This window comes from Humulus lupulus, chromosome 8 (assembly GCF_963169125.1).
Source record: "Humulus lupulus chromosome 8, drHumLupu1.1, whole genome shotgun sequence".
In the NCBI taxonomy this organism is placed as follows: domain Eukaryota; kingdom Viridiplantae; phylum Streptophyta; class Magnoliopsida; order Rosales; family Cannabaceae; genus Humulus; species Humulus lupulus.
The window spans coordinates 65569350-65641438 of record NC_084800.1 but is presented as its reverse complement, the minus strand read 5'-3'; the positions used below and the strand labels follow the sequence as shown (position 1 = coordinate 65641438).

The window sequence follows — 72089 nt, the reverse complement described above, 5'->3', positions numbered from 1 at the left end:
TTACCCTATGCTTGGTATTATGGAAAGAAAAACGAGAGGAAGAAAAAATTGTAGAGATAGTAAATAGGAGTGAAAGAAAAAAAAATGTCTTTCTCTTATAGTGTTTAGTGGTAAGGAGGGAGAGAAAATAAAATATAAGTGAAATTACAATTGATTAATTTTGTAAAAAATGAATTAAAAATAAGGGTAAATTAGTAATTTTATTACCCATATATTGTGAAAATATTTCTATCCACTTTTCTCCCCATTTTTGGAAGAACAAAATTGGTGGTCTTGCTAATTTTTTCCACCCATTTTTTTCTTTCATATCCTCTTCTTTCCAACCAAACAAACATTTTTTCTAATCTTTCACTTTTCTATCCAAAATTTTCATTCATCCCTCTTTTCTCCTCTACTTAACATAGAATTAATGAGACAATTTTTTAAAAACATTTTTTTTAATGCTAAAGGGCACATGTGTGGATACCACTTTCACGTTCTATTTTAAGTGTGTTTAGTTATAAATAATAATAATAAAAAAGTGGAATATGAATAAGAATTGGACCACACATGATTGGTGTAGTGGTGGCTTATATCTTTGTAACTATGGGATATGGATTGACAAAGCAATTTGTACATATTTATATATATATAGTCTGTTTGGCTAAGTTTTTGCTTTAATATTTAGCTTCTCAAAATGTACTTTTTCAAAAAGTTGATGGGGCTAACTTATTCTAAAAAGACTTTTTAGAGCTAAAAGTCAAAGTACATTGAAAATACAACCAGTGTTTTTAACACTTCAAAAGCCAAAAAAATAATTTTTAGAAGCCTAGTCAACCAGTCCCTATGTATAGATTTGTACCCCAAATAGTGGTGTTGTTGGTCCCTCGTGTAGTGGTGGTTGTGGTGCTTCTGTTTCTCCTATTCATGGTGAAGATTGACACTCCTTTCTTTTAAGAGTGTACATGTATGTCTTATAGTGTGCTATGTCGAATTGAGAATTGTAAATATAATTTGAGGATCATTATCATATTCTAAGCTACAATGATGTATATATTCTCAGTCACATGTAATAAAATAAACAATAAGAACTGAATTAGATTAGAATAGAGGTAGGTTTGGAAGTGTTAAGCCTTGTATTGTAGTTTATAATACTGGTAGCCAAGCCTTCAACAAGAGCAAGCCCTATTAGACTGGGAGTAGTGAACTTGTGTAATTGCCAGTGACAACTAATGCTTATTTTTGTAAAGGATTCAAGAGATAATATAAGAGGGACTGACTCTACTCTAATTACTCTTTTTAGGCTCGAACAACTTTGCTATAAACATGGCAATGGAAAACGTGTGTGTGGCTATTACGTACGTATGCCTCAAAGCCCTCTCTACTCTCATTCTTTCATGCTTTAAAAAACACAGCCAAAACAAAATTAAAAATACCAAGAAAACAAAAAACCCATAACCTCTTCACTTATTGAAATTCACGAAAACAAAATGTGCATATACAAAGGGTTTGGATAATGAGAAGAGGGTGGTGTAGGTGCTTAGTTTACCACCATTACCAACCTATTACAATAGGTCTATGACCCGATTCAGTGGAGCCATAGATAGCATCGGGCTTAGCCTCCCAAAGACAATGGTTACATCTATGGATGTCCCTTATAGCCCTATAAGCATCAAAAGTCTTCGATGCATCACGCCAATCGAATCTACAAAAGAAGAGTGTTGTCTCCCAAAGATTGACATAAAATGTCCACTCAAAATACTCATCTCTCCCCAAAACATGAACACCAAGATCATCGTTTTTGGATTTGCAATGAATGGTCAGACTCAACCCCTCATCCAATTTGTTCACAACTCTCACGAACTTCCGGTCCCAAGGCGAGTTAGAGCTCATTTTGGTCGGAGCTTGAATTGCCTCGTCCCACAAACAAACACAAACTAGTACAGCCACCCACCAACCCAGAATTCTTCCGTTTCGAACCATTTTGCAAATTGATTTTCATCTCCCTCACCCTCGTATCCTATAATGCCTTTATATTTATTTTTCTTTTACCATAAATGCTAACATCGTTATTTTTTTAAATTTTTTATTTCTGTTTTTGTATATAAATATAGCACATTCATGTTAAGGAAATTTTTTGTTTGTAACGTACCTTTGACTTTCAATTTCTTTTTAATATGTTTATATTTGGAAGGAAATATATATACGTATTTATATAAAACAAAACTCGTGTCCAGTTTCAGTGTTTTGTAACCTGGATTTGTTTTTTTTTTCCTTAATAGAAAGTTTTCCAAATAATTGCTCATAAATTTTTATATAAAACAAAATTCGTGTCCAGTTACAGTGTTTTGTAACCTGGATGCGTTTTTTTTTTCCTTAATAGAAAGTTTTCCAGACAAGTTGCTCATAAATTTTTATGATTTCTTTTCACACACCTTATCAAATTTTCATTAATATATATATATATATTTTAAAAATCTCTATCTCTATAAACAATTATTTTTAAAATAAACATCTTTATCTCTCTCAAATGATTTTTTTTAAAGAATATAAAAACTTAATCACAACTTTTATTCAAAATAAAAAATATAAACATAAATAGTTTAAAATTAAAAAAATAATTTAAGATTAAAATCAAAATCATTAATAAAATCATAATATTCAAATTTTATTCTTGTAATTTTTTTTAATTATAAATAATTAATAGTTAAGTGATATATTAGTTTTTTTAAGGCGTGCTAATTTTTTTTAATGTTAAGTCTATTTATCAAATAAAGTATTTGATAATAATTAATTAATTAAAAAAGTGAGGAATGAAAAAAAAATAGTCACAATTTTGTAATATATATTTTTCGTAAAATTTAGTATATATGATTTCACTTTTTGGTACGTATTTATTTTTTAATAAGATGAAATTATATTAATATATAATTACAATAACATTAATTACTTTTTGGGAAGATTTGAATTCACTAAGGTGAAGAAGTTTGCATGGTGGGATTGGATACGATTTAATTGGATTAAAAAATAGAAAAGAATGAATGAATTGATCATTTATCAATATTAAGTTAGAATAAAATAAGTTGGATGCAAAATCATCAAAAAAAATTTCTTACTAAAGAAATACATGTAGATGAGAATCTATATATATATAAAAGAGAGCTTCAAGGAGATGTTGCGGCACTCTAAAATTACTCAAAACTATTTTTTCTATTTTCTCCTTTAATCTAATTTTTTTTATTTATTTTTATTAATAAAGAGATGATGTGTCATTCTAAAATTACTCCAAACTATTTTTTCTATTTTCTTCTTTAATCTAATTTTTTTTATTTATTTGTATTAATAATTATTTAAACTTTATTTTTTTAAATATTTAAATAAGATATATTTTTTAATTAAATACCTAATAAACTAACAAAAAATAAAATAAAACAAAAACTACATTAAACGTTTTTTTTTAGATATTTAAATAAGATATTTTTTTAATTAGATACCTAATGAACTAACAAAAAATAAAATAATAAAAAAAAACTACAAATATATACTACATAATATACTAATAAAATAACATATTTGAAGCAGTATATAAAAGATTATCCAAACGAGTAATCAACATTTTGATAAAATATAAAGTCCACGAGTTAATTTTAAAAAATAAAGGGTCCAAACGTGTGGTCGGCTAAAATGCAAAGTTCAAAATGGTGTGTATATATAATTTACTTTCTGTAAAGAATTTTTAACACTTTGAATAAATACATAGTCCAAATGTTAATTTTTAAAAATAAAGAGTCAAAACAAGTAATCGGCCAAAGTATAGTGTTCAGATAACCAATCTATCTATTCCTATTTTTAACATCTTGACAAAACTTGAGGTCCACAAGTTAATTTTTAAAAATAAAGACCCCAACGAGTAATCGGCTAAAATACAATGTTCAAATAATCAATCTATCCAATCATATATTTAACATTTTGACAAAACACGAGTTCTAAAAGTTAATTTTTAAAAATACAAGGTTCAAACGGCTAATCGCCAAAAATAAGGCTTATTCAAAACATAAATTTCCATATACATAATTTAGAATTTTTATAAAAAAAAATCACGCAAAGCGTATAATAATTATAATAATAATAATAAAAAATAAATGCACACGTACAACAAATTTTTTTAACTTTGTTTTCGGTACTTTAATTATTCAGAATTTTTCAAAAACTTGCACGAGATTTGATATACAACGGACACCATCATGAAAAAAAAATTGTATTCAATATGCCCTCACGTGTCCATATAAAAAACATGTTGTATGAGTAGAGTGAAAAAGAATCTATGTCGTAGCATTCTCTTAAAAGTATTTTAAAATATGAATATTTTTTAATAATTATAAAAGACTGCGCGAAGCGCGGTTATATTTTCTAGTTTGATAGAATAAAATTATCCTAAATTTTGAGATGAGATTAAGTTATTCCAAATTAGTGCAATTATTTAGGTTTGTAGATTAAAATGGTTTATATTTGTTGGACTATGTCTTTTGTTCTATTATTTGTTTGGACTTTGTATTTTAACAAATTTATTTTTGCATCCTATATTTTGTAAAATAATTTATAAAGACCTCTAAACTTAATTTTGATAAAGAAAAAATTGAATATAACAATTGTTAGGCATAATGATTTTGTTTCGAATTATTGGTTTGGTGAATAATTTATAATTTTAGTTTAGAAAACTTTGACTAAAATTGAATTCAATATTATATTTGAACTATTTTATAAAACACAGGGTCCAAAAAATTATTTTTTAAAATACAAGATTTAAACAGATAATTGATAAAACACAAATTTCAAAAAAAATATAAACATTTTTTGTAATGTCTTTTAATAACAAAATTACATTATAATAATGATCTAATCTTATCAAATACACAGGATCACACGGTAGCAAAATTATACTAATTAATTTAAATGATGAGTTTTTCTTAGATCAAATTTAAATAATTTAATCGGAATGATATATATGTATATTTTTTTTTATAGGTACTCATTTGGTACCTTCTGTTTTAAATTTTTTTAATTTTGGTACCCTCTATTATAAGTATTACTCATTTGATACCCTCAATTTTAAAAATTAATTAAAATTAGTACCTTTATGTCAATTTTGGTGAATAATTTTTTTTCATTGACAAGTTTGCCCTCTCTCCATTAATTTGAAAAGTAAGTAATAGTAATAATATTATTAAAAAAAGCAATAATACTAACAATAATAAATAAAAACTTAATGATATTAAAATAAAGAATTAATATAAACAGGGCAAATGTGGTGTATATCATATTAGTGGTGTTCGTGGCGCGGATGGTGCGATTTTTTGCCAATTTTTTTAACCAAACCGCACATGCGGTTTGAGCATTTTCCCAAACCGCACCTGCACCGCGTAGACCCTCAAACCGCACTACAAATTGCGATTTGGTGCGGTGCGGTTTAGGCGATTTATAGGTATCGCCAATTTGTTTATCATTAACATTAGAATAAAATTTTCAACAAGCAATCTAATCAAGTTTCATACAACAAACTTATAAATTGTCAACAATATCATAAAAACATAACAAACTAATAATGATGCAACAAATAATAACACAATAAACTAAAAAAAAAAAACTTTTAGAAAGATAATAAAATACAACAATATGATAAAGTTTAGACAAACAATAATATATGATATATCAACTCTAACTTTCAGCTCCATCTTCTAGCAAGCTATTCAAGGTTCACAATTTCAGATGTACTTGTTGCGTTATCTACAAAATGAAGAGAAAATATACATTAGATAGTAATGATTTGAAGAAAAAAATACAAATTAACAATAGTAAATATATTTACCTGAATCAAAATATCGATATGCTTTTATGTCCTCTAATATTGAACTCATATCTAATGGCATAGAAGAAGATCTCAACCATTTCAGACAACATATCAAAGCTTGTACCATGGTAGGACTCAAAGAACTTCTAAAGGAATCAAGCACCCTCCCTCCAGTGCTAAAAGTAGACTCAGAAGCTACTGTTGAAACTTGAATAGCAAGAACATCACGAGCCATCTCTGCCAAGATAAGATATTTTGATGAATTCATTTTCCACCATACCAAGATATCAAAGTCCTTGTTTTTTCTATCCTCATTGCGTTCTACAAAGTACCTATCAAGGTCATTTTTCATATCTAAAGCATCATCTTCATCACACTCTTTATCAAAATCAGATTAAAACATGTTAATAGAATCATCATCATCTGAATCAACCATTGATACTTTTTCTTGAATGGATGAGCCACTTTGATTATTACTAACTTCTGGATTTTTCGATTTGAGTTCATTAGAATAGTGGCTAACTAGCTCTGACAAACAACTCTTCACAAACAAAATGATAGTATTACCTTCATCCTCACTATATAGTTTCTTCAAACAACATGTTACAAATTTCAGCTTGTACCCAAGATCAAGAACAACAGCCACATAAAGAAGCAGATTTTGTTTTTCAATATTACCCCAATACTTGTTAAATTTGATCTTCATCCTAGTAGCCATATCCTTCAACATTGATTTGGCACTTGAACACCATTTCATTAGTTTCCCACGTATTAAACACACTTCGTAAAAATATGAATTAGAAGTAATAAACAAAGAGGCACTAAATTTTAGGGTGGCTTCATAAAATACTTTCAAAAACCTACAAAAAGTCACAATTCTGCCAATCTTTAGAATTTGGTGGCCCCGCTAATTTCCTTCCATTCCTATCTTCGTCACTAAAATAATGCATATAAAAATCATCTTCTTCTTCTAACAATTTGAAAGCATCAACATACTTTAATGCACAATCCAACATCATAAAGGTAGAGTTCCACCTTGATGGCACATCCAAGCAAACAAGAGCCTTCTCCTCTTTAGAAGTATTTTTCACACAACTTTGAAATCTTGCCAACCTAAAGGGAGAAGCTCTAACATATCTAACACTGCATTACGAACAGCTGCTATAGATTCATCCAAATCTTTCAATCCATCACCCACAATTAAATTAAGAATATGAGCTGAACACCTCATATGCAAGAATTCTCCATCACAAACAGCATTCTTCCAAATTTGCAATCTTTTCTTAATGTGAATAATAGCCACATTATTAGAGGATGCATTATCAACTGTGATTGCAAACACCCTATCGATACCCCAATCTCTTAAATATGTCTCAATTGCTTTGCCTATTGTCTCTCCTTTGTGATTAGCAATTTGACAAAAATTCAAAATTCTCTTTTGCATTTTCCACTCATGATCTATAAAGTGTGATGTCAATACCATATAACAAACATTTTGAAGGGAAGTTCATGTGTCGGTGGTTAAGGAAACTCTTTGTGAATTTTTAACAAAGTAATCCCTCAATTTTTTCTTCTCATTCATTTTACAACTTCATAATATTCCTAGCAATTGTAATGCGTGAAGGAAGAACAAACTTGGGACATGCAATACTACAAAATAGCTTAAAACCTTCTTGCTCCACAAACCTAAAAGATAATTTGTCAATAATAATCATTTTTGTACACGCAAGCCTACAATCAGATTGACTAAATCCCACAGCCACCAAATTATTACCTCCTAACCTTTCAAATCCATTACAATTTTTCTTTTGAAAGCACAAAGTTTTTCACTTTTTATCCTCCAATCTAAATGGATATTTTGGACACTGATTCATCAAATGACTCCTAATGGTACTAGTTTCATATTTTCTATGACATGCTTGTTACAGTAATTACAAATAGCACTAGGATCATTTGGGTCATCTTCATTTACAGTAAAATGCTCCCAAACATCAGAGGTTTGCCTAGAAGTTTTGTTAGAATTAGACTTAATAGGCAAATGAGGTTTAGAAGTATTACTAGAATCAGGAGGAGTCAGGGACTGGTTTTCGCTTGTTTGGGTGATGGGAGTATCAACAGATTGTGAACTTTGCTCTATCTAAAAAAACAAAAATAGAATAGAACATTTAATATTAAAGTTAAAAACGTTATTAATAAAAAATATTAAATTTTGTCTAAATATATATATTTATAATTCTTTATTTCATATTATATATATTAAGTAGTAAGACAAAGTCAACACTCAAAAATTGTTTAATTTAAACATATTACATATAAGTTATATAACATATTATACATAGTAAGACAAAGTCAAAAGCCGTGAACTTCATCTGTCTGTGTAACATTAATATTTTAAAAGTAAGACCTGAAAAGTTTACGAAGAAATTGTGTTAAATTGATTTTTTAACAGTTTATTACAAATTATGATATTCACCAGTCAGTGTTGTTATTGGAACTCTTTAACAGTTCTACTGGTATTATTTTATCTTCTTTTTTTTTTTTAGCTTCTCTTAAAATATTAAAATTTCTAGACAGTACTTAAGTCTCCTGTTATTCAGTGCTTATATATTTTACAAAGTCCATGGCATAATTTGACAATCTAATATCCTAATTAGCACCACATTCATTCTGATGTAAGAACGAAGAAGTAAGAAAAACATTATTAAAACACTATTCATCAAAAGAAGAAGTTTTGAAGACACCATTTCAAATTCCATGATGTATACGTACATTTAAGTATATGATACAACATAATCTTTAATTTAAACATATTATATATATATACCTGCTCGTGAAACTGGAGCAGCAACTTGAAGAATGTCTTGGAGCTCCTCGGCGATGGCGACGGAAACAACAAACAACGAAGTGGGAGAAGGAGAAGGACAAAGAGAAGCCAAAGTTGCAGAGGACGGTGAGGTTGAGGGGGAAGAAGGTTAGTTGTAACGCCCTACTTCCTTAGAGCCGTTACTAAGTGAGTTTTAAAACGAAAATTGTGCAATGAACTCGCTAATCGAGGTTTTTAAAACAAAAGTGTGATTAAGCGAAAGTTAAGGCTGTAATCTTTAAAAATGTGTTGTTTCATTGAAAACTTCTAGTATTTAACATTTGGGATCCCGAAATAAGGTTTGAAAACAATTTACAACTTAAAATAAGTTTACAGTTGATTAAGTATTAAAATCACAGATTATTACAGCCATTTCTCAAATAAACCCCCAACCAAAGCAGTCGGGCAGGCCAAACATGTACGCGTCGCTTCACGCTCTCCGTACTCATGGCTGGTTGACTTATCTTTGCCCTTACCTGCAACACAGAGCACCCGTGAGCCGAAGCCCAGCAAGAAAACTCAAACAACACATATCATATGCATATTATATAATCAATCTATCAGACAATCCAAGTAGTCCATTAGACCAAACAAGCACTCCTCGTGCTAGGTGTTACTCCCGGCCCCGCTGCCGTTCGTGGCTCCCTTGCCATTCTCGGCTCAATTGCCGTTCTCGGCTCAATTGCCGTTCTCGGTACCTTTGCCGTTCTCGGCACCTTTGCCGTTCTCGGCTCATTTGCCGTTCTCGCTACTATAATCACATATAGTATAATTCAAATAACATTCAAACATATGACAATATAATCAAAACTATACCATAATCATGTAATACAATTTAGGGCCATGCCCAACAATCAATTCAATTAAGTCTGCACCCTAACAATTAATGCAATATAGGGCCGTGCCCTGCAATCACACTATGGGCCCATGCCCTGTCCTATGGGTGCTATAGTTTTCTTACCTGTCAATTTGATAACTTTCAACACTTGACTCCTTGAGCACGATCCCACTTGAGCCTTAGCGCACACCTAAACACAGCCATAGGTCAAAGTCAACACTGAACCCCAAGTCCGAAAACCTAGCCTCGGGACCAATCCCGAACCCCCCGGGAAGACCTAGATCCACAAAACAAGGTGGTAGAATCGAACCCCGAACCCTAGGTCAAAATCCCTCAAAAATAACCCAAAAACCCCTTTCTGGGAACAGGGTAGCGCTACAGCGCTCAAAAGGGGGCGCTATAGCGCTACAAGCAGAATCGACATGCGCTCAAAGACTAGCGCTGTAGCGCTAGTTGCAGGTAGGCAAAACCCAAATTCTTTTTCTGCGATTTCTTTGAGCCAATCTCAACCCAAACTTCCCCAAATCTCTACCAAACTCAAAATCAAGCTTATAAACACTCTCCACTCATCCCAAGCATCCCAAATCCTCAAAACCCAAGCACATTCATCCCAAATCTCAAAATTTACCATGATCAACCCTAAACCCATAAATTCAATCAAACAACAAAGTTAAAGGCTTAGAATTCATACCGTTGATGCAATTTCGACCTTGATTCATTTCCTAGACCTCCTTAGCTTGCTCTTCCTCAAAGCTTGCCCAGAAATTCCCTAAAATTCCCATCATCTCAGCTCAAAACACAGCTCAAACCAGCCAAACCCTTAAAACTGAAAACTCTAAAAACTTACCTCAAAAGTTAATGTGTTCTTGCTAATCCTTGCCAAATCATCTAGTCCAACTTAAGATCCTTGATGCTCAGCCTATCCTAGCTCTCCATTGAGCTTTGCTCCAAGAAATTTGAAGAGAAATGGTGGGAGAACCACAAACCGTTCCTTTTGGAAAAATCCCTCTATTTTCTCTCTTTTCTTTTCTTCCTTTTTCTTTCTTTTCCTTCAGATTTCTCCCACTCTCTAACAATCCCACTCACTATATAAAGCCTCATTTAATCTATCTCTAAAAAGCCAATTGACCAAAATGCCCTCCTTATTAATTCTAAACCCATTTGTCCATGTAGGGCCATTTTAGTCATTTTACCCAATTCCCGCTAATTCTCAAGTGTCTCTAATATTTTCCCGCTTGCTTCCCAATACCTGATAAATCACTAAATAAGTATTCCTCATCATCAAATTAACCTCAATATATTCTCTAAATTTCCTGTTTATACCCCCAGGCTTGCCCCGAGCCGAGTATAAATTCCCGTCATGACTTTTCTGCTAATCTGCTCTCTGGGATCGTCTCGAGTCACAAATCACAGATACATCCACATACCACTGTGGTCTCAACAATCATCACATAATAATACAGTTATGGCCAAAATTACAATTATGCCCTTCTAACACAATCAGGGCCTACATGCATACTAATACACATAGTCATGCATCTCAAATAGTCACATAGTCATATAACATGCTTTAAATCATAATCATGCATTTTACTCATAAAAATCACACATAAATTCCACTATGCCCTCCAGGCACACTAATCAAGGCCCTTAAGCCTTATTAGCGATTTTGGGTCGTTACATTAGTCGTTCTTGAGGGAGTAGGGGTGTGTCAGCTAAGACTAAGAGACTAAGTGAAAAGAGAGAGAAAGTGAGTTTGAGACTTTGTTTCAGTAATAAGATGTTGCCCTAACAATAATGGGCTTGGATGTAATATTAAACATATATGGGCTGGGCTGGTGTGATAAATAAAAACTATATTTAAATAATTGGTATTTTTTTAAAGTGCGGTGCGGTTTGAAACCGCATTAATTAATTTCTAAACCACAAACCGCATTGCACCGCGCAGTTTGGAAAATATTCAAATCACAACCACATCGCAAAAGGTTTCAAACCACATTTTGCGGTGCGGGTGGTTTATGCGGTGTGGGCGGTTTTGATGAACACCCATATATCATATATGTTCAGATTGTTTGGCTTCTCTTACAAGCTAAGATGAACGTTACCTTACATCATACCCACAGAGACTAAGTGAACGACGCAGGCAAGCGGCGCAGGAAAACGGCACAGGCGAACGAAGAGGAAGGTCGGAGGTCACCTGCAAATAGCCACCTGTAAACTAAGACCCACCCACGATTCACAGCCAGATGCAAGACGCAGAAACGGAGATGACGGAGACCACACGCAGGTGAATCGCGAACGGAGACGACGACTTTAGGTCACTGTTTCTCCTTCCCTCACAGGTCACTATTTCTCCTTCAAACACAGAGCCACCTGCAAACTGAGAGCCCAGAGTCGCAGCCAGACGGAGAAGAAGACGAACGAAACGCAAAGCCACCTGCAAACTGTTTCTCCTTCAAACGCAGAGTTAATTTTTTTTTCTTTACTTTTTTTTGTTTTCGTGGGTTTCATTGGTGTTGTTATTGAAGGTTTTCTCTGTTTGGGTTTTCAAGCTTGTTTTTTCTGGCTTTGAATGATGGTGATGTTGGGTTTTTTTACAGTTTTGTGTTCTTATTTAGAGAGAGTATATTGTATATATATATATATGTGCATCATATAAATATATGGTTCTATCATATATATGTGCATCTTTTTTTTTTGTCTTAAGTTCCTCGTGTTTTGTTATAATTGTTGATCCAAACTTGCATATTCTTGCAGGATTAATAGACTCCTTCAAATGCAGAGTTAGTTTTTTTTTTCTTTACTTTTTTTTTGTGGGTTTCATTGGTGTTGTTATTGAAGGTTTTCTCTGTTTGGGTTTTCAAGCTTGTTTTTTTATGAAGGTTTTTTTACAGTTTTATGTTCTTATTTAGAGAGAGTATATTGGCTCTGTCATATGTATATATATATATGTGTGCATCATATATATATATATATGGTTCTATCATATATATGTGCATCTTTTTTTTTTGTCTCTCATATTTAACCTAAGGCATATATATATATGTGTGTGTATGTGTTAATTTGTGTTTTTTTTTTGGGTGAGCATTTGGAAAAATGTGGCTTAAGTTCCCTGTTTTTGCTATAGTTGTTTATCCAAACTTGCATATTGCTTATGTTGTTACTTCTAAATTCTATTAGGTGCATCATCAAGTGGGCACTGCTGGAAGAACAAATATGCTACTCGAAGGGCTTATAAAAAGCCAAATGAGACCATTGAAGCCAATGTTGACCAACTGTCAAGTCTAACTGATGATAGTGACTTGGAATGGGGAAAAGGGAGGCTTGGGAGTTCAACAGATGATGAAAACAACTCTGATTTTGCAAAAGAATGTGATGAATCTGAGACATAGGCTTATTATGGGGGCTTCTATGATAGTGATAAGGATGGTCACATTGGTTGCAAGAGAGTACGCATATCGAAAATGGTTGTTGATCCAAACTCAAAAATTCCTATATCAGAAATTAGAGACATTTACCATAATGGAAAGATAGCGCTTCAGTTGTGGCAAACATTTAGAGACCACAAACACTTTTGGGAAGTGTTGAAAGATTATGCTATTCAGGAAGGTTTTGAGTTGCGTAAAGTGAAGAATGCTAGAAGCAAAGTCACAAAACTTTGTATAGTAGAAGGATGCACTTGGAGGGTACATGCTTCTTTATCTCGTGATGAAAGAAATTTTATCGTCAAATCATTGAATCAGGAGCACAAATGTCAATGTGTAGTGAAGAATAGGACAGTAACCGCTAGCTGGATTGCACATAAGCTTCATAATTGTTTTGCTAGAACACCTGACCTAAGTTTGCAAAAAATGAGGGATGAGTTGAAAGACAACTTTGGCATTGAGGCAACTAATAGACAGTTATGGAAAGCGAGACAGAAGGCAAGAGGAGATGTTAGTGGTAGTTATGTACACTCCTATGCAATTTTAAGGAGATATGTTGTTATGATTCATTTTTTGGATTAGATGGATGCATCTAAAAGGGCCATACAAAGGCATTTTTTTGGTTGCTGTTGGGGTTGATGCAAACCTCCACTTCTATCCACTTGCTTATGCAATTGTTGAAGTTGAAAACACATATAGTTGGAGTTAGTTTTTGGAGTTGCTGAGGGGAGAAATAGGGGACACTGCTAGTGGCCAGCCATGGTGCATCACGAGTGATAGACAAAAGGTTAGTGTTGTATCTTCCCATTTAGATTCACTTTTATTTACACGCTTGTGTAAATCTACGACCAAGTTTCATTTATGTAGGGACTAATTGAGGCTGTGGCTGCTATACCAGAGGCAGAACACCGATATTGCTGTTTTCACATTAAGAACAACATGATAAAAAAGTTTAGAACATCACAACTAAGGGGTCTGTTTTGGGCAGCAACTGAGACAGCGAATTTCAACACTTTCAAGCGCATTATGGACATGATAAAAGAATTCAACTCAGAGGCACATGAGTGGTTATCAAATATTGATTTTGTTGACGCCGTTTTTCGTCAACAATGAAAGAAGCGCACGTAAACAATAATCAGTAATGGCCAATAAACATATGATAATCCACACGATTTTTACGTGGTTCAACAGTTAAATCTGCCTAGTTCACGAGTCTTTGTTATTAAACTTAAGATGATCTCTAAAAATTCTTAAAGATGAATTCTCCAGAGTTTTCCCTCTAGATCAAGGAAAATTCTGTCCCTTACAATGGTGCAAGACCTCTCTATTTATAGAGAAGATTTCAGAGTACAATCCCACATATTTCGGGTAGTTACTCTTTATATGCAAATAAATTAAATGACATTAAATGCCTGTGATCCGATATAAAAGGAAACGTTCCCTGAAGACTAGGGAGCGTATAACTAATCAAATAATATCCCTTGATTGTAGGGGATTTACAATAATAAATGTAGACCGCGTCTCTTTATAGATGACTCATTAGGATATTCCAAGTTATTATCCTATATCACCAAGGCCATATTCTCCCAGGTTTCTTACTGGCTTTCGAGCCATAACATATCCCGAGGCCACATGACTTCGAGCTCGTACTCGTGTCAGGCTCGGTCCCCCTGATCCGAGGTCATCCTAGAGAACAGATGCACCTCGGGGTCTACCTTTCGAGCTTGTGAGGATTTTGAGGCTACCATCTTTGAAGTCGTCTCTTTTTTGCAGGCTCGATGTTTAGATTTCGCACATATTCCAGACTTTACGGGTTCATTCATTATGACTCCAGCTTTCGAGGTCACAATTCTCACGACTCGAAATCTGGGTATAACAGAGTTCAATCATTGGACTTTGAGCAAGTTTGACACTAGAGCGAAGGTAGAACACATTACCAACAATTTCGTTGAGTCATTCAATGATTGGATAGAAGAGCATCGTTACAAGCCTCCAGTGGATCTGTTGGAAGGGCTAAGAATGCAACAATCAGCCATGATGTATGCTAGGAAAAAGACTGCAGAAAAATGAGAGCACAAGCTCACTCCAAAGGTCCATCAAAAGGTACACGAACTACTCAAGAAAGGTCGGCAAGCACACGTAACAAGGGTTGGTGAAGAAGAATTTCAGTTTGATTATGACAAGAAAAGTTGTATTGTAAGATTAAATGAATGGTACTGCATTTGTGGGCAATGGTAGGTCAGAGGAATACCGTGCATACACGCAATTGCTTGTATAAGAAAAATTAGGGCCAACATAGAAGATTATTGCTCACCATACTTCACCACTAAAATGTGGAGGAAGACTTTCCAGGGTGTAATTCATCCCATAGCTGATGAATTTATGTGGCCTGAGTTTGATGATGAAGAACTATTGCCTCATGTCATAAAGGTGCAACCAGGAAGACCCGAAAAACATCGTAGAAGAAGAGTTCCTGGAGAGGAGAGACCATTGCCATCAATGATAGAAAACCAACCACAGAGACATGTTTCTAGCACCAAAAAGTGTAAGAATTGTCATGAGTTTGGGCATAACAAGAGGACTTGCAAGAATCCGAGCGTCATATCACAAAATCTACCACCTGAAGGCTCTGCTCAAGCACAAGTACCACTTGAAGGCTCATCTCAAGCACAAGTACCACCACCAACAGGCAGGGGCCGCGAAAAGACAAGTGCTCGAGGCAAAAAAGATGCACCAACAACAAAAAGCAAAGGCAGAGATCGATGTCGAAGTAAAGGTCGAGGGATAGTAATGGGCACACACTCTGAGGTACACAATTTAAACTTGTTTTTTTGCTGATATATTAATATGTACCAATGAATTGAATGATTCCAATATTATGATGATATATGTTCGTGGAAGTGCAATTTTGCATACTGTAACACTTATGAGTAGTTTGGTTAGAGAGAAGAGAGAAGGGAAAAGAAAATTGGATAGAAAAATGTAGTGGGACCCACCTAAAATATTTTCTCTCCATTTTGGAGAGAAACCCAAATAGAAAAAGTTTGATTTTATTTTTTTAAGTTTAATGACTAAAATGACATTGACTTTCACATTATTTATTATTTTTAATAAAAAAAATTATATTTTTATCTTCACATTATTATATATATTGAAAAAAAATAATATATATTGTGTTAAAAAATATTATATATATTTTTTAGTTTAAAAATTTTAATTATAAATTATTTATATGCATTTTTTTAGAATATAAAATAAATGGAAAAAAATAATAGTATGCATGATAGAAAAATTATTTTCATGCTAATTATGATAAAGTTATAAGAGAAAAATATAATATTTAAATTATGAATAATACATAAAGATAAATATATAAATATTAATATAATGGTAAAAAATGTCAATTTTATCTTATATTCCAATCAATACAAATAAAATAATTTTCTTTCCTCTCATTTTTACCAAACAAGTAGGAGAGAACATATATTTTTTTTTCTTTCCTTTATCTTTTCTATCCTTTCTATATTTTCCATCCCTCTTATTTTCTTTCCTCTCTTCCAAACATAGGCTTACTTGTGGAAGTGCAATTTAAACATAAAATAATATCCTGCATGCTGCAATGTTTTAGGTTCAACAATAACTTTTGATGAACATTATATATTTTGTCTTAGGTCATATATGCCTTCTTTTGTTCATTTTGTATGGCATAAACCATAGATAGTGGGTGATTGTTTTGATGAACTGTGCTAGCTAACTTTGTTTTGATGTATTGTACTATAAGTTATGGTTTTATGATAGAATTTTGTCATGGCATATAAATTTCAATGTTTCATGTTGAAGTTGGGAGCTTAGATGCATCTCCTGAGGAGATGCACTTGTCTGGAGCACTATTAGATATTTTCTCAATTCAGGATACTTAGTGGAACCACAACCACAACAAAAACTTTTGAAGAACATTATATATTTTGTCTTAGGTTATATATGTCTTCTTTTGTTCATTTTGTATGGCATAAATCATAGATAGTTGTGTTGACTTTATTTTGTGCTGGCTTTATTTTATACACATAGATAGTTGTGTTGGCTTTATTTTGTAAAGCAAAGATAGATAGCTGACTTTATTTTGTAAAGTAAAGATAGCTACTGACTGTTGTGGTTTTATGATGGAATATGCAATGATTTTCATTTTGCAATCTTATTGATGTTTTCTCAAAATGTAGAATTAGATTTATATTTTCAAAGTTATTTTGCAAGTTTTTGACCAATCAATATCATATACTATAACCAAATTATGCTCACAGTACAGCAGGTTTCACAAGCTCGTTTAGTACTATGTGTTTTGACAAAGTTTCATTTTAGTACACTCTATTACGAGTATTATTCATTTGGTACCCTCAATTATGAAGTCTTATTTTTTAAAATTAATTAACCTTGTTAAAATACAAATAATAGTAAAAAACCAATTAATAGAGGGCAAAATGGTTATTAAAAAAATTAAAGATCAAAATTGACTTGAAGGTACCCGTTTTAATTAATCATCAAAATAAAAAGTATCAAATAAGCAATACTCATAATAAATAGGGCCAAAATGGAACTTTGTCAAAACACATGGTATTAAACGAGCAAATTTTTTATTTTTTTTTTACAAAAGGGAATGAATTTGATATTTTTTATTTGTTTATTAAAATTGCTGGCAGGATGCCACGTGTAGTCCATGAGATAATGACAAATGTTCTTCGACCGTTTTCATATTGGGCTTCGAATGGAAGCTCCAAGTCCATCGCTCCCAAATGGCCCAGAAGAGGAAGAACAAAGAACAAGGCCCAGCGCCGCCAGCCGGAACCGGGATGTTCGCCGGAATGGTCATCTTCCTAGTCGAGGGCGGAGTTCAGAGCCGTCGATTGCAGGTACTCTCATTGAACTTTAACGTTAATTAAAATAAACTTTCGTTCTATTTTCTTACTCTGTACTCCTTGTTATCAGATATGGAAGCAGAAGTTGATGCAAATGGGAGCCATTGTAGAAGAACGTCTTACCAAAAGAGCCACCCATATATTCTCAATGAACTCCGATTCTCTTCTTCAACAGGTTGATGGTGATCGCTTGGCCCGATTTCAAGGAGTGAGTTCTTCAGTTAGTGTTCATTATGTCTTTACATAGATATGCATATGTTGTGATTGAATTTTGACATGGTATTTTTGGGGGAAGAGAGTTCTGCTATATCAATGGCTGGAAGATAGCTTGACCTCAGGAGAGAAGGTATCTGAGGATTTATATGACCTGAAAATGGTGATGAAATCCGAAGCAGAAAGTGTTAAACACAAGTCCAGTGCTGAAAAGTCACCAAAACGAGACGTTTCTAGCGATGAGAAAGAAGAAAAAGATGAAGAACATCAAAGCTCTGATCCCAAAAGGATGAAATATTTTGATAGTGATATTAAAGCTAACACCGATACTACAAAGTCAACTGAGACAGCGTTGACCTTTTACAATCCTCCTGACTTGAACAAGAACATAACTCAGATATTTGGGAAGCTCATTGACATATATAGAGGTGAACCCATATCAAAGAAAGAAAGAAAAATGATTTTCACGTTATTATTCTTTTTTTTCCCAATTACAATGCCAGTTCTATATGTGTTTCTTTTTAAATTTGTTATAATTTACTATTGCTTACTAATTTTGAATTTCTAAAGCGTTGGGAGATGATCGAAGATCATTTAGTTATTACAAAGCTATACCGGTTATAGAGAAGTTACCTTTCAAAATTGAGAGTGCAGAGCAAGTCAAACACCTGCCCAATATTGGGAAGTCCTTGCAAGATCATGTAAGTGTATACAATGTTCACCTAGATTGTTGTTTATTGTTTTTCCCCCTTTTTTGCTTCAAATTATGATCATATGAAAGATGAAGATGTTGTTGATATTTTTTATTTTTGCAGATTCAAGAGATTGTTACCACTGGAAAGTTATCCAAGCTGGAGCATTTTGAAACAGATGAAAAGGTGTTGAACTGTAAAGGGTCCTTTTAATTATAAAATTTTATTTGCTTCTCTTGTTGCTAACATGGATCTATATATGAAACAGGATCTCTTGTGTTGAATTATTTATTTTCTATTTGTATATTCTAAAGATGTTCGATGAGTTTGAAGATAGGGTTTTAAATTATGTTTGTGAGTTCTCAAGTTTTTTCCCCCTAATTAATGATGCCTCTTTACTGCTGCTTTAGTTGAAGGAAAATAAGCTATGAGTCATTTCTTTATACGCAAATGTAGGGAAGTTGAGATTCACTTTCTTGTCAGTGTTGATGATGGGTGGGTTTTGAGAATTTTACTTTTATTTCAGGTTAAAACAATCAGCTTATTTGGTGAAGTTTGGGGAGTTGGTCCTGCCACTGCATTGAAATTATATGAAAAAGGACACCGATCACTGGATGATTTGAAGAATGAAAATTCATTAACAAATGCACAGAAACTAGGCTTAAAATACTTTCATGACATCAAACAGAGGATACCACGTCATGAGGTCTTGTTCGTTACTTATTTTTGTAATTATACACTGATATGTTCATCTGGTTTTCCCTTTGAAATAAATAATTGGCATTATTTGTTTCTTTTTGGCTTGTGGTTTGATAGGTCCAAGAGATGGAATCTCTTCTAAAGAAAGTTGGAGAGGAAATTTTACCTGGGGTGAGCAAAATAAACTTTTGATTGAACTTTATATTAGAAGCCTTGAACTTAGGTTTTCTTTCTAGATGTTCACACCCCTCCAAACTGCAGACTGCCTTACACAGAAATTACTTACCAGGGAATCTTACTTGTGGCATTTTATATCTTGATGCATGTTCATTTTTTCAGCTTTTTTTTAGATGAGAGGGCTCGGTGATTCCTAATAGGAATGGCTTCTTTTCCCTTTGATTTTTTTTTTTAATATGCCATGTGATTTGGACTTTTGAGTGTGGTTTCTAGAACATTAGCCGACTTTTCTCTTCCCAGGAGAACAAAAATAAAGATGAAATAAGTTGTTGGGTTGCATATAAAGGTGATAACCCCTTTGTTTCTTTATAGTTTTGATATGGAGGAGGAATTTGCAAAGCTAAATGATTTAAGACCTTTGTGGTTCTTATAAAAGGAAAGATAAAGAAATTAAAAAATAAAAATAAAAAGATGTAAAGTGTCATTCTGCTTACAAACTGTTATATCAGTTTAGCCATGAGGCTCCTCTAGTTATCAATGATTATCTGAAACGTAAGCTTGTGATCCATTGGTTAATGAGTTATTATAATTTTACAAGGCTGTGATTGTATTTTCCTTTGTTGTTTTATTTTTTCAATGAATACTAATGTCTACACAACAGCACCTGTAAGCTTGAATCTTACCAAGCCAAATCAGAGTTTTGCCATGACTACCAAGAAGAAATAATGTAAATGAAGTTATAATTTATTACCTGAAAGCTGAAATGTGAAGCTTACAAATTGGAAGTACTAATCTTCATTTTAGCAAGTGGCTTGTTAATTAAATGCCGAGAGTCTTCTTCTTGTAGGTAGTAATCATATGTGGAGGATCATTTAGACGTGGGAAAGCTTCCTGTGGGGATATGGATATTGTTATGACACATCCTGATGGAAGGAGGTAGATACTATACTGTCTCTCATCTTTTCACTTTGTACTAGAAAAGAAAAAGGTGACCATATATTTTTGGGAGATGTTCTTGAGGATAGAAAATATATTTCTTCTTCCCGTTTTAAATCCTACTACATATGTCCTTGTTTTCCCTTAAAAGAACATCTTGTGAAAACATCCAAATTTAATGGGTGAAACAAGTCGGGTGAAAAAAATGCTAATATGCTATGTAATGTACTGATCTAGCAATTCTGCCTCCAAAGAATGTAGGGTTCAGTGGGATCATATACAAAAATAAAATAAATAAATGCTACGATATGCGATGTTATGTTATGTTCCTATTAGTTATTCCCAGATAAGCATAGGGATTTTTCTGGGGTATTTGTGATCATTTTCTTCTATTTGTTAATGTTCTGCTTTTAGTTGCTTCTCAGGTTGTTAGTAGCCTGGAGATAGTTTGTTCTCTGAGTTATTTTACTAGTCTAATCAAAATTTAAACTTTTACAGTACTAGTTTTTCTTCTTTTCTTGTAAGAACTAAAAGCTTGTTTAATTGTTTGCTTTCCAGCCATAAGGGCTTTTTACAAAAAATTGTGAAGCATTTAAAGGTTATAAACTTTTTAAGGGAGGACCTGATTTTCAGCACTCACAGTGAAGAGGTAAAGAACTTTTGTGCATTTCAATTCTCTTTTGTCATGTATCAGTATTTTACATTTTGATGGGATGTTTCTTAGTGTGTTTGAGTTGCACTGAGTATTATGTGCTACACTTCTTTATTTTTCTCTCTTTTTCCTCTTTGGGGTGAAAGGTTATTTAGTTGGGTTGCTGCAACAGTCCTTCACATTTATTTATGGGTGCAAAAAGACAAGAAAAAACAAAATGAATGGAAGAAGAAAGGCAATAAGAAGTGAAAGTTAATGTTTATGGTAAAACAATTTGAATCATCTGGATTAAACATTATACATATAAAATCATTGGATACAGATAGTTTAACATTCTTCAAAGTGCTTAGTCATATTGTTCAAATTCTCACACACCGGCAGTACGGCTCTCTGGTAATGATGATATACTACACAATAAACAGAATCAAGTTTGAACTTACGAGTTCGGCAAGTTACAAGATAGATCCTGTCTAAGTTTTTACTTGGACTTTTATCTGAAAAGAAATTACTTATTAAACCCCATTCACAGCAAATGTCAACTATCCAATAAATTGTTCAATGTCCTAAATACAATAGTTACTGTGAATAGAACTATGCTTAGTGGGAAAACTCAAATACAGTTCTGGGTCAGATTCAAAACTGGGAAACCTTCCAATATATTAGAACATAAATAACTCTTGAAAGAATTCTATTTGTCATTTTGAGTGCTTTCCTCCAAGTATCCCATTTACATTTATTTATTAAAATGCTCTACAATTCTCCTTGCCCTATTATTAACATGCCAGGCAATTATGTGACAGGGTACAGATTCTGGGGTTGACACGTATTTTGGTCTTTGCACATATCCTGGAAGAGAGCTCCGACACCGCATAGATTTGAAGGTAATTGTTGACATGTCATGTTTAATGTTCCAACAAAGTCTAAAATTTTTGTTTGAGATATCTTTTCTCTTTGGTTGTTGATGTTTTATATATTTAGAAAAATAAATCTCGCTTCAGATATCTTCTCCTTGTAGTTTTGGGATTTTAGTTGCTTTGTAAATGTTGGTCATGTTGGGGCCAGTGCAGTATTCTGCTGCTGCATGAATAACGTTTGGAGTATGCTATGCTTTTTCTTTCTCTAGGTGTACCCACGGGATATATTTGCGTTTGGACTAGTAGCATGGACCGGAAATGATGTACTAAATAGGAGGTATGCTTACTTGACTGACTATCCGCTCTTGTTTAGTATTTTCAAACTATTATTAGGATTTTCAATGTGGCTGTCACGTAAATGTAGTCTACACATATCAGAAAGTGCCCTTACAATTAGAGGGAAAAAATGTGGAAGCTCAAACTTTACCACTCTGATAGGTTGACCTGATCATGACTGCAGGTTGAGACTTCTAGCTGACTCGAAAGGATTTCGGCTCGATGACACAGGGTTGTTTCCAGCAACACATGGATCTCCTGGTACACGGGTAAATACTTGGAAATTGGAACTTCCACCTCTACAATAACAGCTTTTGCTTCATGTCTATTTAAGGTTCGTGTCTGCTTCAATGGCAGGGAACAAGAGCCACTGCAAGTTTGAAATTTAACGAAGAGAAAGAGATATTTGATTTCCTTGGATTTCCTTGGCTTGAACCACATGAGAGGAACTTGTGACAATGACCATGGTTGTACATGTACATAGCAAAAAGGCCAACTTTTGTAACTGTAAAGAGCTCCTAACTTGTCATAGAGCTAGAAAGAGGAAGGACTGTTTTGTCCCTTTACTAGTAAGTTTCCAAGTCGTGTATGTATAAAATTGAGGTTCTTTGTCAAGGTTCGGGTAGTGCTTTATCCAAGATTTGAATATGGTGTAATGGCCATGATCGTCTTGCTGTGCCCAATAGTGTTTCTTATTTAACAAACGAAGAAAAGAAAATATAAATTGTACAATTCCACGGAAATAATTGGAACTGAAAGATGATGTGAGAGTAATGCTAGTGTTGTGCCAAGCAGTGTTCTGTGACGACATTTTTCAAAGTCGAGCACAACGTTTAACACGAGACCACTGGTGATTTGGCAAATAAATGTGACTTAAAAACTTGGCCTGGTCTGAAGTTATAAATGAACGAGGGGATCCTTCTGAATATGACCCTCTTCATCATAGGTTCCTTTGCTTGCATGAAAGAGGATTAAAGAAGCTAAAAATAAAATGGGTTATACCCAAAAAGAAAGAAATAAAGAACTAAACTGAAACATTACTACCTCTAGTCTTGTTAACTTCAACACACTCATTTCCACTCAATTAAATGAAATTTGATCGGCAAAGATTAATCGTTAAATACAAGTACAACATAATCTTCTTCCTATAGGAAGTACAAAAGTATGAACCTTAAAGATGAAATTTCTACATGTTTCCTGTCAGGGTAAAGGAAAAGAGAGCACTCGATATGAAAATGTAGCTTTGATATTGTAGACTACAAGGAAAATGCTTCCTCAAACTGTCAAAGGGATCAGAAAAATGTGCATTATGTGATCAAAAACCAAAGACTGAAGAACTGATTTCATAGAAGAGGCGAGCAAATGGGCTTTAAAGATATTTTCTTGCAAGAGCACGAACTTTGGTATCAAAATGAGCTGATGTAATGCGAGAGCCAGGCAAGTAGAGAGGATTAAGAAGAATCTACAAAATTTCAAACACCAAACTAGTCAGTAGCCTAACCAATATGCAAAATAATAAACTTGCTTTCAATATATTAACTGGAAAAAGTGAAGTTCGTACTATTCCTCAAAACTAAGGACAATGTTCAAAATTTCCTATTTGTATTGCAGAAGTTGCATATTTTGCTATTAGTTTGGGAAAATCTTTTTTTTTTTTCTTTTTTTTTAATGCAACTACTTTGTTCATCTACGAAACTTAGGTTGTAAGACTTAATTAACAAAAAGAAAATATTTTATTCTAGCATATTATGTTGTTAGAGATAAATAACACTTTGTGCTACAATTTATATTATAAACTTCAACAAACAAGTTGATCTTGGAACCAAAACAGCCAACACACGTAGAACATCTTAAAAAGAGACAATCAAGCAAAAAAGAACAAGTCTTGAAAGAAGAATAGATCATCAAAAGTGAAGTAACAAGCTATTACCCTTATATATAGTTCATGAACCTCTTGGAAAAAGCTCTTTATGCCATCATCATTCCGGGAATCATGAAGTAGCATCAGTCGTGTATGTATGCCTTTAGTTAAAGAGCGCAAGAAACCAAAACACTAGTGCAAGAAGCATTTCATCTGATTTCAGGCAATAATATGACCTAATGAATTTGTCCCAAATACGTATAAAAACATAACATTTATAAATAATAAAGGAAAAAAAACTTCAATTCACAATATTGTAAGGATATGACCAGCAGTAACATATACTGAAACAACAAGATCATTAAACCGGTCTATTGCCTTCATAAACCTGCAAGGAATTTAAGAAAAAAAACCTGTTAGAATGAATGACAGTAGCTTTAGTGCCCAGCTAAACAACAGAGCATCTGTTTCAAATAACTAACATAAGGAGAAAAAATTAAAAAATAAAACAAAAAGATAGAGAGTATGAAACAGACATGGCACTAGTTGTCCATGCAAGGTCCTGAACAATATCCAAAGCAGCATGTAATACAAACTGATGCAACTGAGCAGCATCCTCTTTCTGCACAAGGTGAAGAGGCAACCAATTAGCTAATACATTCAACCCGCAAAATACTTTCCATTGTATAAACATTCATTCAAACACTCGAGGATGCAAACATTTTAGAAAAATCATACCAAAATGTTGTAATTGCCTTGTGGTTTTAGAAATATTTTAATTGGTAACCACACCTACATACCAAGATAAGCAAAGCCATTGATACAAATCATAGTATTTGTGAAGGACTACCGCCTCATATCATATAAAAGTGTAATCCACTATCTCTTCTATTTTTTGTATGTGGTTTTCCAATTGGCATGGCCTGATAATTACTTTCAAATGAAACTACTGCAGTGGGAAACAAAAACTACGACATAGACAACAACATGGTAATCAATACAAGAAGATAGGAATCATGGAGTTTTAGTAACAACTGAAAGCTCTTAAATTTTAGCCGGAAGGAAAGGAAATGAAAAAGACTTACTTTAGCAGCAGATCCAACTTCAGCTTCGTAAATAGGAATATCATTCCTGCTAACGATGATAAAACAAGCCGTAGTCGCCATTGTCAAAAATCTAGAGCTTTTATGCTACCTACAATTGCTGAAAACCAATGGGCACCACTCAATTTCTGTAATTTGAATGAACTGACTAATGTTGAAATAGAACTAATGTGAGTGTTTGGCAAATGGGAAAATTTAAAAGAAACGGAAATCGAGACCGAATAAAAAATATAAATAAAATTCAGTTAAAAAGTAAGAATTACAATCGATCATATGATATAAAGAGGCATACCGAATCCCCAAATCCTTGCGAAGAAGACAATGGCAGAAACTTATCAATCGATAATCAGAGAAATCGATTTTTTTTATTTATATGACAGTAACACCGACACTTATTAATTATGATATGATAATAGGGCTTTAGTCTCTGCGTTGCATCGATCTGGAGTTATCAATAGACTTAAGACTTCTACACCTAAAGTTTCTTTTCCTTCGAATTTGTAATTCTAATGGCAAATATTATATATTTACCGTATACATAAGGAAAATTATTATTAATATTATTATTATTATTATTATTATTATTATTATTGACAAATATACAAATGGAAAATTATGAGGTTATTAATTTTATGTGATAATCTATATGAAATTGGTCTTTTCACTCAAAAAAAAAAACGATTACTAATAATATTTAAAATAATATATTATGGTTAGTAAATTAAAATTGACTATCAAGTGTTTTTCTTTAATATAGGGTGTGGTCAGTAACTATTATTTGAATGAAAAATTGGAAACACAACACAAGCATAAATCTTGTTCGGTAGTCTTATTTTTAATTTAAAAATAATAATTCAAATTTAGTTAAATACCATATTTAATCTTCTCTTTTTTTTTAGTAACAACCCTTAATTTTACATAACTAGCAAAATTATTCGTATATATAATTTTGATCCATTTTTTTTAATACAACGCTTTTCTAATCGTTAGTAAATTCCTTGACATAATTATAATTCCATGGTAATCTTAAAACAAAGTGTTTTTTAATGTAATATTTTACCCTTTTTATAATTCTGTTTTCTATTTTTCTTCTAAACAAAATGCATACATTAAGAGGTAGAGAATAGTTAATTAGTCTATCACACTAACAAGCATTAAAGTTTGGTTATCAATGTTAGAACGTAGGTAATGAAACCCCACTGGTAGTAGAAGTGTGTGTTCAAATCAACCCCCCACATTTCTAAAACTAACTTTTGTGCAAGACACGTTTGAGCCAGCTCCTTAAAATTAATATACATAGAATTCACTATACAAAACAGAAAACTGGACAATAGACGCAAAGCTATGCACCCAAGTCTTCACTCCAACATTGGCTCTGCTTTAGCCACAAAACTTCTAGCTTCCTCATCAGTAACTTCACTGCTTAGTACAACAAATTTAAGCACGGCTTAATTAGAGAATAGAGGAAACTCAGCTGGAAACTGCAAAACAAATTGAAAAGTTATGAACAATTATGAAGTTTTAACCTGTCCACGGCTTCTGTCTTCGATATCAAGGTGATCTGTTTGGATGCAAGAAATTCACAAAAGCTGGTGAGTCTTTTCTCCTGGCAGTATTTGAAAAGATGGTGCAGGAAATCATTGAATTGTTTTGGTTCCTGCATATGAATAATTTGGCCTACATTAACAAATGTTGTTGCCAACCTTAGCCAAAATACATTGAGAAAACAATTATCTTACTTGCTCAAGGACACAACCCTTGCGAAGGGCAGCTAAACATTCCACTGTTTTAGGATAGTTATCCCCATTGTGAGAGTCCTCTATTAAATTGAATATCTTATTTTTCATATCCGTAATAGCTTTGTCAACCCATTTTGGACTGTCTCGGCGGGAAATCATGGCTTCAAAATCTTGTATAGGTGTTGCATTCCGAATTTCCTCCACCTTAATGGAAGATTTATGTTCATTTGTATCAGGATTGGCAGAGGGAGCGGGTAAGAGGGCATAGTTCTTTCCGTCATTTGATCCTGATGGTTTCTCTTGCAATGATCGTCTAGCTGATTTCTTCAGCTGCAAAAGAGATCAAACTTCAAACTTAAATGCCTCTAATTCGATTGTTGCCATAGCAAAAAAGCTTTAGGGTGCATCAGTAAAGTAACCTTTGGATTTTCTTTGAGGTTAAAGAGCATACGAAATTCATCAAGAACAGAGTTGTTTTGTGAAATTAGTTCTGGATCAGGTTCAGTGATCTTCGCAAGAGTTTCATCAAGTGGAGGTACAGCTGCATCTGGGTGCTTTGATTTCAACTCAAGATAATGGTGGAAACGCTGAACAGATTAACACCAATTTTATTTTAAAATAAAAAAAGGCAATAAAAGTGGCAGAGGTCCTCAAACACAGTTTTCATGACCATCTCTCATATATTGTTCTTGGAAAGTTTAAATCACCAAGAAAGTTATTCATAATTGTAAATCAGTATCTCTATAATCTTGCAGCATCATGGCAGAAAGAAATTTGTTTGTAATCTTTCCATAGCTATCTAGGTAACAAATCAGCAACGCATTGAAAAAAAAAAAATTAAAAGTTAGGGGATAAATACCTCCAGCACGGGATTCGGTGTAAACTCAGGCAGAAGAGCCTCCTCTTTATCAGAAGGTGCAAGGTCAAACATCTGTACAAACCTATCTGCTGCCTCTTGTTGTTGTTCTGTTGGTTGCATAGAAGTTGGGAGATTGCTAAAAGAGGGGAACTGAAATTCTCGAACATCCTCAGCAAAAGGAAGTACATTGAAGTAAAATGAATCAGGCTGCACATACCAATTATCAGAAAGCCCAAATGATCAACAGGGAAATCAAATATTGAAAAGAAAAGGAGAAACACAAGAATCTGTGTAATGAGACTTGCAAACTTACAATGTTATCTCTATTAGAAATATTTGGTGTCAAGACCCCCACAACAACATTCCCCTGTCCTTGTCTCCAAACACAACGCAAAATTGCTACCTTGTTAGCTTCTTTCATAGCTCTTGCCAGGGCAGAAGCAGCAAGAATGGCCTTTGTATTTCCAGGTTCAGGAATGAAAACATTTGCATCTTTCATGTAATAGTGGCTTTGATGATTTTGCATGTAAATTAAGACAGAAAGAGAAAAGATTCATAAAAATGATCATTTGAACAAATAAACTCAGATCAAGCTGCATCTAATAATAAAGCAGAGATGTTATTACCGCATAATGTTTCCAGCATCAGTAAAACCTAGAACCTTCACACTCTTTTCTGGCTTAAACTTGACAGCATCCCATTCAGCAGATGATATAGGAACCACTTGGGGTCCATAACGATAACCTTTTATCCTTTGTTCTGGTGGAACAACTTTGCTAGGATCTTCAACCCTTTTGTACTCAAAATCTACCTTCACTTCGTGTGTAGCAAATTTATCAGTTGATGGAGCTTTATCAGAATATCTTTTTAAAGTGGGAAACTTCTCCTCTGATGTTTTCTTGTAAACCCATATCTAATCATGTTCAAGTTGTAATCAAAATGAGAAGAAATCATTTTATATGCTGCAACTGGGTTAAAAAAAAAATCAAAATGCACAGAATAGAGCAGATACGACCTTGTATCAAAATTGGCCAAACTTGGAGTGTTTGGTTTACTCCATAGAATTAAGAAGAATAGGGAGAAACAAGGAGAGAAAGAGGAGAGACTAGAGAGAGAATAGAAAACTCATGTATTTTTCATTGATTCCTTTTGGAGTAATGATATGTGCACCTAAACATTACACACAGTGACGTGTCACTATTTTTTAAAACAGTGAGTCCCAATTTTAATAAATGTAATTGGCTAGGCTAATCTGCCGCATCACTGTGTCTAACATTTGGGTATATATATTGGGTGCACATATCATTACTCTTCCTTTTGGTAATTAGTTTACATAGTTATACTATCTTGTAACACAAAATAGAAATATCTAGAAAGGTCTAGAGTATTCTAAACAATCACAGTTATAATATTCATTGGATACACTAATATCACCTTATATAACTCTCCCACTAAGCAGGCCTAATTAGAACATGATATATCACGTCAGAGAGTGTATCAAGGACTCAAACGGACAAGTAAATTGTAGCTCAATGCTGCCAATCCTTGCTTGATAGAGGGTGCCCTAGTGCAGAGCAGTATACAAGTACAAATGTCTCAAGAACAGAGGACCCAGTGACTTGACACAACAGATAGATGAGCACCAACACAGTGATTAATTTTTGCGTTTTAGCCTGCATTACAGGAGTTTAAATGGTTCGATTTCTAGCCCATTGAGCTGTTTTCAAGTATTTAGAGCCTGTCAATGAACAACCAAACCAGCATCCCTTGGACTAGATTAAGTGTGCCGTTAGATCATAACATAACATGTGATAATGTGTCAAAATATTTACATCAGCTTAAACCCCTTCCCCTCAGCCCCCACTCCCACAAAAAAAAAAAAACAGGTGAAAAATTAAACATATGCTTTTAACTTCAGCATAGAAGCATACAAGAAACATTTCCAAACAGATCAACAATAGAACACTTCATAATAACTTAGCCAACTCCAAAGAACTCACCTTAATCTTCAGTTTGGGGCTAATTTCAAGATCACCCCTAAATGTTGTAACTGGGCTTACATTCCGAGTTCTCAATGCACCAAGCAATGAGATTGGACTTTCAACATGCACCAGCTTTGCACGTGTTCTGTTTGAAAATATATTTAATAGGCGATCATTCTCTTCCATTATTCTCTTATCTGCTTCTGCAATGAGCTTTCCCCTGACAACTATACTTTCCATTTTCATGCCTTGTGCATTCATTTGATCAGCAATTATGGTGACCTGATCATCTTTAGTTCCTTCATTTGGAGGTTTAATTGGACATATTGCATTTGTAATGAGGCAAAGTCGTTTCTTTCCCTTGTTTGTCACTCCATATTTCTTAATCAACATATCCATTCCAACAATTATAGCATCAAGAACTTCCCACAGTCAAGGTTTCATACAAATAGATTGAAAACACATGCAATTGTAAGTTCACTAACTATAAGTTACAAATTTCCTACCTATGACTTGCACATACACATTTCTACAAACAGGTTCCTGTGCATGGCTTTGAGCAATAAATACCTAGCATTTCGTTTTGCAACTAAGTAACAATAAGAAGGAGATACTATGACAAAAACTACAATCAAAACAATAGCAACTATGTAAATTCAGAGGATACAATCTCCAGAATGAGTTCCTCTAGAGAGTGGCTGTAAAGTTTCAAGAAGATCCAAATCCACCACTCCAATTTTTCTTAAAACCACCACATGTTCATATCCACCCACTTCATTTGTCAATTCATTATCTGTGTCTGAGAATACCAACATCCCTAATTGGTGAGTTCTTTTATATAAAAAGTTATTACAAGCCCTATAATCACTCTAATACAGAACTATATATATAAAAAAAAATAACACACACACACACTAAGTTGTTATTTGATTGCAGCTTTGCCTACTTTGCTTTTGTTCTTTCTAAAAGTAAATATGTATAAATATATATAAAGGGTTTGGATCATTCAAACCTTGAGTTCCAAACAAGATAACTCCAACTTCATCGTACTTGCTGTGAATGAGCTGCAAAAACAAACGGAAAACGAATGTTATATAACCTGCAGCAGCAGTTGTTCAACCCCACCCCACCCAAAAAAAGATGGATAATGGAAAGTGAAATGCTAAAGGGCACCCTTTACTATCGGGTCCTTAAAGGAATGCTCTAATGGAAGGGATACCTTCTTTTGAATCAAGGAAAAGCAAACTTTTTCAATCTCAGGCACAGCATTGTGCATTGATGGGCCAACATCGATCAACAAAAGCAGTGTTTCCTAATACACAAAAACAAAATACAAATTGATATTACAGAAAACCCTAGCAAAGCAGAGCAGAAGTAGCAGTTGACATGCCGAGAGTGATATGAAAAATTATTAACAAGCTAGTGTTGATTGCTGTGTACCTAGCTTAGACACATATTAATGAAAATGATATCAACAAATTTATTAAAAAGATAAATAAAAATCCACAAAAGAAGAAAGAAATAGTTTTAATTTGATTGAGAAGATGAATTTATATTGATTACCTTGTTGCGAGCCATGACGAGAGAGAGAGAGAGAGAGAGAGAGAGGAAAAGAGTATGAAGATTGCTGGAGAAGCTGAGCAGAGCAGCAAAGCTTACAATTTTATATATTAAATTTCTCTTCGCTTTTCCCGCTTCGGATTGAGCTGAGCTGAGCTGACTTTTATGACTCGCTCTCTCTATTATATCATGTAGCTCAGATTGGGGGCTCAGAAAAAATAGGCCCAAGTGTGTGGTGTGTAGGTAGCAGGCCCAATCGTAATTGTTTGAGCTTATAAGTGAATTATTAAAAAAAGAAGAAAAGGGTCATTCCTTCTCTTTGTTTGTCTCTTATTATACTTATGGTGCAAAATGATTTTTAATAGTGTGTGAAAGTAAGTAAATATTTATATTTTTAATTTTATAATAAAATATTCTAATAACATTTTTCATATTACATATTAGCAAATGTGTTATTTAGTAAATTATTATTTTATTCTAAATATTTTAATATTATGGTATATGTATATTAGTTTTTATTTTAAAGTTATTTTAATTTTTTTTCATTTTTTATGGGTTGTTGAATGATATACCATACCACAATATATATATTGAGTTAAAAAATAATATACCAACAAAACTTACAAAATTATTACTTAAAAATATATATTATGCTAACAAAATGATATATTACTATTAAAATGTATATACATGATACAAAATTATATATTACTATTATATATAATAAGATAGAAACTAAATATCATAAAAAAATGATATATTATAGGAGATTTTTCATAAATATGGTTTTTTAGCCATTAATGTGCAAAAATATGGTAATTAAACTTTACTTACTTTATATGGAAAAACTTAACTACAGAAAATTATAATATGGGAAAAGTTATCCCACATTAAAAAATAAAACAAATAAGCCACTAAGGAGGGTAGTATTGTAATTAAAGATGCACATCCTATCATGGTGAAATTTTGAGTCGATCAAAAACATACCCAGCCGAAATTTTTTTATTCAGCAAGAACACCAATCTCCGGCAACCACAAACCCGAACCTCCAGCCATCTCCGGCGACGTCCTTCTCCATCATCGGCGACGTCCTCCATCTCCGGCAACGATCTTGTCCATCGTCCAAAGCATCCAAGAAAACCAGGTTTTTAAAAATCTTGCTCTGTCAAATACTATATTACTGTAATTTTATTCAACTTAATATCTATTAAATTCCTAATTCTTCTACATAATATAGAACTATTGATTTCATATTTTTCTCATACCTATTTTACAGATTATAATGGTAATCATGAAGTTCATTATGTCCATTTTTTTTTATAAAAAAAAACATCATAATTAACATGAAATTTGAAAAAAATAATTAAACCTACTAATATAGTTATATTGATTGACCAAAAATATACAAAAAAACAAGAACTATGATTATTTTAGATTCAATTTTGTCTTTGCGATAAAAAAAACATTTCATATTGGTCTGAATTCTAATTGTCAAAACTTTCAGTAACAACAAAGTAACCAGTTACCTTGAAAACTGTCATATTTTCCAATTAAGTTTTTCACTGAAGTATGTAATTGCAGACTACCTTCACCAGTTACACCCAAATAACTACTTAAAAATTTACAAAATATTACAGGTATGGAAAATACTACTTCTTTGGTTCAATTTGGAGGCAAGTGGAATGAAAAAAATGAGTACGAAGGGTACACAATGACTGGAATATTGATTCCACCAAATTGTTCTCTTGACAACTTGGTGAATTTGGTAAAACAGGAGATAAAGGAAACAAGAGCAAGCATTGAAGTTTATTATCAAGTAGCCAAAGGAACACCACCAATGAAGATTGAATCAGACAATTCAGTGTTGTTCTACTTGGAAATAAAGAAAAAAGTTGCAGAAAAAATAACAGATTTACCATTGCGTGTGAATATAGTTCAAGAACCAATGGATGAAAATAATCTTCTTCAGCTATCAAATCAGAAAGCTACAGCACAAGAAATGGAGGTGGGAACATTATTAATGCAAGCAAACAAAGCTTCCATCAATGAACATATGTTACTTGAAGAAGGAATGTCAAGCACAACAAATGAGGGAATCAATGTGGCATACATACCTCACCTTGCTGAAGAAGTAGCTGATTTTATAATTGAAGACAATTCAAAAAGAAAAAAGAGATTGGAGGAAATTGAAACAATAATATCTGATTACAGAGTGAACAAAATAGAGCAAGGACAGATTTACAAGGACAAGAACACAATCAAATCAGCTTTTGGCTACCATGCAATGCTACATAACTTTCAGTTCAAAACAAAAAGATCAGAACCAAGAGAGTACCTGGTTACCTGCGCAGATGACACATGCAGCTGGTTTGTGAGAGCTTCTAAATACAGAAATCAAGATTTATTCAAGGTATGAAAATGCATTCCAAATCATACTTGCTCTGTTGAAATTGTTATGGAGGATTATAGGCAAGCAAAAAGCATCATAATTGGGGAATTAATAAAGAATAAGTACAAGTCAGTCAAAAGAAATTATACTCCAAATGACATCATGAATGACATGAATGCTGACTTTGGAGTAACCATGGGATACACAAAAGCATAGAGATCAAGAGAAAAAGCTTTGCTTCTAGTAAGAGGGAACCTGATGATTCATATCAAAAGTTGCCAATGTATCTTCACGTGTTGAAGCAAGCAAATCCAGGAACAGTAACACATCTGCTCACAGACAATGAAGATAGATTCAAATACTTGTACATAGCTTTCTCCAACTCAATCAAAGGTTGGAGATACTTGAGGCCTATCATTGTTATTGATGGAAATTTCTTAAAAAATGCACATGGCGGCACACTATTTTCAGCATCAACATTGGATCCAAATAACAACATTTTTGTCTTGGCTTTTGGAATAGCAGACTCAGAAAATGATAACTCTTGGCTTTGGTTCTTCTCCAAACTGAGAGACACATATGGAGAACCCGAAGGTATGGTAGCTTCAATTTTATCATATGGTTTACATATAAAAAGGAAATGGTTACCCAAAACCAATACACAAATACATGCTATTTCGTTTAGTATCTTATAAAAGTAATTGGTTACTTCACAGGATTGGCTATTGTTTCTGACAGACACAAGAGCATAGAGAATGCAGTACATATAGTGTACCCAAATGCGTTCCATGGAGCTTGCATGTATCACTTGCTCAATAATTTGAAAAGCAAATATGGAAACCATTAAGAACAACTACAAATGAATTTCATTGCAGCAGCAAAAGCATACACAAAAACAAAATGTGAACACTACATGAGAAGCCTTGATAGACTTGACAGGCGCATCAGACCTTATTTAGAGAAAGCCAAATATGAAACTTGGGCAAGATCATACTCACCAACAAAAAGATACACCATGATGACATCCATCATCGCAGCTCAACGCTGCACTAAAAGCTGCAAGAAATCTCCCTATTGAAATATTGGTTGAATGTCTTAGAAGTTTGGTTCAAAAGTGGGTTTGGAACAATTCAAATAATGCAGATGGAACATTCACAAAAGTGTCTACAGCAACAGAGAATGAATTGAGACATGACATTGTTTCAAAAATGAAGTATGAGGTATGCAACTAAACTTATTCTTACTATTCTTTATTCTGTCAATATATGGTAACCAGTTACTCTGGGTAACAGCAAAAACAAAATAATAAACTAAACAGAGTGGGAACAACATACACTCAATGTTAATTGTACATAAATGTTTATTATTTTATTTTAATTCATCACAAAACTATTTTCAAGTCTTGCCTTTCAACCCAATAGAATATCAAGTTCGTGATGAAAAAGGGACCAATTTCACAGCAAATATTCACAATAGAACTTGTACATGCAATTGGTTTCAAGAAGATGAAATGCCTTGTGGGCATGCAGTAGCTGTAATTGCAAAGAGAAACTTGGGAGTATATGATTACTGTGCAAAGTTTTACAAAACAGAAACTTTGAAAGCAATGTATGAAGAAAATATTCATCCTTTGCCCCATAAAGATGAATGGAATCTACCACAACACTTAGACATAGTGGTGCTACCTCCAAAGGCAACAATCCCTGCAGGAAGACTAAGAAAGAAAAGAATAAGATCAAGAGGAGAACCAAAAGTGATAATCACCTGTGGTAAATGTGGCCAACCAGGACATAATAGGAAGACTTGCAGGAATCCACCAGTTGACAAGACAAACAAGCAGAAAAAACAAAAGTCATAGCTTGATATATTACAGAAAAACAACTATATCATAGCTTCATTCATTAAATGATTGACTTTCATATTCATACAGTGATATTGAGTATTATAATAACTTTGTTACATATTCAAATAAATTGAATGATTACCAAAGCATATAAGATTCCCTTTATAATAAATTGTTGGTTTTTTGTTGATATATATCAAATATTTATGCAACCAACACCATGAAAACATGTTTTTTTTAAAATAAAACATAATATTCTAGGTGAGGTAACCAGTTCCCACTTAGTATATAACATGATGACCCAGCTGGGTACCTGGTTATTATATCTCAATTGCTTTGTATATCATAGTTACTTTTAAAAAGTTGAATATTATTATATATAATTATTAAACATGAAATAAAAAAAATAAAAAATAAAAACAATAAAGTAGGTACTTTGATCTAACATTTGCCACAAAAAAAAAAATGAAAATCAACAAACACCAAAAAAGTAACCAGTTACCCCTTATATAAAAGACAGACCAAACTAAGCACCTGACTACCATTAAAATATCTCAGTTGCTTTAAAAGTATAATATGTATAAAATATAATAATTAAACATGAAATACAGTAAAAACAAACAAGAGAAACTAGGTACTTTGCTCTAAAAATGATCACAAATAGAAAAAACAACAAGCACCAAAAGTACCCCAACTACACTTTTGTATATAAGACAAACACCAAACAAAAGTACCTGGTTACCATTAAAATATCTCCGAAAAAATAAGTAAATATATACAAATAAATAACACAGAAAATATCAAAAGATATATATAATATCCTTAAGTAACCAAGGTCTTACAAATAGTACCAATTTAACATATACAAGTATCAAACTAACTATTGGTAATCATTTCCAAAAGTCAAACATCCTTTTCCAAAAGATGATCTGATTTAGAGTATAGACGAAATAAAAAAAGTCTAATATCCTTTCATAAAACTTCCTAAATAACATATGCAGTAGTCTTAAGAGAACCTATGCAGCAGTCTTCCTCCTCTTCTGCTTCCTATCCAAAACCTTTTCAGAAAACTCATCGCTAGTCAAATATCCATCTTCTTGTTTCTTCTTCCCATGAAAATACAAGCTAACAGCAATGTCTTGGCGAAGCAACTGAGCATCAATTTCTTTTGGCATCTTGTTTTCCTTTCCAAGAATTAATTGCTCGGCAAAATACGTTGTAAAAATCCCACAGTCACTGCAATATTACAAACACATAAAAAACTAAGAACATAAAAACAAAACCATAAACAAACAGAATAAGCAAACTTAAAAAAAAAAACTCACCATTCAACTTGTTGAGGAATGCCTCTAGCAATACTCAATTGCAAAGCATTAGTCTCAGCAACATCATAAGGACTAATATCAAGATTTATGTCACGACGATCATAAAAATCAATCTTCTCCAATAGAAGAGGAAGCATTACAGCAAATGCTTCAATTACAAGTAAACTCAAATTTTCATGCCTCGCCCCCGACATAGAATCATAAACAATGAGCAACCTCTTCTTTATGTCAAAATGTAGCAAAAGCCAATGAGCAAGATCCTTAACATTAACAGGCATAAGAACATGATCAAGAAAATTCCAGTGACTACTGCAAAATAATGAGTTGCCCCTCATAATCTTCAAAGCAACACAACTGTCATCAATGTTCAATGCATCACTGCCTGATTTCACAAAATTCTCATACATGAAAACAATATTTTGGGCAAAACAACTATCAGTAGTAGAGACCCTCCTCATCAAACCTTTGGACAACTTAACCTTTCTCCTTAAATAATACATCATGACATCAATATGCTGCATTTTAAAAAATAAAGGCTTATAAGACCACTATGTAGAAACCTGTTACCACTTACAACAAATCATAATAAAAAAAAAAAACAAAGGGTAACCAGTTCCAATCAGCTGCACAACAAATAATAAAAAGTGTGGGTAACAAGTTACCATCAGCTAAACATCAATGTATAAATTTGGGTAACCAGTTACACAAAACATTGCAACACAAAAAGATGACTGTGGTAACTAGTTACCCCAGCTAAACTACTAGATTATACATTTAGGTAACCAATTACACATCGTGGAAACACAAAAAAGACAGAGGGAACTAGTTACCCCCATCAAAACACAGAAATATAGAATTCAAGCACATCAAAAGAATTTTTTTAAAAAAAATGAGAAACATAACATAAAAAGAAAAAGAAACTCACCGATGAATCAACAAACTGCCCAGGATGATACAAACGGTAGAACCAAGTCTTCTCGTCAATAAAAATGAAAGTGAAATCGATCGATGGCTCAACCTTGTTATCATCATATTTCTTATACCTACAAAACAAAAAAATCAAACAGTATTTAGAAAATAAAACCAAAAATTTCACACAAAACCAAAAAAAAAATCACAAAAAAAACAAATTGTACATACTTGCTATTGTGCTTCACTTTAGTTTCAATCCAACTGTGAAACTCAGAAGCTTGTTCTTCAGTGTGATTCTGACCAAGATCATTAGAAAAAGGGCATATATTATCCAATACAGTCTTCTTTCTTTTATGTTTACCTTCATCTTCAGAAGAACCAAACTTTGTCATGAAAGGAGACTTGACAACAGCACTTGGCTTCGCCTCTCTTTTCTTAGGAAAAATAGCCACAGGATCAGACAACCTTGAAGAATCATAGACAACAATTGACCAATCGCTCTTACCCTCCATATTACTACTATCTTTTGATGATCTCTTAGTAGACTCATTTATCATCTTCCACATTTCATTTGACACATGAAATGTAGAAGTTGAAGGACTCGAGCATCGCAATGAGGCTTCATTAGATTGACTCTGCAAAAACAAAAAGGAAAAAATTAAAATTTATAACAAATATAAAAAAAACTACTTCCTTAGACAAAATGTTATTTAAACAGCATACCTTAACAGGAGTAACAAAATCTGAAGCAATCTTCACAGAATGCTCCAAATCGGCCCCCAACTTTTTATCAACTTGAACATCTTGGTACCCCCCCACACAAACATAATCAACATAATCATGTAGAAAAGCAATGAAATATTCAATCAAGATATACAAACAAAATAATATAAGAAAATAAAATTACGCAAGAAACTATTTACATGATAAACATGGTCAAAGTCCATTTGATTTTCAGAATCTAAATCTCCACCATCAGTTTTCACAGACACAGCAGACTTAATGTCTACAAGCAAACCAATAGCTGTAGCAAAATCAGCTTCAAAACTTTTATTCAGGCAACCAAGTTCACCAATAATCAACTTTTGCGACGCTTGAACTTCAGTCAACTTAACATGTAACTCCTTGATTTGATCTTGAAGCCCCTTGTTATATTGATTCTAAATACAATTTAACAAGATAACAAAAACATTAAAACATAATGACATATAAAAAGGGTTTAAAAAAAATAAAAAAGGAAAAAAAAACAAACCTCCAAACGCTTCTTTGGAAGAAAGAGTCTAGGCCTCAACAAAGGCATCTCCGATAGGGGAATGTCATCACCTATAGGTGGTGGGGTTGGACAGAATACACTTTCAAATGATAAATTTTTCAATATACCCAATTTCTTTTCTTCCGCATTAGGAACAAGATTGACATCAAACCGCATTAAATTTAAAAAAAAAAAAGGAAAAAAAAAAACATGAATATCAACAAAAAGTTATAAAAAATGAGAAGTAACCAGTTACTTACAAATATAACAGATATAAAAATACAACACAAAACAAAGAGAGGAAAAAAACTACCTTCTCATCTATAAAAACTTTCTCAAGAACTTCATGATAACTCACACTATCCTTGCTATGCCAATTCAATATCCTTGGAAATGAAGAACCAATCCTCCAACATAAAAACAATGAGCAACTTGGAAGGGTCTCATAAATCCATATAAGGAATGCAAGAGGAAAACCAAAACACTTGTAACTCCAATTATCAAGAGACTCATTTGCTTTTCTAGGAATCTTCATATAAAGAGCATTCCTCTCCTTTAAAGCAAAGCGCATATAACACCTAGTTCTTTGCCACAAAAGTTTGCCAAATGCAAACTTTTTCAACAGGGAAAGCTCACAATCAACCATACCAAAAAACTTATTGTCTACCCTTGTCTCATTCTGGGTCCCAAACAAAAAACTAACCAAAAAGTGGACAATACCCAACTTCACAACAAGCTCATCCCCCATAGCATTAAAATTGTCTGAATTAAAAAGGCTACTAACTTCATTTTTGCTAACTTTGTCATTTGCTTTAACACCAGGGAAAAATTCTGTCCTAAGACCTTTTTTACCATCAGGAAACATACTTAAATCAACACTACCAGCACAGTCTAGCCCAGTAATTAATCCAAACTCACTAAGAGAAAACCTCACTACCTTATCACCAAGCTTAAACCAAAACTCGAATTCTTCTTTTTCCTGATGAACCTCCCTCATCAAAACACTATGTACAAGCTGTGCTTGCCATGCAATACTTGGCAAATCCAAAAAATGACCAAAAGGAGTCCTTCTAAACATAGCTTTCTGCTTCTTGGTGAAGACTTTTTTCAAATCAGCTATAACTTCTTGTTTATTCCATTGCTGAACCTTACTTCCAAACCGAAACTCTGGTTTGATCATATAATGCACAGCCTGAATAAAAATATAACACAAATACCACAAAAAGGAATATTAAAATAAATAATTACTACAACATTAAACAAACCATACACATCTAAGGAAACAAGTTACTTTAAAGCGTAACCAGCGACATTACAACATATACAATTTAAAAAAAAAAATCGAAATGAAAACAGGAATACTACAAGTAACCAGTTACCTTAAACATTAAACAACAATATACATACTACAAGTAACCAGTTACCTTAAACATTAAACACCAATATACATCCTACAAGTAACCAGTTGCCTTAAACATTAAACAACAATTAAAAATGAATACACTTGAAGGGTAACTAGTTACATCCTACAAGTAATCAGTTACCTTAAACATTAAACAACAATATACATACTACAAAGTAACCAGTTACCTTAAACATTAAACACCAATATACATCCTACAAGTAACCAGTTACCTTAAACATTAAACAACAATTACAAATGAATACACTTGAAGGGTAACTAGTTTGATCCTACAAGTAACCAGTTACCTATAAAATTATAGAGCAAAAGAAAAAAGCATACAACATATACAAACCAAAAACATATCAAATATAGAAACAAGAATAGTAAAGAATCACAAATAAATGATCACTTAGAATCACTAAAAAACACACTATAAAAAAGGAACAAAATATGCATCAAAGAAACCGGTCACCTTAAAATATAAACAACATAATTAAAATATCAATCACCTCAATTCAACCAATTACCAATAACAGAAATAAATATAAATAAATCACAATAAACAAAAAAAAAAAGATAGAAACCGGTTACTGGTCATATAAAAATTTGTTCATTATAAAATGACTAAACACCCAACTAAGAAAAAAAACAAAATTGAACCAGGAATATAAGAAAACTAAAATACCTGCTTGTTTGTCTCATCGATAATCACAGGACCACAGGACTTCAATCCTCCCCCAGGACTTCGAGGAGAATGTCGCAATTTTAATGAGGGTCCACCATGATCATAGGGCTTAGAAGAGCCAGCATCACCTCCCTTTTGAACCATCGCTACACAAACAGAAAACACAAAAAGCCATCAGGAATTAAAAAGTTTAGATAAATGATTGAGGAACAAATATAATATAGCCGAAAAAATGATTAACTTCCACATAGTAGAGGTAAAATACAAAACCAAAACCTATTGCAAAAGTAACTTCTATTTACTAATAATAAAAATAATCATTACTTGTCATTAGAAAAATCTTCAATAAAATATATTATTATTAACAAGTAGCATTATAAAACAACATGAATAAACAAACATGAATATTCAAAAGAAAAGAATAAGTACAACCAAAGACAGCCCTTAGATCTCATAGCTAATTTGATCATTAAAAGTACACAACATGGGAATGTTCATTATAAGCCTTGTTACACTGTCCACCCACCCTATGACAGAAAAAGAGAGAGATATAAATATATATATATATACACACGCGCGCATATTGCTACAAGACACCATATAGAAGAGAAAGACAGAGACAGATTGAAGGATATAAAATATAACTGCTTCCCACAATTACTACTTCCATCACAATTACTGCCTCCCACAATGACTTTTTCCATCACAATTACTCTATCACAAGTCAGAAAAGAGATATAAATATATATATATATACACACACACACACAAACACACGATTATTACTACAGGCACCATAGATAAGAGAAGACATATACAAAGTCACAAGTCAAAAAAGAGATATATATATATACACACACACACACACAAACACACGATTATTACTACAGGCACCATAGATAAGAGAAAATATATACAAAGAGAAAGATATATATAACAAGACTCATCATAAAAACCACATACACACACAAGTCAGAAAAGAGATAAACATATATATATACACACGCACACAAACACATGATTATTACTACAGGCACCATAGATAAGAGAAAAGATATACAGAGTGAAGGATATATATAACAAGACTCATCATAAAAACCATATACACACACAAGTCAGAAAAGAGATAAACACATATATACACACACAAACACATGATTATTACTACAGGCACCATAGATAAGAGAAGAGATATATAGAGTGAAGGATATATATAACAAGAAATATGGTAAAAACCATAGATCTGCTTCCAACAATGACTTTTACTATCACAAGCCAGAAAACACCTGAAATATTGAAAACCTAAAATACCACATAAACAAAATCTTAACCTATCACGAGCCCTTTCCCTTGCAATCAAGTTATATGTAGAGAAAATCAAAATCAATCACATATTATAAAGAAATGGTGTGTGTGTAGATGATGAAAACCAGAAGGAAAAACGAAAATCCTTACACAACAGTTCGCCTGAGAAACAGTAATCGTGAAATACAGAGGAATCGAAACATACCAAACAACTCTGCTCAACGCCCACCGTTCGCCTGAGAAGACAACCGTTCGCCTGAGACAACAGCCGTCCGCCTGAGAAGACAACCGTCTGCCTGCCACTCTCACTGATCGCCAACACTGTTTGGCACCCGTTGCAGAACAAGAAAGGGCGAAACCCCTCAGTCAAAACAGACAAAAATAAAAAGTAAAAAATAAAAAATACCTTATATAAAATTAAAATAAAACTAAATAATATAAAAACTGAAAAGATAACTTTTTCCACATAATATAAAAACTTAAATAAATAATTACAAAATTACATAATAACCCTTCTACACACGAAATTACATAATTACCCTTCTACATTTATAAATATAATTAGAAATTTAACTATGGCATAATAATGATTTTATACAAAAATATGGGAAAAAAATCCCATAGAATAGAATAAAAGTTTTAAAAAGCCATAAAATAATACTAGAAAAAAAAAAGCCATATTTTTGAAAACTTTATTAAAAAACCCATATTAAATGTAATTTTCACTATATTATACTACAAAAAATATATACACCAGTTAGAAAATAATATACCAACAACTCATCAAAAAATTAAAAAATCAATGTAACTTTAAAATAAGAATTAATTAAACAAAACTAATATACATATACCACTATATTAAATTCATATGCTCCTAAATAAATAAATAAATAAAAAAATTACAATTTAGGTAATCAACAATGTAAAATGGTCATTTCTCTACAATTTTAAAAATGATAACATTAACTTATTGATATCATTATTTTGGGCTATTTCATATAATCTCTCATATACTTATTTGGAGTGTATAAAGAGTGAGGCTTGGGGGTTGTACCCAAAAGAGTAGTGTTGAATTGTATTTGATTAGGTTTTTATTGTTATTATTATTATTTGCTTAGAACAAGAATAGTTGTTTGTTATTGGTTAATTTTTCAACAACTAAGAACTTTTTTGTCATATAATGCAGAAAATTACTTAATAAGGATATTGCCTGTATTTTCACCCAAGGACACATGATCATCCGAGTAGGACATGTGACAACCCGAGTATGACATGTGCTTCTTTCGACGAGGTCGTGCCCCGAGGATAAGTGATTAGTGCTCAAAAATATCATTTTATTAATCTTAAAGTATAAAATTAATTAAGTTTTAATTAATATTTTCATAGATTTATTGTCATATATTTTATATTTGAAAATATTAATTTTAATTTAATTTGTGTTTAATTTTCAGGAAATAAAATATATATTTTGACACAAAGAAAAAGAAAGGAGAAAGAAAGAATTAAAATTGAAAAAAATGATGATAAAGTGGTATTTTTGAAGAAGAAATAGGCCCCAAAAGGAGCCCAAACCCAAGTTTCAGCTACTCCCTCTCGCTGCCACGTGTCAATCTGCCATGCGTCCACTCTAGCTGGCACCAGCCGAGCCGAGCCGAGCCGTTCCACCAGATTGTGACACGTGTCCCACCAGCAGCCTGACAAAGCCGCCGAGCCGCATTCCAGCTGAGCCTCTGACAGCCGCACCTGCCACCTGTCCCAGCCGCCAAGCCGCCACTGCCCCACCTGCCACGTTCTGACAGACTGCCACCTGACACGCCAGCCTGACGCGCCTGCTTTGTCTCCCACGGCCCGACCTTGACTGACGCCTCCAGCCCAGCAGCGAACCATAGCCCGCCACGCGTCCCCTGCGTCAGTCCGTGTCTCCACTTTACCAGCAGCCACTTCCCATTTTCATCAGCTTTTTGAGCCACTTTCCCACTATTTTTATACACGGTTTTGCACGTTTTTTGGGTCCTATTTACACTATAAATAGAGTACCAAATGGGTTAAAAATATATCAGATTGTGTAAGGAGAGTGTAGAGAGTATTGGAGAGAAAAACACTTACTTTTCCTATTTTTCTTTTACATTTTCTTGAGTGAAAACAATGCCTATTTTAGGCTAAATTTTCTTGTGGAAAGGCTAGAGTGGAGTTCATGTGTTACATTATATTTTTAATATATTGATACTTTATTTTGTTCTTCATTTCTATATATTTGTTACAATTAAATTTATTTTCTTCTAATTTTTGTTCTAAATTTATTATTATCTTTTACATAAGTCTAGTCATGCTCTTCTTATGTAATTTAGGTTTTTAATTTAATTTAGAATATTTGTTATATTATATGCTTTTTACTGCATTCTGCCATTGGTATTTTGTCGCTCTAAAGTATATAATATGATAGGTTTTTAAAATTAGAAGTTAGTATAATTTAATTAAAGAACATATTTTAAGGTGAGCTTTAATATATATATTTTCCAACTATAATTAAGGGTGTAGAATTATAGTTGAGTATAATGAATCAATTTTATTAAAATATATATATGTTTGCATGAATGAAACTTATGCCTTCCATACTTTCTTTTTGATTCTAATCCCTCGATTTTATTCATTTAATGTTTATATTCTTTTTCAAATTCACATTTTTCTAAAGTTTATTATTTCTAATTTACTAATCTTTCTTTTAATTTTGTACTTTACCTCTCTGTGGATACGACATAGCCTGATTATTACTGCGACCGCTTAGGAATTTATTGGACGATATCAATTTTTGGCGCCGTTTCCGGGGAGGTAATTCTACAATTAAAGGTTTGCCTAGTAAATTAATTTTTTTTTCTTTCAATATATAAAAAAAAAAAAGTAGTGTAATTTTTAATTTCTCTGTTATTTTATTTTTCCTTGGTAGTTTTATTTATTTATTTATTTTATTTATTCATTTTTTTTTAATTTTAAGTTTAGAATTTTTATTTTAGATTTAGGTTTATTTCGAAAAAAAAGAGCATAAAATTTTAAATCATAAAATTTTTAAAAAAAAAAAATCAAAAAAAAAAAAAATCAAAAAAAGTATTGAGAACATTTGTATAATTTTGGAAATTAGTAAAAACCAAACTTGTTCTGTCTTAGAAAAATTGGTTCTTAAATAAGGTATGTGTTAGCGTTACCCTCCAATCTTTTATAAGAATCTCGGGGAGTTCTAGAAAAGCTCTTGGGCCTAAAGTGGTACCTTGGCAGCCTTTCCAATTGGCCTGGGAACATTTTGGTGTATACTTATTACATTATTACACATTTGCGCTTATAATACTCACAAAATAAAAAAATAAAAAAATATTTATGCCACGAAACAGAGACGTACTAGGGAGATTTGTGAGACAACAAGTAGAAACTTTAGAAAACTCTCCTAGTTCATCGTTTTCTTCCATTCGTTCAAACACTCCTGATTCACCAAGACTTCCTGAACCACCCACGATGGCTCATCAAGATGAAGTCCAACCAAGAACGCTACAGGAATATTTACATCCTACGCGTACAGCCACACCTTTGTGCATAATGTATCCCAACAATATGCCAAATTTCGATTTCAAACCCGGCATGATTAACCTCTTACCAACCTTCCACGGGTTGGAAAATGAGAGTCCGTACGTGCATATTCGGGAATTCGAAGAGGTGGTGGCTACATTCAACAACCGAGCTGATGTCACCAACATTGTGAGATTGAAATTCTTTCCTTTCTCGCTTAAAGACAAAGCAAAAAGCTGGTTGTATTCCTTAAGGCCTAGATCTATCGGAACATGGGACGAAATGACAAAAGCATTCTTTGCCAAATATTTCCCGCCCCATAAGACTAGCAGCCTTAAGAGACAAATCTCTACCTTCATCCAGAAAGACCATGAAACTTTCCATCAGGTTTGGGAGAGGTTTAGAGATTTGATAAATCAATGCCCACATCATGGATACGAAAGCTGGCGTTTGATCAGCTATTTCTATGACGGTCTCACAACCGGACAAAGACAATTCGTACAAATGATGTGCAATGGCGAATTCCTTCAAAAAGATCCCGATGAAGCTTTCGAGTACCTCGACGATCTTGCTGAAAAATCCTACACATGGAATGGACCGAGTCCTATGGACAAGCCACGATCAACTGGAATCTACCAATTGAAGGAAGATGACAACATCAAAAGCCAAATTGAATCATTGAGACAACAATTCGAGGCTTTCAAATCTCACGAAGGTAGAGGAATCCACATGGCTGCAAAGGTAGAGACACGAGATCCATGCTTCATCTGTGGAGGAACGGAACATCAACCGCAAGAGTGCCCAACTCTTAGTGAGTTAAGAGGAGGAAAAGAGGAACAATGCAATGCTTTAGGGGATTACAAGAAGCCCTATAACCCTTTCTCAAACACTTACAATCCCGGTTGGCGCAACCATCCAAATTTCAGTTGGAAGGATTCGAACCAAGCATCTGGGAGCCAATGGAGGCCTGAGCAGCAACAACCACCAAAATCATACAACGCTCCTCAAAATATCATGCAGTCAAGTAATTCTCTTGAGAGTACTTTGCAAATGCTTGCACAAACTCAAATAGCCTCAACTCAAGAGCTCAAAGCTTGTTTCACACAAATGGTAGAGGAAATGAAAGACATGAAAGTCTAAATGACAAAGCTAAACACTACTTTGGCGATTCAAGAGCATGGGAAACTTCCCGCTCAACCTCTAATCCATCAAAAAGGGCAACACATGGCACAAACCTCCTCCTCTGCAGATACAAATTTCAAAGAGGTTAATGCCATCACTACTCGAAGTGGTCAAAGTACGGTTTCACCGTTAACTAAGACAACAAGTACGTCAATGCCCGCTCCAGATGATGATGTGTCAATAAGCATTCCAGTAAAGGCACCCTTTCCTCAAGCTTTGAAATCCACTGGAAAGGTACTGGAAAATCATGGTGAAATCCTAGACCTTTTAACACAAGTGAAGATCAACTTGCCATTGTTGCATGTGATCAAACAAGTGCCGGCTTATGCCAAGGTTATCAAGGATTTGTGCACCGTTAAAAGAAAGCATCATGTCAAGAAAACTGCATTCTTGGCAGAACAAGCTAGCGCGGTAATTGACTGCAAGACACCGCCTAAGTACAAAGATCCTGGTTGTCCCACCATCTCATGCCAAATAGGGGAACAGGAATTTGGTCAAGCCCTTCTAGACTTAGGAGCAAGTGTAAATCTCATGCCGTATTCAATATACTTGCAATTAGGTCTAGGAGAACTCAAGCCCACATCGGTGGTGCTACAACTGGCTGATCGATCAGTTAAGAAACCTCGGGGAATAGTAGAAGACGTTCTGATTCAAATTGAAAAATTCTATTACCCTGTTGATTTTCTCATCTTGGACACTCAATCTGAAGTAAGTATAGAGTCCAAAATTCCCATCATTCTCGGTAGACCTTTCCTCGCAACAGCAAATGCACTCATTAACTGTAGGAATGGTCTCATGAAAATCTCTTTCGGGAACATGACTCTAGAAGTGAATGTTTTCCACATCGGCAAACAACCACCTGACAATGATGAGTGTTTCCAATCTTATCTGATCGATACACTTATTTCGGAAGAGGTCGAATCAAAATACACTTCTAGTCATTTTAATCACCTCTTCCAAATTTCAGAAAGTTCTGAGCCTGATGAGTCTGCAATCAACCCTGAAATCGTCAAACACTCACAGGCTAAAAGAACCATGTTTTGGAATCCAATCTTTGAGGAACTCCCTCAAGATCGAGAAACACCAAAACCATCTATTGAACAAGCTCCTCAACCAAAGTTGGCCCAACTTCCTGACGGTCTTAAGCATGTTTTCCTGGGAGCTGACAACACTTTTCCTGTCATAATATCCTCCAAGATCACTGCCACACAAGAGTGCCAACTCATCAATGTGTTGCAAGAACAAAGAGATGCATTAGGATGGACGATAGCTGACATCAAAGGTATTAGTCCATTAATTTGCTCCCATCACATTCAATTGGAAGACGGGGCTATACCACGTCGTGACCCTCAAAGAAGATTGAACCCAACGATGAAGGAAGTAGTAAAGACTGAAGTCTTGAAACTTCTTGATTCTGGCATAATCTATCCTGTTGCTGATAGTAAATGGGTCAGTCCAACTCAGGTTGTTCTCAAGAAATCTGGGGTAACAGTGGCACCAAATGAAAAAGGGGAACTTGTTCCTACCAAGGTCGCAACTGGGTGGCGCATGTGCATTGATTATAGAAAATTAAATGCAGCCACCCGCAAAGACCATTTTCTACTTCCATTCATCGATCAAATATTGGAACGTGTGGCAGGTCATCCTTTCTACAGTTTTCTCGATGGTTATTCAGGGTATTACCAAATCGAGATTGCCTTAGAAGATCAGGATAAGACCACATTCACTTGTCCTTTTGGTACTTTTGCCTTCCGGCGTATGCCATTTGGCCTGTGCAATGCTCCAGCCACTTTTCAGCGATGCATGATGAGCATATTTAGTGATATGATCGAGAAATGTATGGAAGTATTCATGGATGATTTGACAGTCTTTGGAGATTCCTTTGAATCAAGCCTTCTCAATTTAGAGTCTGTGCTTAAACGTTGCAAAGAGAAAGGCTTGGTACTCAACTGGGAAAAGTGTCATTTCATGGTGCCATCAGGCATAGTCTTGGGGCATGTCGTGTCGGAACGAGGAATTGAGGTTGATCAATCAAAGATTGAACTCATATCAAAGCTGCCCACCCCCAAGACTGTTAAAGACATTCGGTCTTTTCTTGGGCATGCAGGATTCTATAGGAGGTTCATACAAAACTTTTCGACAATTGCTCGCCCTTTGTCAAACCTCCTAGCAAAAGATGTTGTGTTCAGTTGGACACCTGAGTGTGAGGAATCTTTCCGAACACTCGTTGCAAAACTCACTTCCGCCCCTATCATTCAGCCACCAGATTGGAACTTACCGTTCGAAATCATGTGTGATGCTAGCAATTATGCTATAGGGGCAGTCTTAGGTCAAAGAAGGGAAGGGAAGCCCTTCGTTGTCTACTACGCAAGTAGAACTCTTAACAGTGCTCAAATGAACTATTCTACCACTGAAAAAGAGTTACTTGCTGTAGTATTCGCACTTGACAAGTTTCGTTCCTACCTGATTGGTTCACCTATCACAGTCTTCACGGACCATTCCGCCTTAAAATACCTCCTTTCCAAAAAGGATGCTAAGGCGCGTTTAATTAGGTGGATCCTTCTGTTACAGGAATTTGATCTGACCATAAAAGACAAGAAAGGAGTTGAAAACGTGGTAGCAGACCACTTATCTCGTCTTGAATTTTCTGATTCCGCTGATGGCCTAGCCATTCGAGATGACTTCCCTGATGAACATCTCTTCGCAGTCACTAAGTTGCCATGGTATGCTCATATCGTCAATTACTTAGTGACTGGCGAAATTCCAACTGCATGGAATGCACAAGATAAACGTAAATTTTTGGTCGAGGTTCGTAACTTCTATTGGGACGACCCATATCTTTTCAAGTATTGCCCCGACCAAATTATGAGACGTTGCATTCCAGATGATGAAATTTTTAGTGTTCTGAACTTTTGTCATAATGAAGCTTGTGGTGGTCATTTTTCTATGAAAAAGACTGCTGCAAAAATCTTACAGTGTGGTCTTTATTGGCCCACTTTTTTCAAAGACACTAACAATTTCTGTCGATCATGTGAAAGGTGCCAGAAATTAGGTGCCCTATCCCGACGACATATGATGCCATTAAACCCAATTCTTGTAATAGAAATATTCGATTGTTGGGGAATAGACTTTATGGGACCCTTTCCACCTTCTTCTGGCTACCTTTACATTCTCCTCGCCATAGACTATGTCTCAAAATGGGTGGAAGCTGTGCCTTGTCGAAATAATGATAACACAACTATTGTGAAATTCTTAAAAGAAAATGTGTTATCTAGGTTTGGCACACCACGCGCTATCATAAGTGATCAAGGCACCCATTTTTGCAACTATTCTTTCGAGACCTTAATGCAAAAATATGGTGTAATTCATAAGGTTGCATTGCCTTATCACCCATAGACAAATGGCCAAGCTGAGTTAGCCAATCGAGAAATTAAGCAAATTTTAGAAAAGACGGTTAATCCTGACCGCAAAGATTGGTCCTCACGACTTCTCGATGCTCTCTGGGCACACCGCACTGCTTACAAAACTCAACTTGGTATGTCTCCTTATAGGCTAGTCTATGGTAAAGCCTGCCACCTTCCTGTTGAGCTGGAACACAAAGCTTATTGGGCAGTTAAAAGCCTAAATTTTAATCTCAAGGCGGCAGGACTCAATCGTAAGCTTCAGTTGTCAGAAATTGAAGAATTAAGAAACGATGCTTACGACAACTCTAGGATCTACAAGGCTAAAATGAAAGCGGTTCATGACAAGCAGATCCTAAGAAAAGAATTTGAGCCAAACCAACGAGTGCATCTTTATGACTCTCGTCTGCATATCCACCCTGGCAAGCTGAGATCAAGGTGGACTGGCCCATATGTTGTGAAAACCGTCTTTCCCAACGGTGCTGTTGAGGTCATAGACCCAACTGATGGGAGAGAATTCAAAGTAAATGGCCAGCGACTGAAACACTACATAGAAAGGGTGACCCAGCCTGAAGAAGTCACTCTCGTGGAACCGGTTTACCAAGTCTGAGTAGTGTTCCAAATTGTTTGTACATAGGTTTGTTTTCTGTTTATTTCCCTTTTGTCATTTTATTTTATTTTTTATCATTTTGTGTTTTCAGTTTTTCATGTTTTAGAGAATCAATATTCGCTCTACCACTCGACGCTCGCTATCCAGGTGTTCTCTTTCCCTGCTCTTTTACATTTATTATCTTTTGAGACATTGAGGACACTGTCAGATTTTGGTTGGGGGTGGTGAGCATATTCATGCATGTTCATGTTGATTTTTGTCATATTAATATTTTCACGGTCAAATTTTTTTAAAAAAATTACTTATTTATTTTTGCAAAATGTTACTTTTGAGTCAATTTTTGTTATCTGTATTACTAAGAGTTTCTCTAGAGTTACCTAATGCACATGCCAATTGTTGTGGTAAGATGGTTGTTAGCACATATTTGCTTAGAAATTTGCCATGTTTAAGTAATTCATTCTTTTGTGTGAGAAGTGAGACTTGAGAAAACAACTTTTAAATTTTTATTGATTCTTAGAAATGGTTATAATTATTTGGACAATGTATTGTGGTATGAATGGATGATGTTTTAGGGATAATATTTTCTATAGACAAATCTTATTAGAGAGCCTTTTATTATGTTGTTCATGAAAAAAAAAAAAAAAAAAAAGAGAAGAAGAAGAAAAGAAAAGAAAAAATAATAGAAAAAAAAAAGGGAGAAAGACACAAGAGCAATATTTCTATCATTTTTAATTATGTTGTCTCTTGTGTTAAAAAAAAAAATGTATGTTTATTAATTTCATGTTTTATTTTATGGCTCTTAGAATAAATGTAAAGATTGTCTATTTAACTTAAAATCCCGAAAAACTGGTTTTGTGGTACTCTTTATGGTGGTTGTCCAAATAGTTTATATCCTATCTTCGTTTCAATAATTATTTATGAGTTTGTCCTAAATATATACCAATTTGATGAGTGCTTACTTCTTTTCCAACTCCATGAGTGAAACCCTTGAACTTTAAATATTTTCAATTACATGAGAGGTTAATGGAGTTGAGACTTTTACTTGGCATAATTTCAAAGGTTTTATGTGCTATGGTTTGCGGTAAGAAGGTTTAAGTTTGGTGCACACACTCACAACTCTAGATTTATTCGAAGTAATTTTGATAACTCTTGTTGACTTGTTACTAACATTTTGTGTTAATACTTAAGTTCTTTTTATAATTTTTGACCGGAAATATATCATGTTGACATTTCTTATTTCGCTTAAATTGCTAGAGACTAGCAATAAGCTGGTTGGGGGTTGTGATTAGTGCTCAAAAATATCATTTTATTAATCTTAAAGTATAAAATTAATTAAGTTTTAATTAATATTTTCATGGATTTATTGTCATATATTTTATATTTGAAAATATTAATTTTAATTTAATTTGTGTTTAATTTTCAGGAAATAAAATATATTTTTGACACAAAGAAAAAGAAAGGAGAAAGAAAGAATTAAAATTGAAAAAAATGATGATAAAGTGGTATTTTTGAAGAAGAAATAGGCCCCAAAAGGAGCCCAAACCCAAGTTTCAGCTACTCCCTCTCGCTGCCACGTGTCAATCTGCCATGCGTCCACTCTAGCTGGCACCAGCCGAGCCGAGTCGAGCCGTTCCACCAGATTGTGACACGTGTCCCACCAGCAGCCTGACGAAGCCGCCGAGCCGCATTCCAGCTGAGCCTCTGACAGCCGCACCTGCCACCTGTCCCAGCCGCCAAGCCGCCACTGCCACGTTCTGACGGACTGCCACCTGACACGCCAGCCTGACGCGCCTGCTTTGTCTCCCACGGCCCGACCTTGACTGACGCCTCCAGCCCAGCAGCGAACCATAGCCCGCCACGCGTCCCCTGCGTCAGTCCGTGTCTCCACTTTACCAGCAGCCACTTCCCATTTTCATCAGCTTTTTGAGCCACTTTCCCACTATTTTATACACGGTTTTGCACGTTTTTTGGGTCCTATTTACACTATAAATAGAGTACCAAATGGGTTAAAAATATATCAGATTGTGTAAGGAGAGTGCAGAGAGTATTGGAGAGAAAAACACTTACTTTTCCTATTTTTCTTTTACATTTTCTTGAGTGAAAACAATGCCTATTTTAGGCTAAATTTTCTTGTGGAAAGGCTAGAGTGGAGTTCATGTGTTACATTATATTTTTAATATATTGATTCTTTATTTTGTTCTTCATTTCTATATATTTGTTACAATTAAATTTATTTTCTTCTAATTTTTGTTCTAAATTTATTATTATCTTTTACATAAGTCTAGTCATGCTCTTCTTATGTAATTTAGGTTTTTAATTTAATTTAGAATATTTGTTATATTATATGCTTTTTACTGCATTCTGCCATTGGTATTTTGTCGCTCTAAAGTATATAATATGATAGGTTTTTAAAATTAGAAGTTAGTATAATTTAATTAAAGAACATATTTTAAGGTGAGCTTTAATATATATATTTTCCAACTATAATTAAGGGTGTAGAATTATAGTTGAGTATAATGAATCAATTTTATTAAAATATATATATGTTTGCATGAATGAAACTTATGCCTTCCATACTTTCTTTTTGATTCTAATCCCTCGATTTTATTCATTTAATGTTTATATTCTTTTTCAAATTCACATTTTTCTAAAGTTTATTATTTCTAATTTACTAATCTTTCTTTTAATTTTGTACTTTACCTCTCTGTGGATACGACATAGCCCGATTATTACTGCGATCGCTTAGGAATTTATTGGGCGATATCAATAAGTCATCGAGAGGTCGGTTCTACAGTCGGAGATCATTCCCCTCAGTTAGAGGGAGGACTTCGACATCTCCCCAGGGCCATGTCCCGAGAGCTACGAACGTCTTCCTAAGGCTATGTCCCGAGGGTACTTGGCATTCCACGGATTTTTCTTGCCATCAGTTATATTCCAGGGTGAGGACCTTGTCCTTGAGATCTAAAGGATAAGTCAAGTGTTAGCTAATGCGGGTTAGCAGCATCAGAGGAAGACCTGGCAATCCTTTATGGGCGATCCGTCAACACTACGTCGTCTGACATGGAGGTACTTGCAGCATGCCCTGATAGTACCTGGGGCATGTTCCCTATAAAGTAGGTTCCTTTCTGCAGTGGGCCCTGCAAATCTCGCTTGGGTCGTGGTCTCTATTCAATGCAGCCCAATGCATTGAATTGGTATTAATCCCCCAATAATGGGAAAATGTGTATTAATTACTTATGATTAGTATTAATGACCCCAACCTCTATAAATAGGGGAAGTCTCATTGTAAAAGGTTGGGTTTTTCAGAGAGAAAACATCTTGTACTCAAATAATCTAAACGCTTTATGAGAATACACCATTGAAGCTTGTCATCACAAGCTTCCAATCCTCTTAATACAGAGACTCGTGGACTATGGTTCTTTTATAACCTGAACCACGTAAAAATCCTTGTGTTCTATTCGCTTGTTTCTTTAATCTCTCTTCTTACGGTTGATAGCGAAAAAGACAGTCAACATTTTGATGCTTTCATTGAGAGCTTGAATAAAGCATTCGAAACACTCACAACCATGGTAACTACATGAAGAAACGTTACAGAAGACGTGCTCCCTCCTACCAGAGTTGAAGGATGAGAACCCAGTCGACAACCACCTCAAGATGTGTCTGAGATGATGGAGGACTCGAAGAATACGCCGAGTATGATGACGAAGATAATGGTGTCGACCAGGGGTATTATGAGGAAGAATACCCTCAGTCCATGGACGCGGAAGAGACACCGGAGGTGGTGGTGTTCCGTGAGCAGGTGGCCACCCAGCAACAAAAGATTGATCCTCAAGAGGGTAATGTCGCCGCCCTACAGGATATGGTACTTGCCATGAAGGCCACTCTAGCAACCCAGAGGCTGCGAGTGGACCCCAATGGCAACGTACATGCTAGGCACCCTACTGGCATGCCATCTGTGCACCCCGTTGGAGTGCCACCTGTCAATGCTGCAAGGGTGCCTCCCGAGCGCAGCTGCAGAGGCTCGAGATCTGCAAGCTAAGGTGCTTGCCGGGCACTTAGCACAAGTTGGAACCCCGATGTCACTGCAGAACTGTGGCAAGGGAAAGGCTGACAATAATCCTGTTCCAAAGCAGAAGAGGGCTCGTCAAGAATGCGGAGGCCACTAGGTTCCTCAATAGGCTGGCAAAGGTAATGACCCAGGGCCCCAAGGACACCGCCAGGTAGTTAGCGCCCATGGAGCTTGGGGCATTCCGCCCCGACGCCATACGGATCGTGTGTGTAACGCCCTGGATAGCCAAGACCGTTACACTGTGTACTTATAAAAGTGCAGAACTTGCTAATCAAGTCATTAATTTGAAAGCGTGTCACTAAACCTGTAGGAGTTAAGGTTAAAAGGTTTTGGTCTCAAAAGACTCGTTTAACATATTTAAACTGTAGTAACATGGGATCCCATGCAAAACGAAGTTAAAGAAAGTTTATAGACTCCCAAAAATACATGAGTAACCACTAGCCATACTAAGGCAAAACAGACCGTCTTCAGGTTCCATGTTCTTGCCTAGACCTCAACCGTGGCGGCCGAGCACCTGGCTATGTACATTCCGCTCGCTAAGCTCTCCAGTCAGGGCTGATCTAACTTGTCCTTGCCTTTACCTGCACCACGTAGCACCCGTGAGCCAAGGCCCAGCAAGAAAACATCATAGATAACTCAAACAATAACAACAGACAAATAGCTCAGTAAGCATGTATACTCATCAGATAATCCACAACAGATATTCAGCATATACAGTCCAATACAGGATACATTCTATCACACATAATATTCATATCACATAATACTCAGGGCCAACGACTTAGGCCGCACCCTCTGTTTAACCCACTGACTATGGTCCGCTTAAACCAAGCTCAGTGCATATTAAGCTGTCCTCGGCTACCAGTGGCCGAGCCGCGCCCTGTGCGCTAGTGAGACCCTTGGCACCCTTAGGCCGTTGGTTCACTAAATGGCTTGCATGGCATAATACCATCTTTTCAAGCTTCTACAGTAGGGAGCCCTTAGTCCCGTCACATATATTCAACCAGGTGCAGTTTTCTTACCTTTAGTCTGTACGGTTATCGAATTACAAGCAACGCCCCTCAAGCACGATCCGCTCCCGAGCCTAAGCTTTTATCACCTAGCCACAACCAAAGTATAGGGTTTCATAAATACTCAAATATAGGTTTCCAGTTACAAAACTAACTCCCGGGACTCCTAATTCCACCAAGCACGGTGTTGAAACCAAACCCGAGCACACTAGACCACACACCCGTGCTTAAAACCCTCAAAATCTCAAGTGTGCAACCAAGGGCTGCGGCCCTTCCCCAAAACAGAACATATTCCCTCACTGAACCACACACGCGGCGCGACCCTTGACTTGGGCACCGCAGCGCGCCCCCTTGGCCGAGCCTCCTTGGCTTCTTTGCATGCTAGGGCCGCATCGCTCTAGAACAGAGCCGCGACCCTCCCCTTCGAACCCAGATTTTACACCATTTCAAAGCTCAAAACCTTACCTTAAACCATCCCAAAACTTCCCAAATCTTAACCAATTAATTCCCAACTTCTTTAGTATGATCTAAACAACATAATTCCCAAGAAAACCCAGCCTAACACACTCTAATCTCCTCCTTTCCAACTCTGAAACCCAAGTGCTACAAACACTCAAACCAGCCACTCAAACTCAATTTAAAACCTCTAAACTTGGAGTTGAAACTTACCTTTGCTGTAGAATCACTTCACCAAGCTATGGCCAAGCTAAGCTCCCAAGTTTTCCCTCCTTTAATTCTGCCTTAAACATCAATACCAACTTTGTTTCAACACTTAACTAAAACCCAGCTAGAACTCAGAATTCAACCACAGAAAGTAGAGTTAGATGCTTACCTTAATCCCTACTTTAGTTCCTTGATTTCCCCTGAGCTAAACCTCCAAATCCTCACCACAATTCCAGAATTTCCAGCTAGTTTCCTCTTAAGTTTTCTGTGTTTTTCTTCCCTTGGTTTCCCCTTAAGCGTGAAGAAGAGCTGAGATAAAGTCTTTAGTTGGTTTGTGTTTTTCTTCTAAAGGCTTCCTTAAGTCTATATGATGAGTCCATTTTTAGCATAGTTTTAACATGTGTTTAGGGTAAGTTTGAGTCATTTTGGTGGAGTGTTATGCGATATTATGCTTGTGTTGGTATGTTTGCAGGAAATTGGAGAAGAAAACATGAAGTTTGGGAAATGACTGAAAAATCAGCTGAAATTGGGAAATTTGTGCTAAAAGTTGACAAGAAGAAAGTTGAAGACTCATTTGTGGAGGTAATTGGTAGATTTGGAGTTTGAAATCAAGATTTTGGAAGAATTAGAGGAGCCGCGGTGTAATGCCCCAAATTTCCTAATAAGGTTTAGGACCTTGATTAGGAGGCCGGGAGGGCCATAATTGATTTATTATGGTATTTAATGAATATATGTGAATGTTTACGTGAATTATATTATTATATGATGGTGAATGCATGCATATGGGAGTATTTATTATTATAAGGATACTTTGGTAATTTGGCCACTGTGGGTGTAAATGTGTATTTTGGGTGCATGATTGTGATTAATTTATATAGCCACATTATAAGGTGGATTGGTTCGAGCTAATCGGCATGATACGATCATGAGATGTAAGTGTTCGGTCTAGTCATAACGAGTTTAAGTTCGGGGCTCGGGGTGAGTCTCGGGGTGAATTTAATGATTAGAGCATTACCGGGAATTAAAGGGTAATGGGATATGATTTATTGGCATTTGGGAATATTAAGAATAGCGGGAATTGGAGAGCGTTAATTATAAATAACGAGATAGGCGGGAAAGGACGGTTTTACCCTCGGAAGCTTTTAGAGGGATTTATTTGGCTTAAGGGCATTATGGTCTTTTGACCTTAAGGATTTATATCAGCCTTGGGAATTTTAGAAGGCTGTGGAATGATAATAAAACAGAGCCTATCCTCATCTCTCCCTTTCTCTCCCATACAAGCTTCTTCCTTCACTTTTCCTTTGGATTTTGAAAGCCCAAATTGAGGAGTTAAGCTAGGAAATCAAAGGTGGAAGCTTAGGAATTTGGATCAGCCATTGAAGGAGGTTCAAAATCGTGTTTGAGGTAAGTTTCAACCATTAGTTTCTGGTTTATACTCTGTTTCAGTTTAAGATTTCAGCTTGTAAATTCTTGGTGGTTAATTGGAATTAATGGGAGTTAGGTTGATGTTTGATTTGGGTTTTGATGAGGGTTTGATATAGATGTTGTTTAGAGGTTGAATTGAGTGTTTGGAGAAGGTTTGGAGCTAGTTTGGAGGCTTGGTTCTAAGGGAATATGCAAGGGAGGTCGAGCTGGCGCGCTGCTGATTTTTGGCTGATCTGGGTAATGAGCTGCGGCCTGGCTTTTGTGTGCCGCTAGGGGTGTTCATTGGATGACATCCAATGTTTTTAAGCCCATCCGATCCGATCCAATCATCCAATTGGATGTTGGATTTTTGGAACCGATCCGATCCGATCCAATGGATGATTGGATCGGTTCGGTTCCATCCATTGGATGCACCCATTGGTTATCCGTTGGATCGGATCGGATCCATCCGATCTTTTAAAACCTTTATTTAGGCTTATTTTAAAAAAAAAAAAATTATTTCAATTATAAAAACACTAATTACTCATCCAAATAATAAAAATATTTAATTGTAATGATTTAGAAGTTTACAACACAAATCTAATATAAAATTAAAAACATAAGTCTTAATAATTTGTAGGAATCCAACATAAAATTACAATAATACATCATAATTAAATAAAAAAGTTTAGTACATCAAATATAATATATGTAAATAGTAAATGTAATAAAATATAATATATTTTAACTTTAAAAAATATATATAATATATTTTTTATCTTAATATTAATTGGATGGTATTGGATCATTATTGGATTGGATCGGTCGGTTGGATCCATTGGATTTACATGTCCTCCAAGAACCGACCGATCCAATATTGGATTTTTAAAAATGTCATCCGATCCAATTCAATCATGATTGGATATCCAATTTTTAGCGGTCGGTTGACATTGGATCGGTCGGTTTGTTATTGGATCGGATCGTTTCTGCACAGCCCTATGTGCCGCAGCCTAAGGTGGCTTCTGAGGAAAATATGCCTATGTCAGGGAGATGAGCCGCGGCATGGCTGTGGTGAGCCGCGGCATGGCTGTGGTGAGCCGCGGCATGGCTGTGGTGAGCCGCGGCCCATCAGGGCAGATTTGACCAAAATTGTGTTTTTAGCTTAGGGATGCTTACCATAGGCCTCGAGGTTGATCCTACTACTTGGTTAAGTGGGGATTGATGTCCCGGAGGCTAGATATTGGTTTGAGAACTTGTGTTGATCATTTTTATTGATGGTATCTTATATTTGGTTATGACTAGGTGACCGTTAAAGGACTAAAAGTTGATCGTTCTCAAGGGTTGTTCTTTAAATCATTCTAGCTCGAATCTGAGGTAAGAAAACTGCACCATGTGTATATGTGACATGCATGGCTATTATCGATGCATGTTGGTTGATTATTGAGTATGACATGCATGGTTATTATTGATGCATGTCGGTTGATTATTATGTATGACATGCATGGTTATTATTGATGCATGTCAGTTGATTATTATGTGTGACATGCATGGCTATTCTTGATGCATGTTGGTTAACTATTAAACGTGACATGCATGGCTGTTATTGGTGCATGCTAGATTGACGGATATATTGCATATGATGCATGAGAAACTTGTGATTAGGACATGCTTTGTATACTTGGTATGATATTGTTCAGAGCTTGTGCCTCTATGATTGTGCATGGTCCTAACTGTACTAGTATCTGTTTAGTAGGCATGCTGAACACCTTGTTTATGAGTATTGGACATGTGATATATAATTGGTGGCATGACTTACTTGTGTATGGCACTGACTAGTCAGGGACCGACCCTAAAGTTGAGAATCATGCATTGAATGGCTCTATGGCATTAATGCTAGACCGACCCTAAGGTCGATGATCATGCATTGAATGGCTCTAAGGCATTAATGCTAGACCGACCCTAAGGTCGATGATCACGCATTGAATAGCTCCATGGCATTAATGCGGGACCGACCCTAAGGTCGAAGAACTTATAAGCGCTTGCCTGGTCTATGACCAGATGTTTATAGCCAAGGTATATGACCCCGGTGACTGTTTGTCACATGGCTAGGGGACGCTGTCCATAGCACGACTCTAGAGTCGGGAGGAAGGTTATGTTGGTGACCATTCACCATACACCTATCCTGTTCCAACTTATAAAAGGTTCTCATATCAGTTAGGCCCTGGTGGCCCTATCGTCACATGGCAAGAAGGAGTTGTATCCACCTTTGTGACTTTTACTACAGTCACCTATCTATTTTGGACTGAAAGTCCTGGATGACTACTGTGGTTGTTGTTGATATTATATCATGCTTTATTGTGTTTTCTTGCTGGGCTTCGGCTCACGGGTGCTATGTGGTGCAGGTAAAGGCAAAATGTTATCCAAAAAATTAGCATTGATGACGTAGCAAGTGATCCCTGGACACGTGGCTGACTCCTGGAAAAGCTCTGCTAGAGTATCGACCAGAAGGCGCATTAGGAGAAGTAAGCAACCTAGGCTTACCTGCGACCAGTCTGGTCGATAGTTCTGCATACAAAGCAAAATTAATGAGAAGATCTTTGTAAATCCCTAATTTAACTCACACAATCTCCTGAGTATCCTATAATTCAGGAGAGAATATCTGTAACAATCTTTTGTAATCCCCCTTGAGCCTATGAATAGCAAAAGATAGCTCAAGGAAGGGACTTTTGGCTTTTGAATCATTAGAAACTATAGTAATTCTCCTATTGAAATTGTATTGTTCTTGAGAGGTTAGTGAAACTCATTGAACCCTTGTTCTTTGATCACTCATTTGGTTCTCATATCAATAACAATCTAAGTGGATGTAGGTTATTACCAAATCCTGGGGCCGAACCACTATAAAAATATCGTGTTGTTATTACTTTTCGTCATTACGTTCTTCTCTACACATTCATTCATATCAAGCATATTCTGACTTCGTGTCAGTTGGCCAAATCTTGGGTCAACATTCTGGTGCTTTCATTGAGAGCTTGATTAATCATTGCTGAGAAAACTAATGGCGAAAACTGGAAGGAAAACTGGACAGGCGGCCGCTGCTCCGCCATCAAATCCACCTCTTCCTCCCCCTGCAAGCGTGGTAGAGGATGAGCCATATCTGGACTTTGAGGAGGAAGAAATGGATGATGCAACGCTGAAGAGTACCCTGGGCGCGCTGCAGGAAGAGCTGGCTAATCTGAGAGCCAGTCAGAAGACTGTTGCCGGAGTTGTGGCACGGCAGCAGCAGGAGATTGAACGGAAACACGCGGAACTAAGCGAAAGGCAGGCGGAGATGGACCGCTGCCAGAGCGAAGCCATGGCAGCCCTCGAGGCGGCCTTGCAGCTGGCAAGGAGTCAGACCGCACCTGTTTCGCAACCTGACCAACCTGCGAATGGGCCACCCCAGAGGAGTCCTAATCCAAGCCCACCGATCCAGCCTTCAAGTCTACAAAGGCCCGAGCAGCCTCAAGCGCCGCATGAAGACATCCCGCTAGACCCTGAGGCGCAGCCACCATCCCAAGATGCTCGGGGTATTCCCCCGCAACAGAGGCAGAATAGGGCCGAGCATCAGCATCGTAGTCCTAGACGTCGTAGGGATGATGGGCCAAACCTATCGAACAGAGGTCAGTACCCTCCTGGTAACAGGAGGGACTCAGAGTTAGGCTCTGCGGTCCGGGGTCCCCCACGGCATGATGATGCACGAGGACACCACGACCAGCGCAGGCCGCCCTCTAACGCTCGGGACGTTTCAGCCAGGAATGGAAATCGAGGGAACAGTCGATCCCACCATAGCCAGTCGAGGTTCAAAGATGGCCATGGATATAATGAAGCTGACTCAGGCAAGGGGAACGCTGGCCGAAGGAATGAAGAAAGAGGTAAAGGCAGGAGCCAGGTACCTCAAGATGACTAACCCAATAGATGGGATGCCGGGGGGCAGCCCAAACAAAATAATGTCTTCAACAGGCTCAGGGGTAGCGAGCAGCGGAGAAGAGACGAGGATTTGCGTGACGTACTCAACAATCGCCGCGAGCGGCATGGCGAGAACGTCCCCCTGCCAACAGAGGCCACAGCGATTCCTGCCGCTGTACAGGCCCAAATAGACGTCCTCAACCAGGCAGTGCAACAGCTGGTCGGGGGAAGGACATATTACATCAACCACGATAGGAGGAAAGGCACTCCTTTCGTACAGAGGATAGCTAATGCCGAAACTCCAAGCAAGTTCAAAATGCCCACACTCCCAAACTTTGACGGGTATGGAGACCCAGTGTCTCATGTCAATAAGTTTGAAATTCAAATGGACATTCAAAAAGTGTCCGAAGACGCTCGGTGCAGGATCTTCCCTGCAACACTTTCTGAAGTTGCGCATGAATGGTTTTTTAAGTTCCCTCCTGCAAGCATATTTTCCTGGGAAATGTTCGTAAGGGAGTTTTACGGACAGTTCTATGCAGGTCGTGTACATCCAACTGAAGCAAACCAGCTGGTCGAAATTCGCCAGCAGGATGGGGAGTCAGTAAAGGACTACATCCAGCGCTTTATGCGAGCGGCGACTGGAGCGAAGACGGTGGGGGACGAAGGAAAAATGATGGCCATTACTGCAGGGGTAAAACGTCGTTCTCCCCTCTGGAAAAGTCTCCGAAAAGAAGGAGTGAGAACTACCCAAGAATTTTTAGACCGAATTGATCGCTACATCAAGCTCGAAGAAGCCATTGCTGATGATGGAAAGCCCTCAAGCAAGGATAAGAAGGCTTCCGAACCCGCCAAAGCCGCCAATGGTTCCAAACCTAATGGCAACGGCAAAGGCAACGGGAACGGCAACGGCAATGGCAAGAATGGTGGAAAATGGCCGTATAACGAGCCTTCCACCTCCGATAACAAACGAGCCAAGGGTAATCTTTATGAACCTCGGTTCACTAACTACACTGCCCTCATTGAGTCTCGGGGAGAGGTTTATCAGGCCACAAGTTCTAGTGTGCCTTACAAAAAACCTGGCCCTATTCGGAAGGATATTTCGAAGAGAGACACTACCAAGTTCTGTCGTTATCATAACGACTACGGACATGACACCAATGAATGCAACTAGTTGAAAGACGAAATCGAGTTCCTTATTAGACAAGGACACTTGAGAAGATACGTACGGGCCTCGGGAAATTCCCAACGAGAAGCTCCGGGTGGCAACGAGCAAGCGCCCACGCGCCAACGCTCGCCACCCTTACAGCCTGCCCCCGTGACTGGCACACTCTTAACCATCTATGGAGGCCCGCACCTCGCGGGAAATAGCGGAAAGGCCAGGGAACGATATGCTCGGACTCTGCGCCACGACCAGGACATCGAGATGCCGACACCTTGAACATTGTGCGAGTAGAAAGACTGAGTGAGCCGAGCATACAAGCAGCTGAATCCAGTATGGAGATACGGATGGAAGATACATGGATGGCACCTTATTTGAAGTATTTGATAAATGGTATGCTACCAACAGATAGAAACAAAACCAGAACTCTACAAAGGCGAGCTGCTGGGTACATACTGGTCGATGGTGTTATGTACAGAAGAGGATATTCAATGCCACTACTCAGGTGTGTCACACCAGAAAAAGCTAAGGAACTCATGAAAGAGGTGCATGAAGGCTTCTGCGGGGATCACGCTGGGGGGCAGAGTTTGGCAAAGAAGATTCTAAGGCAAGGCTACTTCTGGCCAACTATAAATGAGGATTCGATGGAGTTTGTACGAAGATGTGATAAATGTCAAAGATTCTCCAAGATTCCACGAGCAGCTCCAAACGAATTAAAACAGATGCAAAGTCCATGGCCTTTTGCAGTATGGGGAATAAATTTGATTGGATCCCTACCTACAGGGAAAGGCGGAGTAAAATACGCAGTCGTAGCAGTCGATTACTTCACCAAATGGGCCGAAGCTGAACCGCTCGTGTAGAGTCCAAGAACTTTACTTAGCTAAGATAGATAGTAGTATTATAACATTTATAACATTATCTTTGTAAATGTGGATTTGTGGTTCAGACCGGGAATTATTTGGACACTCATAGTAGTACTTATAGATTTTCTAAGTTTAACCTATAGTTTAAGAATATTAATGTTAACCTATGGTTTGATTATATGACTGATATTAAGAATAATATTTATTATACTATAAGGTTTAGATAAGGACCAATATGATTATAAGCACATGTTATGAATGGGTGATTAAAGATTAAGTATTTTGAGGATTAAATTTAATAAGGAGTAAAGTTTGAATGCTATAAGGTCAGTCAACAGCTTTGAATACGTTGAGGGCTTAGTCAAGGCTGTTTACTCCATTCAAACTTAGCTAAAAATGTGTAATTTCGTGTTTAATTAATCAGTGTGTGCCGATATATCGCAGCTATAGGGGGCGATATATCGCAGCACGTAGATACGGAAAACACGAGACGATGCACGACAGCCTCGGGCATACTGGCCCAGGCGATATATCGCCTATAGGGGGCGATATATCGCCTCCTTCAGTATATTTCAAAAGTTTTTGAATTCTTTTTCCTTTCAGCCATTCAACCTCTTGATAAGTCCAGCACCTTTTTGAACGAGTCTTCAGCCTCTGCTGAACAATTATTCAAATTATTTTCACCTAAAAAGCTATTATTTTTATTCAAGTAAAATTTAGATCCTTTCATTCCTAAACTCTATAAATAGGACCTAGTACCCAGCCATTATTCACCTTTTACTCTAAGTTCAGAGGCTGCAAGTGATAGGAGAGTGTGAGAGTTAAACACTTGGGTGGGGAAATCATAAGCTTGATCATCATAAGCTGATCAAACACTTTGGGAAGTAAGGTTCTATAGTATTTCGGTTCGAGGTTTAGATTGGTCTACAAGTCTTCAAGGTATTTCCACACTCTAGTTCACTGGTTTTATGTTATTTTCTTTCTCTTAGTTTTCTACTCAATCTTCTAACCTCATTCTTATTTTGGTTAGGAAATCTAAGAAATTGCTCATAAGTTTTTAGTAAGTATGTTTCTCAAAGGTTTAGTCATTCCATTCCTTCCATTCTTTTCATTACTTTTTCTTCAATCTACTCACCCTGTTATACATGGTTTTAGGAGTGTTCCAAAAGTCCCAACGCTGTCCTTTTATCCCGGTAACTTTGGTAAGGAAAATAGGATAGAAATTCATATGTTATATGCTTTATATGTTATCTTATATTTCTTATGTTATGATAAGTGTTATGATATGTATGTTTGTAGGCTTGGGCATATGACCCGATATGACTAACAAGACCCCAAATAGATTATGGGCATATGACCTGCTTAGCTAGTAGGACCCCACTAATCTCATGGGCATATGACTTGTTTAGTCTATGGGACCCCAAGTAATAATGGCCATTATAGTATGTGCATGATATAAGTGTTATGTTAAGTTTTTATGTTTCTTATGAAATTTATGTATATGAACTATGTGTTAGATTTTTCCTTGCTGGGCATTAGGCTCATTCCTTTTTGTTTATATGTGCAGGAAAATAGCTATAGTGGCGGTAAGATTCGTGGATGCTTGGGGAATGTGTAACGGTGGTGAATGGAGTCAAGGAGTCGAGAGTTCGATTTTCGAGGATGTAGTCTTGTTTTACCCTTTTTATGGTTTTACATGTATTTTTCCGCACTTTCTATGTAACTCATTTTTATTTTAAATTATGTTTTGTTTTTAAGACAATGGGATCCCATATCCTACTTATTTTATGAAAGTAACTTTTATTTCTATAAGTTTCTAATAAAGTTATGGTATTTTCGCAAATGTAAGTTTTATTAAGGATTTGTATGTATAGTTCGTTAATGGTCCAAAAGTCTAGAGTAGGTGGGTCATTACAGCTCGCTACCATCACGACCAAGAAAATTCTTGACTTCGTTATCAAAAACATTGTTTGTTGATATGGTTTTCCTAGGAAGATAGTTTCAGACAACGGAACTCAGTTTGACAGCGACTTATTCACCGATTTCTGCGAAAGACATGGAGTCATTAAAAGCTTTTCTTCAGTTGCACACCCCCAGGCGAATGGACAGGTCGAAGCCGTGAATAAAACTCTTAAAGACACCCTGAAGAAGAGGCTCGAAGAAGCTAAGGGAGCATGGCCAGAGCAATTGCCTGAAGTCCTCTGGTCATATAGGACATCTCACCGAACAGCGACAGGACATACCCCATTTTCCTTAGCCTATGGATATGAAGCGATGTTGCCTGTCGAATTAGATCCCCCCTCACATCGACGTCTAACATACTACCAGGACCAGAACAGCCAACTGATGATGGAATCCCTAGACTCGATTGACGAAATACGGGAGAAGGCCCAACTCCGAGTTGCTGCATACCAACAAAAAGTCGCCTGGTACTTTAACTCCAAAGTTAAAGAAAAAAAATTCAACGTCGGAGACTTGGTGCTATGACGAGTTTTCTTAAATACCCGTGACCCTACTGATGGAGTTCTCGGACCTAATTGGGAAAGACCTTACCGAATTGAAGAAGTCCTTCATCCGGGCACCTACAAACTTGCACGCTTAAACGGAGATCTCATTCCGCGTTATTGGAATGGAGAACACCTACGCAAGTATTATCAGTGAACATTTCTTCTTAAAGGACTGGCTTGTATTAATTTTTCTTTTTACAAGTTTAGCAAAGAGGGTTAGCCACGCTATATGGCTGATCGCTTGTATATGTAAGATTCTATTTCAGAATCACTCGTAAAGACATGATTAGTCCATTTTTAATACGAGATTATAAGGGACTGTGCGCAGCCAGTCATTCTTGCCAACCTTTGTGAATTTATATTTACAAGTATTTGTTCATTACGTGTGTTGTTTTGCTGTATTATAAGTATTATTTTTGCACACGAACAGGTCATGGTCAAGGCAAGTGACCAAGGACCTAGAGCTCCTCGATTACTTGGGGGGCATATAAGGCACATCGATAGCAAAGCATACCACAAGGTATGTAAACACATGAGCAAAATGAGTGAAAGCATGCTAAGGTACTTAGAGTATTTTTCAAAATTTATATTTTGTTAAATCATGCCAAAGTACTATGCTAAGTTCGGTCATACAGACAAATGTTATAATAAATGAAAATATTATAGCATCATGAAACCTTTTACACCACAAGCATCACTGCTTGGATGTAATTGTTCAAATAAAAGAAAAAGATTTACTGCCCGTGCAAGAAAGTTTAAAATAAAAATATTGTCTTTACATCACGACCCGTGGGTCGTGTAATCAAAAGGAAAGAAAAAATAATAGAAAAGCTCAAGAGGCATTTGGGGCCGGAGGGTCATTAGCATCATTCTGGTTGACAGCATCCTCAACAGCCCCTTATTCTTCAGCACCAGCCAGACTTGGGGAAGCAGGGATCCTCGCTCTTGCCTCCTCTTCAGCCAGTTGGGCAGTGCAGCGAGCTAGCTCGACAACCATTATATCCTCTGAGAGATAGCTGAAGTCGGCTCCCTGATTGTGCTTCCAGAAGTTGTAGAAACATCGGAGCATCGTCCTCTTGTACCTTTCCAGATTTTTGGAGTTGTCGAGCTCCAACTGCTTTACTTTGCCCTCGAGAGTAGCGATGGCCTCATCCTTGGACTTAAGCACCTCTTCCAATCTCTTGACTTCGCAAAGATGGGTGTGGCTGGCATCCTGATAATCCTACCTCGACTTTATCGCAGCTTCCTTCACAGCTTCAGCCTCCGACAACTTTGTCACCGCAACGTCCCTCTGTTGGACCATCGCCTCCAACTCCTTGGCGTGCCTGGCCTCTGCAGCCGAGAGCTCCTCGGCTGCCTTCACTTGGTACCCCTCAATGGCCTTTGCCCTAGCCTGCTCGATGGTGGCCTGGGTGCGGGTACGAGCAGTGGTGGCGGACAGCAAAGCCTGAAGACAAGGGATAAGAGTTAGAACCTGTGGCAAAGACTAAAAGACTAAGGCCAAAAGGATTGAATAAGTACTTACGCTGGCTATTTCGTTCAAGGTCCTGTTCAGGATCAAGTCGACCGTCAAGTTTTTTGCCTCAACCATAGCATCCTTGACGCGGTCATTTTTCCCGATGAACGCAATGCGGTCGTTTGCTACTCGTACGACATGGCTCGAGAGTTTGGCCCCAAGGGTCTCTTCCCATCTGTCTTGCTCCCTGCTGGGCGCAGCCGGAGGAGGGTTCTTTGGAGCTGGAGGAGGGATCTTTGGAACGGGAGGAGTCTCTTTCTCGGTAGGGGCCGGAGGATGAATGGTAGTTTGCCCAGCTGGCACGTCCCTGGGAGGGTCCTTTGTTCGAATTTTCTTGGCCGGTCTCTGGCTTGTTTCGCCAGTTTGTCTCCGCGACGACTTCCTGCAGAGCTGAGGAACTTCTTCTTCCTCCTCAGCATTGTATAGATCGAAGACGTTGGGAGTGGCCATATCTGCACACGAGAAAAAGCATGCAAAAAGGTAAAAATAAAAACAAATGAAGACTATCTATCAAAACAAAAAAGAAGGTCACAAAGTTAGTACCCGAGCTACAACTACTGGTCGGTATACTATTGACTCTATTAGTCACACACTCATTATCTGACATGAAGAACTCTGGCCCTAAATTTGGAGTATATGTAAAGTTTCCCTCCCCGTCAAACAAATGACAGGGAATTGGCAAGCTACTTAAAAGCAAAATCACTTTACCATTTTCATCAGAGGATTCCCCTAGGTCCACAACTGACTCTTTGGCCTTTTGTTTCCCCTTGCCTTGGGAAGCAGAAGGCCTTTCTGCGGAAGGATTTCCCGTGGGCTCCCTGATTGTAACCCCCGTTAGCCTCCTTCGGGGAGGGGACGCGGGAGGTTGTTGCTCAGGAACCCCCTCGGCAGTGGCATCATCTACCACGGACCCTCTTATTTCATGGCGAGGAGCCAGGAGGCCAGACAGCCTCAAGTTTTCATCGGTAACCAGGGACTTGACGCTTTTTTCTGCGTCTGTCATCCTGGCCAGCCTATTGGACCTCAACACCATGTCTGGTGTTGGGGTCGGACGTAACCATGGGCCTGAAAGACAGAATACAGTTTGAGAAAAATGAAAGGAGACACCTTGATTAAAAGTATCGACTAGTCAAAGGCAAGCACTTACCTCCTCGAGCGAAGGCCAGGTTGTTGCTGGTTATGTCCGGTGTAAGGAAGTACTCCTTACTGTATTGTCCCACGTTCGATATATGCGTGGTGTCACTCAGGAACGTCCGGTTGGTCTCCTAGTGACAGAAGTGGAAGAAACCCGTTCCATATTGTTGCGGGTTGGATTTAAGGTCAAAAAGATAGTTGACCTCATGAGGGGTGGGTTCTGGCCATTTCTTGAGTTTATACAGGATATAGAGTGCGGCCAGCATTCTATATCCGTTTGGAGTAATTTGGAAGGGGGCGACACCAAAATAATTGGCCACCCCCTCATAAAAAGGATGTAGAGGGAGGAAAGCCCCCGCCTCTAAGTGATACCGAGACCAGGCACCATTTACGCCCCCAGGGATTGTAATGGAATTGTAATGGAAACCCCTGTAAGAGGGTATTTCCTGAAGTAGTTAGCAACCATCCGCATGGTCACTGGGTTAGTCGGAGAAGTATACCACTCGACATCAGGCAAATTCTAATGGCGAGGGCGGGCCCTGGTTTGGATATTAGGGTCAGGAATAGGATTTTCTCGACCACTGGTCGAGGCAGCCCTAGCCTGCGAATCAGGCTGGGGAGGAAGGTTTGGACTGATTTCAGAACTCAGGTCTTTTCTTGCCTGCGAATTTGGAACGGGCCATTTGAGGAGGAGAAGGACGAGGTCTAGTGGAGGATCATGAGAAGGGAATCTCGTGGACTCGGTCGACCGGTTGTTCTTCGCCCTCGAGCAGCTGGGCGAGAAGGTCGTCGTCGATGGGCCGTTCACCTCCCCACAAATCTGGCATCAATGTCTGCAAATAGAAGAATGGGGAGGTGAGGATAAAGAATTTTTAAAAGCTTTTTAGAATAGCGCTGGTCGAGTATGAAAGCCTAGCTTTTATACAACAGCATTCTAACAAAAAGCTAAGTGTTCCATACGAACAGTTTGAAAGATGGATCAAAGGGTGAAAGCAAAATTTTTTTTTCAAAAAAGCTTTTTCAACTCCCCTTAGGGCGGGAAAAACCTATTTTCCAACTAGCCTAAAAGATCAAATTTTTACTTCGATCTTACGTCCTAAAAATATGATCCTGACTATTAAACTAACTCGTAACCCTTTTTTTCCTACAAAACATTCTACTCACAAGCATCTCGAACCAGAAACAAATAAACTCATACAGTCAACATACAGAAGCATGCACCACGAAAATTTGAAGCATAAGAATTCGAAAACTTACCAAGAAAATGATCGTGGAGATGGAAAAAGGGGCCTTCGGAGATCAAGGAACTCTCGGTCTGAGCCTTGGAAGTACAGAAGAAACGGTCTCCGGGGACGAATAAAGCTCTGGTTTTTTAGGATTTCTTGAGAAGACGATGGCGTACGTAAAAAGAAAGGGAAGATTTCGAAGGTATTATATAAGTTTTTCTGTGGCATTAAAAAGGTGTAATCATCAATTTCCCTTTTTCGAAGTATGGGGAAGCGGAATGGCCGTCGAATTATCTCTGGGGAGTCGAAAAGACGTGATATTTCGAAGTATGTGTTGTTTTGGTTTCTGTGTTGTGTTGTTTTTGTGTTAGTCGTGTTTTGTTTAGGGTGTGAGTTGAATCAAGTTACCAATGATAATATGATTGAATGATGAACTGTGTAAATTGAATGGGAATAAAGCTAAAAAAATTTGTGTGCTTGGTTGAATATTTTGTTCTATTTTTATTAAACACTTAAATAATTGAGAGCTTAATCATGATTTTGATAAATTTTATGTGATGGAATAAACTTTATGTTTGCTAAGTTTGAAATAGGAAAGGAAGATTGGATTGGTTTATCATAGAACTTGTTTGCTTGCTTTTTGAGGCGAAATCTTAGATCATTCATGCTTAGAAAAATGATTTAGGCAAAAAATTTTGGACCGTTTGAGCCTTTCAAGCCAACCTTGATATGTTTAATCCTTAGTTACCCATTGTTGAGCCTAAATTGACCTTTTATTGATTGACATTTGCTTTGAGTTAATAAATTGAAAACCTAACTATTATTTTGTCTTTCCCTTGTGTGTACCATGAACATATGAATGATAATTGGGATTGATTTGTAATGGGGGGTTATGTATGGCAAGTTATGTTAACAATGAAAAAAAATACATTTTGAGAGAAAAAAGAGAAAAGTAGAAAAAGAAAAAAAGAAAAGAAAGAAAAAAAAAAAATTTCAATGATGAGATAACATTACACTCCAAATTGTATTATCAAGGGATAAGTTTGGGGGAGTGTAATGAAAAGAAAAGAAAAAAAAATTATGCAATTTCTCTCAAAATGATAAGATATTGGGAACAGTGGATTGGACTTGTGATTTGTATTCAATGTAGAGTTGGTTGGTTAGTGTTCATGGTATATGTTGAGCTTAAATGACTTTCTCATC

General features: G+C 36.1%; 6 protein-coding genes and 1 non-coding gene across 7 annotated transcripts; 2 read left to right on the top strand and 5 right to left on the bottom strand.

The window, feature by feature from the left end:
* Positions 1-1533: 1533 nt before the first annotated feature.
* LOC133795521 (S-protein homolog 5-like) lies at positions 1534-1962 on the bottom strand. The gene has a single exon (XM_062232968.1). The coding sequence runs from the start codon at positions 1960-1962 to the stop codon at positions 1534-1536; it is 429 nt and encodes a 142-aa protein (XP_062088952.1).
* A 15748-nt stretch (positions 1963-17710) lies between these two features.
* On the top strand, positions 17711-23213 carry LOC133797589 (DNA polymerase lambda). The gene is made up of 13 exons (XM_062235539.1): positions 17711-17857; positions 17934-18071; positions 18159-18504; positions 18647-18777; positions 18892-18954; positions 19295-19474; positions 19585-19638; positions 20492-20580; positions 21139-21229; positions 22033-22113; positions 22356-22423; positions 22607-22691; positions 22780-23213. Exons 1-13 carry the CDS (start codon positions 17741-17743, stop codon positions 22876-22878), a joined length of 1542 nt encoding a protein of 513 aa, XP_062091523.1. The 5' UTR covers positions 17711-17740; the 3' UTR covers positions 22879-23213.
* Positions 23214-23495: 282 nt separating this feature from the next.
* LOC133797590 (uncharacterized) lies at positions 23496-25896 on the bottom strand. Its single transcript, XM_062235541.1, has 6 exons — positions 25679-25896; positions 25369-25486; positions 24820-24905; positions 24611-24671; positions 24353-24439; positions 23496-23884 (listed from the first exon to the last, which is right to left on the bottom strand). The coding sequence occupies exons 2-6, from the start codon at positions 25447-25449 to the stop codon at positions 23792-23794; spliced, it is 408 nt and encodes a 135-aa protein (XP_062091525.1). The 5' UTR covers positions 25450-25486; positions 25679-25896; the 3' UTR covers positions 23496-23791.
* Positions 25897-26510: 614 nt separating this feature from the next.
* LOC133797588 (ATP-dependent DNA helicase 2 subunit KU80) lies at positions 26511-31677 on the bottom strand. The gene is made up of 12 exons (XM_062235538.1): positions 31530-31677; positions 31186-31278; positions 30979-31030; positions 30634-30765; positions 29985-30388; positions 28611-28897; positions 28298-28493; positions 27985-28191; positions 27545-27712; positions 27126-27455; positions 26913-27043; positions 26511-26805 (listed from the first exon to the last, which is right to left on the bottom strand). Exons 1-12 carry the CDS (start codon positions 31542-31544, stop codon positions 26745-26747), a joined length of 2076 nt encoding a protein of 691 aa, XP_062091522.1. The 5' UTR covers positions 31545-31677; the 3' UTR covers positions 26511-26744.
* A 3748-nt stretch (positions 31678-35425) lies between these two features.
* On the top strand, positions 35426-35773 carry LOC133795520 (uncharacterized). Its single transcript, XM_062232967.1, has one exon. It carries the CDS (start codon positions 35426-35428, stop codon positions 35771-35773), a length of 348 nt encoding a protein of 115 aa, XP_062088951.1.
* Positions 35774-36768: 995 nt separating this feature from the next.
* LOC133793845 (uncharacterized) lies at positions 36769-37551 on the bottom strand. The gene is made up of 2 exons (XM_062231100.1): positions 37084-37551; positions 36769-36994 (listed from the first exon to the last, which is right to left on the bottom strand). The coding sequence occupies exons 1-2, from the start codon at positions 37539-37541 to the stop codon at positions 36775-36777; spliced, it is 678 nt and encodes a 225-aa protein (XP_062087084.1). The 5' UTR covers positions 37542-37551; the 3' UTR covers positions 36769-36774.
* An 8976-nt stretch (positions 37552-46527) lies between these two features.
* LOC133798815 (small nucleolar RNA R71) lies at positions 46528-46634 on the bottom strand. The gene has a single exon (XR_009876033.1). It is a non-coding gene; the product is annotated as a small nucleolar RNA R71 (small nucleolar RNA).
* Between the last annotated feature and the right edge of the window lie 25455 nt (positions 46635-72089).

Bases quoted from the DNA above. Each gene is read 5' to 3' on its own strand.
- LOC133795521 (XM_062232968.1), bottom strand. From the start codon at position 1,962: ATGGTTCGAAACGGAAGAATTCTGGGTTGGTGGGTGGCTGTACTAGTT.
- LOC133797589 (XM_062235539.1), top strand. From the start codon at position 17,741: ATGGCCCAGAAGAGGAAGAACAAAGAACAAGGCCCAGCGCCGCCAGCC. The intron at 17,858-17,933 runs GTACTCTCATTG...CCTTGTTATCAG, and splicing joins TTCAGAGCCGTCGATTGCAG to ATATGGAAGCAGAAGTTGAT. The intron at 19,639-20,491 runs GTGAGCAAAATA...TTCTTCTTGTAG, and splicing joins GAGAGGAAATTTTACCTGGG to GTAGTAATCATATGTGGAGG.
- LOC133797590 (XM_062235541.1), bottom strand. From the start codon at position 25,449: ATGGCGACTACGGCTTGTTTTATCATCGTTAGCAGGAATGATATTCCT. The intron at 24,440-24,610 runs CATATCCTTACA...ACTAAAGGCATA, and splicing joins CAGTATATGTTACTGCTGGT to CATACACGACTGATGCTACT. The intron at 23,885-24,352 runs GTAATAGCTTGT...GAAATTTTGTAG, and splicing joins TTCATGAACTATATATAAGG to ATTCTTCTTAATCCTCTCTA.
- LOC133797588 (XM_062235538.1), bottom strand. The intron at 28,494-28,610 runs GTAATAACATCT...AAATCATCAAAG, and splicing joins GATGCTGGAAACATTATGCG to CCACTATTACATGAAAGATG. The intron at 28,192-28,297 runs GTAAGTTTGCAA...TGGTATGTGCAG, and splicing joins TTTCTAATAGAGATAACATT to CCTGATTCATTTTACTTCAA.
- LOC133795520 (XM_062232967.1), top strand. From the start codon at position 35,426: ATGCCTTGTGGGCATGCAGTAGCTGTAATTGCAAAGAGAAACTTGGGA.
- LOC133793845 (XM_062231100.1), bottom strand. From the start codon at position 37,541: ATGAGGAGGGTCTCTACTACTGATAGTTGTTTTGCCCAAAATATTGTT. The intron at 36,995-37,083 runs GTGAGTTTTTTT...GTAATATTGCAG, and splicing joins ATTCCTCAACAAGTTGAATG to TGACTGTGGGATTTTTACAA.